The sequence below is a fragment of the Piliocolobus tephrosceles genome, chromosome 6 (genome assembly GCF_002776525.5).
Source record: "Piliocolobus tephrosceles isolate RC106 chromosome 6, ASM277652v3, whole genome shotgun sequence".
In the NCBI taxonomy this organism is placed as follows: Eukaryota; Metazoa; Chordata; class Mammalia; order Primates; family Cercopithecidae; genus Piliocolobus; species Piliocolobus tephrosceles.
The window spans coordinates 149,732,000-149,804,088 of NC_045439.1; the positions used below are offsets into that span (position 1 = coordinate 149,732,000).

Here is a 72,089-nt window from a genome sequence, read left to right on the forward strand (position 1 = left end):
CCACTTTACAGGAAAGGGTAAAATATTAGAGTCTACCTGATTCAGCTTTTCATTCAATTAAGGTTTATAGGATGTGTACATAGGAGTGGTTTCAGCTCCAACATGATTCCAGGAGCAAGTGCTAGACTTTGATAGGAAATAAGCGATTGCAGTGAATAAACGCAAGCAGCGCTCCTATAAAGGTACAAAGAAATCTTATGGAAAATCTAATGAAACTGATGAACTCTTGTTTCTGCCATATTTACCATAAACTTTTAGTGGTAAAAAAGTTGAAAGTAGTTGTAAATCTCCTTCATCAGCAACTAATGCTACCAAAAAAGAAATGAGGCAGAAAGTAAAGGTTTTAAATGAAGATTTTTAAATAACTTTTGAAATATTTTACTCAAATATTTTCTGAAAATTTTTTTAAAATTATTTTTCAGAGTTCATGACTACTGCTAAAGGTATTTTCTTAATTATGGAAAGTCTTTTTTCAGCTATCACCAATGAAATTATATCTTTTCATTAAATATACACACACAAAAAATAACCAAAAAATTTTATATTTTCCTACCTTAAACACATTTCTTCAAAGGGTTAACTTGAAAAATACATGTCTAAGATTACAGAATATTCAATACTTTTAAGGTTTTAACATTATTTTAGATTGTACCAGAGTTTACCAAAAAAAATAACAACAAAAAAACCTGCTAAACATCAAATACCACTTGTCCACTGGGAACAATTCAGCTTTCTATCAGTTGAGTTGGTTGGATCATATTAAGTTGTTATGCACAGGTACTGACCAGAAGCCTACAATGAGATACAGATTTTACACTGAGACTGAAAAAATTTACAGAACCAGCTCTTTTTCTCTAACTCTCTACACTAAGAGAAAAATACATTACTTGGCCTACATCTTAAGGCATTCAAATAGGCCCTCTATAAGTTTTTAACAAATTGTATTTGTACTTAGGTCTTTATGAAACAACCCGAGATGATGGTAAGTGTCTCATTCCTCATTTGACAAATGAGGACAAATCACTCCTTGAGAACTAAGGTCACTGCAATCCATAGCACCCCTGACCTAGTGCCATGATTCAAATCCACAACTCTTGAGAGCTAAGACGGTGACTGCTCCAACTAGCAAACCACATATAGCCATTCCCTAACTTTGTGTTTCCCAAATCTAGCTGTGCATCAGAATTACCAAGGGATGCCTTAGCCCTACCCTTGATCTACTGAAGCAGGAAATTACTGCCTTAATTCTGTGTGATACAGGTCAGCCTGTCTTTTAATATTTGGATATCTAAAGTGAGAGCATAAATGATGAAGATACCAGTTTATAGGACTATTTCTCACACCATCATGTGAAGTTGGTATGTATCTTTGCTCCATTAAAGTATTTCTGACCTCAATCTTAAACTTTGCTTTGTCAAACAAAATCATGCAGATTTCAAATCCAATTAGAAAATAAGTATGTACAGTAAAAAACTTGGGCTTCAATTAATGAAACTTTAACAGAAACATGGCTAGAGAGGAATCTCTTCCTATAAGAGATAAAAATGATTCACAACTGCCTACTAAATACAACTGGAAGTGCCTTTCCCTATTTTGTAAAATCAAATGAAAAACCCACAAAACACATCCACAGCAATACAGGTGAGGCAAGGGTCTATATTCCTTTCCATTACAGGTGGGGTATATGTCTACACCTGAACAAAATACAGGTAACAATCTAAAATCAATCATGACAATAAAATACTTTCCATTTTCCAAGTTTGATGGTATTATTTACATTTTAAAAAATAATTTTTGTTCTTTTGATTTTTAAAAAGACACAACATGCTCAAGGGTACATAGAATATGGAAAAAGTCTTCACTTCGTTTGAGAGATCAACTGGCAGTAAAAAACAATGTTCTTACATATTAACCAATTCAAGAATGATATCACCAGGGAGTCTAACATGGTGTTTACTTCAAAGATGATATTCAAGTATGTTATTTAGAACACTATGTCTAATGTATCTATAAAGAAGCAAGCACTGCTATCTGATTTTTGTAGTTTTTAGTATCTTCTATATCCACCACCACCACCACCACCACCACCACCACCACCTCCTCCTCCTCCTCCTCCATATGGATCTCCATAGCCTCTTCCACCATAGCCCCCTCTTCCACCATAACCCCCTCTTCCACCATAATCTCCCCTGCCTTGGAAACCTCCTCTACCACCTCCTCCTCCTCCCCCCCACCCTCCTCCCCCTCCCCCACCACCTCCCCAACCTCCTCCACCCCCCCAGCCACCTCTTCCACCCCCACCCCCACCACCTCCTCTACCACCACCTCCACCACCACCACCCCAACCACCCCTTCCACCGCCGCCTTCTTGTCTCTTTTGCCAAGGGGGCATTTCTGGGGGTGGTGGTTCAATTTCATTCGGCCGGCCTCCCCTGTCAGGCACCCTTCCCATCAGCACCTGTGTGAAGAAACATTTTCTTTTAGTTTCTAATATTTTAAAAGTTAAAGTTTACATAAAAGTTTCAAGTGATGTTGTTTCTAATAAATAGAAGCCAAAATTTAAGGACATGAAAGTATCAGACATGGCAATACAAATGAATATTAAAAATATTAAGTGTGGGATAAGGAGAAATCTGTTAAAGGATACAAAATCACGGCTAGACAGGAGTAATAAATTCTAGTTTTCTACACCATTGTATGATGACTGTAGTTAATATATAGCTTCAAATAGCTACAAGGAGGATACTGAATGTTCCCAACACAAAGAGATGATAAATGTTTGAGAGGGATATGCCAATTACCCCTGTCTGATCACTATACATTGTATGTATCAAAACAGCACTATGTTCATACATACGTACAATTACTGTGTTTCAATTTAAAAAATAATTTTTTACCTCCTGTTTACCAAGTCTGAAGAAAAAAGAAAAAATGAATTTTTAAAAAAAGGAAATATGAAAAAATATAAAATATGTGATACATGACAAATTCCTTAGAATATACATATATATATTTTTGTTGTTGTTGTTTTTTGTTTGTTTGAGACAGAGTCTCGCTCTGTCACCCAGGCTGGAGTGCAGTGGTGCAATCTCAGCTCACTGCAAGCTCCACCTCCTGGGTTCATGCCATTCTCCTGCCTCAGCCTCCCGAGTAGCTGGGACTACAGGCGCCCGCCACCACACCCAGCTAATTTTTTGTATTTTTAGTGGAAATGGGGTTTCACCATGTTAGCCAGGATGGTCTCGATCTCCTGACCTTGTGATCCACCCGCCTTGGCCTCCCAAAGTGCTGGGAATACAGGCGTGAGCCACCGCACCTGGCCTAGAATATATTATTTTTAAACAATCTGAGACAGTATTTCTGAAACTTAAAGGCTTAATTTTTTCTCACTTAAATTCGTTTAGCAAATTCTGTAACAAATGTAGTACCCACTTCACTAAGAAGTTTCTTTAGGAAAATATTTTTTTATATATATAACGACATGCCTGACATTCATACCATTTATACAGTAACAACTCTGGACTTTCCATTGCCATTGATTTGGTAATTGATCATCCAATAAAAGACTATATTCCTAAGCACATTTCATTTCAAAAATGTATGAAGTATATACAACATGGGACCTTAATGAGGTCAGAGATTGATATAAAAACTGTAATTCCAGGTATCAACGCAAAGAGAGGGATTCTCAATGAACTACTTCTTTTAAGAAACTTAAGCTCACTGACTTTCAGTGGTGATACTAGTGCCATATTATTATAAGGAAAACACAGTTGATATAATTCCTTTACTATGCTTTATAATCCTTTCAAAAATACACTAGGGAAGAGTTTAAGTATCCAACCTTCTGTAGAAAGTAGCAGCTTTATATGCCATGAGCAGAGGAAAGATAGCAATAAGAAGGGTGTCATCTGCTCACCACAGACAAGGGGAAGCCAATAGCTTCCTGCTACTGCCTTTCAGGAAGGAAAACAGCAACTGCCTCAACCAAAATGACCAGTTAATTATATACTTCCATTGATCCTCTAAATCAAAACCAAGTTTAGGATTTATGTCATAAATGAAAGATAAAAAGTGCAATATCCTCAATGTGAGACAAGGTTCTAAGTATGCAACATTCTTTTAAAGATGGCAATGATGTCCTAATTACCAAATCCAAAAAACAGCCTTTCCTGGTTATTATTCTCACTGGTCTCTCTACCAAACATGGTATGTTGGTGGCCATATGGAGATGCCAGAACTGATCATAAAACTACCCTCAAATAATGAGACCATAAATCATAAACTCAGAAGAGATGGCCAATGTTGCTTACAGAAATAAAACTCTTGATCCAGCAAGACTAAATTATAACCCAATGCAAAATGTTAAGTAATATATTTAAAGAGAGAACACTTTCAGAAGGGATTGAGCCACAGTGGAAGCAAAGAGGCAAACATTGGTGATGCCTAACTTAGCAATAATTAGAAAAATGACTTTAAAAACAACCATCCTTCTGAAAAGGTATTTTATCTCAAGTTACACTGAGTGAGAAGCGATGCTTTAAAATTACCCAAATCCCTTATTTCTGATTTTTTTGCTCTTTTGTAATAAAGTTTGCCATGGAGTGCTCTACCTAAATGAACAAGACATGCCAGTAAAGCTGACATAAACATACTAAATTAGTTTGTTATTATTGCTGTTGTAAAGTAAAAAATTCAGTTTCCTTGAGTTTAAGACTACTGTCAGAGAAATTGATGTATACTCCAAATCAGGAAACAGAAGCTCAAAGAGGTTCAGTAGCTCGCCCAGGTCATTTCTGTAAGTAAATGATAGAGCCAGGATGGGAACACAGAATGGTCTGACTCTAAAGCACGAACTCTTCTTTCCTTTACACCAAGGATGTAAGGAATCTGTTAGTTCTTGAAACAATTACTTTTTAGAAAACTGGAAAATAATTCTTGCTAAAGCTTTGACAAAAACAATTCGTAATTCCTCTAATTCAGATAATACTTTGATTTATGAACACACAAATTCAAGTGAATACACATACATACACAAAAATAACATAACTAAGCCTAGACTGAACCCCCCTGCCACTCTTTCTTCTAAATATTTACCAGGACATGAAAGAAAAATAGGTTAAAATCTGTAAAAACATTAAGTAGGATATTATCAGTTCATTTTCCACTGTGCTGAAAGAAACACCAACCTTATTGATGGCACATGCGGTCTTCTCCCGGCTGGTGCCACTACTTGTCCTAATGATCTTGGATAGATCTTCACGAGCAGCAAGTAGATGTGCCATTGTAATTGTTGTCTTGGGTGACAAAGCATAACGTTTAGGCTGATAAATTCTTGCTATATCATCTGTTTTTACCTAAATGACAAAAGGTAAGGAAAAAAAGGAAGAAAAGTACATTTTAATGAAAGAGCAAAAACAATCATAACCTTTAGAAAGAAAGAAAAAGAGATAATGCATAAGCAAGGAATCAGAAAAGAGCAAAAACACCCAAATATCTGATAATTTAGGAATAATTTAGAACAAATAAAATAGACCAACAAGTGTTAAAAATACGTAACTACCAGCAACAACTCGCTAAAAAATAACAAAAAAAAATTCTATTCATATTAACAAAAAAAAAAAAAACCTAAAAAATAGTTTTACCAAAACCACATACACGACCTTTAAAAGGGAAACATCAGTAAATCTTGCAAAAACAAAAGGCAAACTTGTATACGTGGTAAGAAACACCAAGTTTCTGTAAGGGGACTTTAAGTATTATTGTCAGTTTTCCCCAGAATTAACTTATAATCCTACAGAAACAGTTTTTGAGAGAATGAAAACAAAAAAAGAATCTAAAGTTAAATCCAGAAACTCAATATGTAAGAATAACTAAAAGCATTTTGAAAAATAATCCTACCAAATACTAATATGCTATAATACAAAATCATCATCATCTTAACAGTTAACATTTAATGAGCACTTATTAAATGTGCCAGGATGCTGTTCACTTAGTAAGGCATTATTTCTTTAATCCTCAAAATATCCTTTTAGAGTGGTTGGTTTTTATTATGCCCTTTTGCAGGTGGGAAAAAAAAATGAGGCATAGAAAGCTTAAGTTAGTTCTCCAAAATATAAAGAGAATCCTAGCTCTGTCCACTTACTAACAAAGGCCCACCTGACCCGCAAGCACAGGTCTAGTATAGATAACAGTTTGCTATCCCACCTCCATCTAATTAACTAGAACTTGGGAGAAAAAAATAAGATGGATGAAACAGTATATTGAGACTCAGAGCCTCATAAATCTATGAATGCAATAAATGATAAAGGAGACATCACAGATCAACGAGAAAAGGAAAGGATTATCTTTTAAATGGTGCTGGAATGACCTGGTGGCTATCTGTAATAATAACAATAATATGGCACACCATATAACAAAGGGAATTCCAAAGAGAATAAAAAGTTAACTGAGGTTTAATTTTAAATTTAAAAACAACTACATTGCAAAAATTAAAATTTCTGTACTTCAAAAGACATAAAACAACACCTAATGACAACAGGGGAAAATATTTTCAACAAATAATCAACCAGCAAACCTCCTTTATATATAAAAAGCTCAAACAAAAGGAAAACAGAATTCTACAGGAAAAAAAATGACAAGACATATAAATAGAAGTTTTAAAAAAAAGGAAATTCAAATGACTAATAAGCTTAGGAAAAAAGGTCAACTTTGTCAATAATAAGAACAGACAAAACAAGTTAGTCTTTTTAACCACCAAGTTAGCAATAAAGAGGCTAAAGTGAGACAACATTTCATTTACCTTACTGATAGGAGTTTAAATTTATATAAACTTAACTGGAAAACAATTTGGCCATGGGAAGCGAGAGCATTAAGAGACATAACCTTTGACACAGTAAATTTCCTTTAAGGAATCCACCATAAAATTTTACTTTGAAATTTATATATAAAAAATTATACATAGAAACATGCCTGGTATTGTTAATAAAGAAAAAAATGTATAAAATAAGAGAATTAAGTAAATTACTGAATCACTGTGATAAAACATAATGCAGCCATAAGAAGGACTACTGAAAGAAATTTAGTACTGTTATATGCTATGACATGGATGAACCTTGCAAATATTATGCTAAATCAAAGAAACCAGAGGCAGAAGCCACATATTGTATGATTCCGTTTATATGAAATGTTCAGAGGCAAATCCACAGAAACATAAAGTATATTATAGTAATAGTTGCCAGGGCATGGAGGTAGGGAGTATTGGGAATGACTGCTGAGAGGCAGCTATGTCATTTTGGGATGATGGAAATGTTATGGAATTACATATAGGGTTATACAACACAGTGAACAGACTAAAAACCACTGAATTGTATACTTTAAAATGGTATATTTTGGCCAGGCACAGTGGCTCACTCCTGTAATCTCAGCATTTTGGGAGGTTGAAGTGGGAGGATCACTTGAGGTCAGGAGTTTGAGACTAGCCTGGGCAACACGGCAAAACCCGGTCTCTATAAAAAAAAAAAAAAAAAAAAAAAATTTTAATTTGCCAGGTGTGGTGGCACACGTCTGTAGTCCCAGCTGCTTGAGAGGCTGCAGTGGGAGGATCACTTGACCCTCCAGTGAGTTGCAGTGAGCTATGATGATGGCACTGCACTGCAGCCTGGGCAACAAGACTACACCTCAAAAATAAAAATAAAATGGTAAATTTTATGTTAATTATATCGCAAAAAAATTAAAAGTTAATTTCAAAAAGGGTACTAAAATAGAGTTTTTAGAGATATTGGAAAATTGTTACATATATTTAGTGAAAAAGCATGCTATAAAATTACAATCACAATATCTCGATACTAGCTAAACAGTAAAGAAACTACATAATCTTTCTAATAAATGACTATAATCTTTTTGAAGGGCAACTGTAGAGTATGCATCAATAGCCTTAAAATCATTTCCTTTAATCAAGATATTTCACTTTTAGGAATATATCATGGACATGAACAAAAATTTAGCTGTCAAGGATTTTATTACAGGGTCAAAGAGGCAAAATTAGAGAAAACCTCAGTGTCTATCAATACAGTATATATATGCATATAATAAAATATTGTGCAAAGATTTAAACTGCTGTAGAACAAAGTTGATAATGGTCACTCAACAATAGAGACACATTTTCCTATCATTAAAATAGGGAGAAAATGATAAAGGTATAATAAATTTAACAAGTTTAACAAGAAAAGAAAACTTAGTATACAAAGGCATATAATCATATAATCAATTGAAAAAGACCGAACGAAAGGCCAAAACTGATCCATACATAGCCTGAGGAAAATACATTTTTAAAAACCTTCCCAAATAAGAAAAAAAACAAAAACACAACCTCCTTGTCCTAAAACATGAAGAAAAAAGACCAAGATGAGACAATAAAATATCAAGCTATTTCCTAAAGGAATATTTGCTCAAAGCTCCCATTGAAGTCCAGTTAAGGGGTTAAACATGCCCATGAATCTATGTCACTAAATGTTGAAAGAGTATGTCAAAACTCATTTGTTTTGGATTTCTCTGTAATCTTAATGCCAACACTGAAAATATCAAAGTACAGTAGGACAATTTTAATGCCACTACCGTTCACAATTTGCTAAATATTCCTAAATTCCTTTTTCTCAATAAAATTCTGTTAGGTTAAACTGGAGACCCAACATATATACAACCTCTAATAAGTTTCCAGAGCTCAGTAATGCTGGTGCTTCCCACACATCTGAACTCTATTCCATTTCTTGAGGTCAGCAATCATGTCATCTACTTCGCTGGTAACTTATAGTTCTTAACAGCATCTGAGCTTCTTGCACAAAGCAGTTACTCCAATGAAATACACAGACATCCCTTGGAGTTTATCCTGGCGCACATGCAGAAGTGATTCAGGCTTTAACCACTCAAGAAGCTGATTAAACACAAACAAATCTTCTATATATAATCATAGGCAGTACTGAGATGTTCATCCTGAACCAGGTACATAGTACCTGACATACACAAAGTGCTGAGTGTTTATTAAAGAAAATGCATGAATGATGATCTTTAATCCCTCTTCTAATCACTCTTCACTTTTCTGTATCTGTCAGGTGTTTGGAAAGAGACTCTATGTAAAACACATGAGGGAGGATTTCTAGGTAAATGAGTCATACTGAAGACACTAAATTATAAAAGGTACATATATCCTAAATTATAAAAGGGACAGATAAAAAGGGAATCAACATTTCAAAACACTCAAAGTCTATTTTGTAAAACAGTCCATGCCTCCAACCCCTGGTGACATGCTGCTACTCCTTTCCTGGACAAAGAAAAATACAGTATATAGGGGAAAAAAATGAGGTTTCTTTTCCTGAAAAAATGAGCAACTACAAAGACCACACGTTGGCATTAAGAATTGCCACAGCACATCGGCCAGCTCCAAAGTCTGACGTTAATGATCCCTAATAATGACTGTAGTTCCCAGTAGGCTTTATCGTGCTTTACTCTTTTCTTTTTAAGAGACTGTGACTCGCTATGTTGATCAGGATGGTTTTGAACTCCTGGCCTCAAGTAATCCTCCCAGCTCAACCTCCCAAAGTGTTGAGATTATACGTTGTGAGCACAGCACCTTCCCTCCCACCCCAACTGCCTTTATTATTAGAGACAGAGTCTTGCTCTGTCACCCAAGCTGTAGTGCAGTGGCATGATTATAGCTCACTGCAGCCTCAAACTCCTGGGCTCAAGCGATCCTCCTGCCCCAGCCTCCTGAGTAGCTGGGACTATAGGCACACACTACCATGGACAGCCGGTGCTTTACTCTTAAATATGGACAACCAAAAACTACTCTGCAGCTGAAGAAGCCACCAACATGAGAGAGACCAAGAAAAATAAATAAATAAACAAAAAATTATGCTGGAGGAAACAGATAATTGAAAGTAGAAAAAAAAATTACAAAAGCAAAGTTTCTTTACTCAAGATGATAGTATACCAAAAAATATTTTTAAAAAATCAAGAAACAAAAAGAATTTAAGGAAATTTTAAAAATAATTGCAGAAACAAAAATTCAACACCAACTATACAATAAAGTTAAAAACATTTCTGAGAAAGTGAATCAAAAAAGGGAAAGAGAGGGAAAATGAGAGGAAAAAAATAAAACAATTTAAGTGGGTCTATCTAGAACGTTTAATATCTGACTAAAGCATTTCAGAAAGAGGATAAAGAAAACAAAAAGGAAAAATAAATAAAGGAAAATATAAAAGCTAAGAGTCTACATATCAAAATGTTCATCTAGTTAGTAAGTCACGATGAATGAAAAAAAAACTCAGACCAAAATATGCTGTGCAATTTCAGAACTCCAAGGATAAATAGTCCAAAAGCTTACAGAGAAAAATAACAGGTCACACAAAGACACAGAATGGAGTCCGTTTTCTTAACAGCAGCATTAAATACTTGAAAACGATGACGCAATGCCTTCAATATTCTTAGAGAAATATATTTTCAACCTAGAATTTTATATTCAAATGTGAAAGCAGACTAAACATTTTCAAAATGCAAAGAGATTGAGAAAAATCACCTCCTATGCACTCCGTGTTTGGAAATTACTTGTGGATTTCCTACAACAGAACAAGGGGATAAACAAAGAGTAGACCATGAGATCCAGAAGGTAGTAGAGCAGCCAAGGATAGCCATGCAAACAGCCCCAATTGCAATAAGTGGATGCAAGTTTTTGAGAGAAAAAGTATACAGAAAATGGAGAACTCGGCCGGGCGCGGTGGTTCACGCCTGTAATCCCAGCACTTTGGGAGGCCGAGGCGAGCGGATCACGAGGTCAGGAGATAAGACCATCCTGGCTAACACGGTGAAACCCCATCTCTGCTAAAAAAAAAAAAAAAAAAAAAGAAAAATACAAAAAAATTAGCCGGGCATGGTGGCGGGCGCCTGTGGTCCCAGCTGCTCAGGAGACTGAGGCAGGAGAATGGCGGGAACCCGGGAGGCGGAGCTTGCAGTGAGCCGAGACCGCGCCACTGCACTCCAGTCTGGGCGACAGGGCGAGACTCCGTCTCAAAAAAAAAACAAAATGGAGAACTCATTAGAAGACCTAATTTTTAAAAAATTAGATTAGAGTTTAAAAAAAAAAAAAAAAAGGATTTTATCATATTGCAGAAATACAATGCAAGAAAAGATAAAATTCATTTAGAAGCCCCTTTGTAGGTTGATTAGCCCTCCAAAGATGTCCACATCCTAATTCCTGGAACCTGTGAATGTTACCTTGCAGATGCAGCTGTGATTAAGTTAAACATTTTGAGATGGAGAGCTTATTTTGTATTAGCTGTGTGGGCCTAATATAATCACAAGGGTCCTCATAAGGGAGAGACAGGAGTCAGGGACAGGAGAAAGCAATGTGACAATGGAAGCAGAAAGAGAAAGAAAGGCTGGAAGATTTTATTAGGCTACTGGCTCTGAAGAGAGGAGATGAAGCCAAGAGCTAAACTATGCAGGTGGCATTTAGGAGCTAGGAAATGCAAGGAAACAGATTCTCCCCTAAAGCATCCAGGAAGAATGCAACCCTGCCAATACCTTCACTTTAGGACTGCTAATCTCCAAATTTTAAGAGAATAAATCTGTATTACTTAAGCTACTAAATTTGTGGTAAACTTTCACAGCAGCCATAGGAAACTAATACATCACATGGAAAGAGACATCATGTGAAAGACAAGAAGGTAACAGAAGCATCACACTTATGAGAAGCTAATGCCTGATGATCTGAGGTGGAATAGTTTCATGACAAAACCCTCCCCCTGCCCCCCCACCCTCTGTGGAAAAACTGTTTTCCACGAAACCAGTCCCTGGTGCCAAAAAGGTTGGGAATTGCTGGCATAAGTGACCCTAACTGGTCTAACATGGGGCAGAAGAACTGCCCAGTTAATAAAAAAAATGTAAAAATAATAATACCTGAAACTCCACTTGCAGTCAAGATAATCGGCACCAGATTTACTCTCCCATCTGAAACAACTAAAAAACTGGATAACCCACGTGATGTGAACCAATGACGGTCAGACAATGGACATCAAGGAACACAGGACAATGATCCCTAAGTGAGGAGAAGGCCTGTAATTGTCTCAGCTTACTGCCTGGAGAGTTTCCAGGTGATGATGCAGGGTGGGGAGAACGGGGGTGAGGAGTGATCCCAGACTAAGCATGGGTACAGATTAGAGGCATAAAATGGGGGTGATGGGAGACAGCTCTTTAGAAAGCTATCTGAAGAGATTCAAATTTGGAAATGCCCTCACCTCCCAACCCCCTCCTCAACTGAAACACATTCTATAATCCAGCCTTAAGATACTTTTAAGACCTGTTGGCATCAGTACTACCTGCAACTATTCTTATATCCTGCTTTCTTGTTACATTGCTCACCATATCTATCTCATTATCTCATATGATGCCCCTTCTTTTATGCATATCCTGGCATAAATCACAGTAACTATGAGTTTAAAATAAATGTCAAAACTGTGGGGAAAAAATAAGTTATATGCAACAGGGATTTATACAAGACCAGAATCATCTTGTAAGACCAGTAGTTGACCTGGATATGTAGTTGAGATAGCGATGCAGTGCAAATGTGGCATGGTTACATAACAGACAAGCAAGCCAGAAGAGCTGTTATAGGCTACCACCTACAGGACACATATGGGAAAACAGCCTTACCTTTGCTCTATCAGACCATCCAAAGGACTGTACAGTCACATCTAATCGTTTCATTAACATTCGCCGGCGGCACTCATATTCACAGGAAAGAGCATCATTTATTCTTTCAAGTTGTTCCTTAAAAATTTGGAGACAAAAATAATAAAACTTTAGACTCTTTCCTTCTGCAAATAAAAGAAATCTGAAAATTGTTCTAAGTACTTCCTACTGAGTCAAAAGATACTATACTTACTGACCATTTTCTGTTCCCATGAGACTTTACAGTAAATTAAATACTGAAGCATAATTGAAAGAACGTTTATGATATCCAGAAGACATTAAACATACAAATTAAATTCCACCTGTTGGTAGAGTATACCTTATCTGTAATCAAATATGTTAATTTAAGTAAAACATTTACCTGCTAAGCAGTCTGGACCAATAAGAAAAGAAAATACCAATAACTCATCTTGCTGGCTTTGAGCCTCTGTTCTTTTCAAATCACAACTGTGCTAGCACATTGAGTATTATAAATATTCTCAACCAGGTATTTTAAAAAATTAATTAGTAATTTAACTAAAGAAATGTTAGGAAATATTACTCCAGAAGATCAATCAATTTTAACTGTACAAAATAATATACGCATACTGTATATTGAAAAATAGATGTTCATTTATAAAATTAAGTCATATTCACTAATTTAATTACATAAAACTAATAACAAAAAGGGGGATTTACCGCCTGTTCTGAATTTAAATCAATTTTCAGCAGTGGTTTTCCCACATGATTTTTCTGGACCTTTGAGAGAATATCTTTCACCTAAAAGTAAATATAAAAGATTGTGAAAAATGTATATTCCTAATTTAAAACAATCTTATGCTTGTTTAAAGTATTGCTCTGAACACTACAGAATAAAATAGTAAAGTGACATAATTAAAATATACCATCACACACCAGAATACCACTACAAAACAGAGTATCTTTTTCAAAAAAGCACATTATATTTATTCAAGCTATAGAACACATTCTTTCCCAGCATAAGAATGAACATACTCAGACAGTTAAAGAAGTACCCAGGTTCTACTATGAGAATCTGTGTCTTAGTGAAATAACTTTGGAGTTCCTACTTAAGATAGCACTTTCCTACTTCCTAGTAAATTTTCAAAAGGGATACTAAAACCTTTGACCAGCACATTGATTTTTCTCAAATAAATGCTATGTACACATTCCAGTTGTAAGTATTCTCATTCATTGTTCAGCAAGACAACATAAGGGAGCAAGCCATCTATCTCAATTACAGTCATCACGTACATATTTTCATTACTTGTGCAAAGCCCCTAATTTAAATTACTTGAAACATTTTTATTTTGATAAACAAGATATTAGGCATTTACTTTTCCTTTAGGAATATCAGGGTCATTCAGTAATTTATCCTCCTAACTAAAGGATTAATTTACCTTCCTGACTGGAGAATCCATCATTAGCTAAAGAAAATATTTACAAAACCAAATGAAATATTTACAGTTTTTTTTCACAAGGTAACCAGAGGAAACAATCAAGGGCAGTTCAGATTTTGAGGAGCATGAAGCTTATTTAATGTTGGGGGCACTCTTTAAGGAAAGAATTCAAAATTAGCTTGGAGGCTGGGGTTGCAATGTGGAGTAACTGTAAATGGGCACAGTTGAGATTTCTTCTGAGGGTGATGGAAAAGCTCTAAATTAAAGAGTTTGGTGATGGTTGTTCAACTCTGTAAATATACGAAAATTCAGTGAACTATATATATATATATATATATATATATGCTCAAAATGGGCAAATTTTATGGCATGATTACATTTCAAAAATGGTGTTTTTAAAAAATTAGCTTAGAAAGAACCTACGCAAATAAGAGACTCCAAAACTTCAGCTTTAGTAGCTTCACAGCAAATCTACATCTACAATGATACAATTTCTGTACTGATACATTTTTTACATATTTTAAAGAAATTATTATTTTCTTAAAACGGACCATTTCTGTAGATTCTCCAACTATTGTAAATATCTCCAATTTTAGGATTTTTCATACATTATAACAAGTATGAGTTGTAACTCCTCACTCCAGAGGAATTCTCAATGTATACTTGTAGTTTGTTATGTGTAATCACATTCAGCTCCATTCCTAGGATTCCAACATTACGTAATAGTTTTAATAAATCTGAAAAATCACTTGTTATAGAGTAAGTTAAGGGCACAGGCTGTGAAGGTTGACTACCTGGGTTTAAACCTCAGGTCTACCACCATTTAGAAATGCGATTGTTTAACTGATTAAATCTTTCAGTACCTCAGTTTCCTTGCATGGTTGTCTAGGTAATACTACACAGGGGCGATGTATGACCCATAACCTTGGGTGATGTGAGAATTGAGTTATTACATATAAACATTTAGAACCACCTCACATGGGTGATGTTAGTATTAAGTGAGTTATTACATGTAAACATTTACAAAAGTGAATGCTATATATTTGCTGTTATTATACCACCACTATATATTTGTTATAATTATACCACTATAATTACACATTTGAACAACTTTAAGTTAGAAAATAATACTTTCCTTCCCCAGTGATAACAAAGTGTCTTCTGGACAAATCACATGTAGAAGAAAGAAAACATGAAAACTTTTACTCTTGGTTAAAAACTGAATAGAGTAGGAAGACCTTTGAAGGAAGTATTTAGCCAAGATGGTCATAGTAACAACTACCTTATAATTAGTATGCCAGTATTTGAACCTAGGCATTACAGACTGCTTCCAAGTAAGGAAAGGAGGTAATTGAGAATGTTTTTAATATTAAATAAAACCCATAAAATGGAATAGCCACTTTGAGAAGCACTAGAAAATTATTATGAACTCAGAAATCTGTCTAATTTGAAATAGTCCCAGAAAATTTAGTAAACCCCAGATCAGTCTTCATCCAGAAGAAAACAGAAAAAAATTCTGAAGAGTAACTTGTTAACTCTCTAAGAATGTTTTTGAGCTGAGATTCACAGACTTACTCTCTGGTTTGTAAGTTCTACCAAAAAAAAATTTTTTAATATTCTGTTTTTATCTTAATGACACTATAATTCTCTTACATTCATTAAGACACACCTTATTTTTCAGTTCATAAATTATCAATGCAAAAGAGATCTTTACTGAACAAGGATTTAGTTCAAGGCACTGTGTCTAAAAACGGAGTTATGTACTTATTCTTGAAGGTTAGGCAAGAATTTTATTTTCCTTTAAAATGAATCCTCTATTATTCCCCTAGAGGACTGCATATTTAACAAATGAAAGCCAGGAACTAGGCCAGAATTTGGTCTGTGAGAGTAGCATCCTCTCTAATATATGGCTTGACTGGGAATAAGAGTTGTTCACTAACTGGAAAAAAAAAAATTCCAAAGTACATAAGGTACATAGTTTGTAGTTGTTTTTAACTATCCCCATCAGGGTCCTAATTAATACATTCTTCCATTCATTATATAATGCATTTACTCTCACTAAACATTTATCCACCAAAAACTGTGCATGCTCACTGCTAAAGAAACCACACTGCAATTCTATTAACATCCATTTTTTTAAAAGTTTACACTCCTTTGACTTTGTAGGATAACTCTACTTCTTTCTTCCTTTTCTCTTTCTCTTCTCTCTCTCTTTCTTCCTTTCTTTCTTATACTACATTACAACCCTGGTTAGGAAAGTGATCCTTAACTTTGCTAAGTGATTTCTATCATGTTAAACTCTGGCAAAGACGAAGCATTAAGATTTGATTCCTGAATATTAGCTACTGACAAATCAGGTCACAGGCCTGTTAGGTCTGAATCCAAAACTGGGTTAACATGAAGATAAACTCTTGAAATAAAATGTACACCGCATAATGATAGGGAATAGTTTCATTTTTAATATAGCACTTACATGTTAGCATTCAGTTGAATTTGGGGGGAAAATAAAACAAAGATAATACCTTTGATTCCACTTGGTTTAGCATATGTGGAATGTCAGAAGTTGTTGACTTGGGTATACCAAGTGTATCAAACATAGCTTGAACTTCCTGATAAATGTCACTATTTTTATCTAATTGAGAATTTCTATGTTTCTTGTTCTGTAGTATCTGTGAAGCTTGAAGTTCTGTACTTAAAAATACTAGAATAAAGAGAAAATAAATAATGTTAATACATGCGTAAGAATCTCTTAAAATATTTCACTGAAATTATTTATTCACTTAAAACAAGTATCAATTAATACCAATAATGCCAACTTACAAAGAACCAAAGAATACCAACAGCTGTAGAACACTGTAAACTTATAAATGAAATCATTCCCTAGTCCATAGTGTTACATTTTTTTTTAAATGAAATGAGAAAAAACAACTAAAGCTATATAAAATAGACACCCTATTAAAATGCATTTACACTGTACTTTAACTGGTTGATTCTTTTCACACTGGAGGAACCCTAGTAGCTCCTACTGGAGTTAAGCAGGCAAAGATCCAGGCCCCACAAAACAGCAGCTTAACTTTCTCCTACTTTACCTATAGAGGTTTAACCCAAGACTTAGTTTGAAACAGATGAATGGGTACAGAAAAAACGGCACTAGAAGCGAAAAACTAAAATGAATGTATTTAATACTACCAGGAAAAAGAGAAATGGTTTATTTTATTCTCTTTGATTTCACACTAGCTGGTTTCAGTTCCATTTTAATTAACATATTAAATGATCTAGATTGCTATTTCAATAAGTACATGTTTACCAAGGACCTGTTCTGAGCCAGGAACCGTGTGAACAATGGGGATGCCAAGTCAAGGAAGATATGATGCCTACCCTCAAAGAGTATAAAATCCAGTAGTTGAGACCCACCACCAAATCAACAATTTAAGAACAGATAAGAATGTGTAAGACTCTGGTAAATTATTCTGTCTCATATGTACAGAGCACGCAGGTCAGGGGAGAACATATAGCTCTAACTTTAACTGATCTATAAGCACATAGAGCAATTTGAGTCAGGATAGACCACCCCAAACTGTTTATAAGTCCCTTTACTTTCACCGTTTCATCTAATCCTTTCAACAGCCCTATTTAAGAAAATTATTCAAAAATCTTAAATGGTTATAGTCTTGTTTTAAAGAGACTCTTCACTACAGTAGGTAAGACTTTGTTTTTGGCTGGGCGTGGTGGCTCACGCCTATAATCCTAGCACATTGGGAAGCCGAGGCGGGCAGATCACCTGAGGTTAGGAGTTTAAAACGAGCCTGGCCAACATGGTAAAATCCTGACTCTACTAAAAGTACAAAAATTAGCCAAGCGTGGTGGCACGCGCCTGTAGGCCCAGCTACTAGAGAGGCTGAGGCAGGAGATTTGCTTGAACCCAGAGGCGAAGGCTGCACTGAGCCAAGATCGTGCTATTGCACTCCAGCCTGGGTGACAGAGCAAGATTCTATCTCAAAATAAATAAATAAATAAAAATTCTTTGTTTTTATTTGTTTAGTTAAAATTAGACATAAACACCACAATTTAATATTGCAATTTTAACTTCGGCTGCGTAGAAAATACACCTGAAAAACAATTTAAAAGTACAGGTGCCAGGGTCCCATTCTCTGAGATTCTGAACAGTAGATCCAGAAGTAGGAGTTGGGCATCTGTGTGTGGTTTGTTTTAGACCCAGCGTGATTGTCAAGGACAGGCAAGACTGATAGTCACTGGTTTAAAGACTTTTCCATGCAGTCTACATATGACAGTTTAAAGAGTCAAATACCAAAATACTAACATCAATTATTAAACTTTAAGACCAATATTAAATTTTCTTTATGAGGACTATACTAAGGTCATTTTGACTTAAAAACTACATTAAGACCAGGTGTGGTGGCTCAGGCCTGTAATCCCAGTATTTTGGGAGGCTAAGGTGGGAGGACAGTTTGGGCCCAGGAGTTTAAGACCCACCTGGGCAACACAGACCCCATCTTTACAAAAGAAGATTTTTTAAAAATGAGCTAGGCATAGTGGTGTATGCCTATAGTCCCAGCTATGCAGGCTGAGGGAAGAGGATTACTTAAGCTCCAGAGTTTGCGGGGGGCCAGTAAGCTACAATCACACCATTGCACTCCAGCCTGGGAGACACAGTGAGACTCCATCTTATAATAAAAACTTGATTAAAACAGATTATCAGTTGTTCAAAAATTTATATTTTAGACAGAACCTTGGCTGAAGTCTATTGTTGCTGTATGGAAACATGCACTCCCTATGTGAGAGTACAGACAAGAGTCTAGCATTTACGATGCTAATCCATGCAGAAAGTAAGCAGTATAGGGAAAAGTAAGCCTTCTTCCTTTTGCAGATCCTTAGATTCCCCCTCCCCAGAGGCAATCACCATTAATTTCTTGGGTACCCTTTTAGGCATGTGTGTGTATAGGTATTCAAGATACATAGTAGTCATCTACGTGCTTTTCTTTTATATAAACAAGAACATGCTATACATGTTCTGTATATATATATATATATATATATATATATATTTTTTTTTTTGAGCCGGAGTCTTGCGCTGTGGCCCAGGCTCGAGTGCAGTGGTGCGATCTCGGCTCACTGCAAGCTCCGCCTTCCGGGTTCATGCCATTCTCCTGCCTCAGCCTCCTGAGTAGCTGGGACTACAGGGGCCCACCACCACCCCCGGCTAATTTTTTTTTTAATTTGTAGTAGAGATGGGGTTTCACCGTGCTAGCCAGGATGGTCTTGATCTCCTGACCTCATGATCTGCCCGCCTCGGCCTCCCAAAGTGCTGGGATTACAGGCATGAGCCACCACGCTCGGCCATGTTCTGTATATTTATTTTGTATTTACCAACATATCTTAGAGATCATTCCATATCAGCACATTTGATTTATCTGCATTCTTCCTGTTACCTATCTAGTGACATCACTGCATTAATGTACCATTTCTATTTATCTATATTTATGGACTCTCAGGTTTCTGGTCTTTTTGCTACTACAATGTCATAATGAACATGGTTTTCTTTTATCTTTGTACACTTGGGTAAACAGATATATATTCATAGACAAAGAACTGCCAAGTCAAAAGAATTGCCAAGTCCAAAGGCCAAGTGATTTTTAATGTGACACTGAAAATGTGTCCTCCTAAGAGGCTGTACAAGCTGTTCTCCCACCGCAGTCTAACGTCCGTAGTATACTAAAAGGCTTACCCCTCCAAACTTCTACTATGATTTTTTGAGTGAAAAATGGTATCCTGTCATAAGTGATATTGTGCATCTTATCATGCTTAGAAGCAGTTAAAAATTTTTTTCTGTAGAATGCATGTTCATGTCTTATGTATTTTACACATTTTCTCAGTGAATTTTTGTCTTTTTTGTCTTGATTTATAAAAGCTTTTTACATGGTACAGAATTTGGCCCTTTTTATTTTATACATGTTGCAAACACTTTCAAAAAGAACACAAAGAAGCTTATTATATCAATATGATTAAAACAGTCAAACTGAAGAAAGAATAGATGCTGGTAAGACTGTGAATTGGTATAACCTTTCTGGAGCAAAACATGGCAATATACATCTAGACCAGAGACTATTTTAAATGTTCATAATCTTTGTCTAAGTAAGCAAAAATATAAACAAGGAAATCATTTCAAAATAGAAAAAATCCAAATACCTCCAAATTTGAAATCTGTTACACAGATTTATTTGAAATCTGTTACACAGGGTTACAAATTTGAAATCTGTTACACAGGGTTATTATGTCAACAGCAGAGCCAATTTATTTTTTCAAAAAAAAGTGATAGGGAAATAAAGAGATACACGATATATCAAATGAAGAGGAGGAGAAAAGCTGTAACAGGATCTGTATCTTATTTAAGAGTGAGTGAGAGTGTGAGAGTGTGTGTGTAGGTACACAGAAGACAAAGACACAATATTCTCTAGGGGGAGTGAAATTATAAATGCTTTTCTTCTTTATGTTTTATGTATTTTCTAAGATTTCTATAAGCATGTAATTTTTGAACATATAAAATGTACCATTTTAATCATTTTTAAGTATACAGTTCTATGACATCACCATCCATCTTCAGAACTTTTTCATCTTCCCCACTGAAACTCTGTACCCATTAAACACTAACTCCTCCTCACCGCCCTCCTGAGCATGTTATTTTTATAATCAGAAAAACCGATATACTTCTCTTAAATCTCTTCTTTATTCCTACTTGTACCAGAAATCTGTATCACTACAATTGCTAAGCTTCTTAGCAGCTAAGGAAAAAAGGGAACCATGATGGATTACCTAATTCTCATTGAGTGATATTAAGGATATGCAAGTTCCTCTAGTAGGTGCTTCTTAGGTTCCTTTCTGTTCCAAAATACCTAAGAGTTACTGTGATCTCCCATTAACAGTGGTTCATTAAATCAGTGACTCGCACCAAATGGGAGGAAGATGGAGAACGGTGTATTGGGATGGAGAGAGAGGGCATATAATTTTTATCCCCACTCAACACATACAAGGTAATTTCAATTCCAATACTTTTAACACCACTAAACACACACACACACACACACACACACACACACATTTCATCTCCAATGAAACAAACTTTATTAAAACACTAGCACCTAGGAGGAATATGTCACATGTAATCTTTTTATAAATGGTATAATCTGAAAGAGAAATCTTCAATAATAAAAGGTATTAGATTAGTCATTGTTTGTAGAACTTTAAAAACATTATAAAATTAACCTAAAGTAAAAAAATGATGAAAGGACCCAATACAAACATGGATCTACTATTTATGGCAATTGTTTGAATACAGTATGACCTATATTCCAAATCCCTCCCTGATGAAACTGGTCACATAGAAGTGTCCTAAAGGCACAAATTTTATCTTTAAAAAAAAAAAGCAAACAAACAACCCTCATATATCTCTAGTATCCAGAGCAGTTCCTGGTACAAGAGTAAGTGATAAACAATTTTTTTTTAACAAATTATCATCCAGTGCCTAGTTTCAGAGAGCTTTAAGATTAAATAGGACCTTGGAGATCATCAACTTTAGCCACATAGTCAGGAATAATAATAACAGATAGAATGAGATAAAGAAAAAATTACTAAAGTACTATATAAATCACAAACACAAGACATTCTACGTTGGTCAAATAAATCACAAGTGTTAGAAGGTATAATGGTAAAATTCATACTATATTGTATAAACATTTCTGAGATACCTTTGTATTTTAAGTAAAATATTAAAACCTTTTTAATATACAAAATGTCTAATGCTTCATTAATAAATCTTGACTTGAAAATAATAAAAACCGCATCAAACACATGCATTTAAATGGTCAACATAACTTACATAGAAGTTTCAAACAGTCCTCCTTCTTTTTTAAACGATCTTTAATATCTCCTGATATGAGTACAGAATACGGACATGCCATTTCTTTTAAAAAGCCACTTATCTCAAGCTGGAAGCTCTCTAGATCATCTCTTCCTTTAAAAAAAGAAAAATCATAAAACATTTACTGAGCATTTACCATATAATCCAATACTATAAAATCTACTTGTTTATTTCCATTTTACATTCAATTCTAAATTTTCACATTAAATCCTTAAATGTGTGATCACAAAGCTTATGTTAACAATTGAAATAGTAAAAGCATTATTATGGCTATAATTATTAATTCACTTCAGAGCAAATGATCCATTTCTACTGTATTTCTATATATTCAGAAAAATAAATGCAACCATTTAACCCTCAGTGCCTATCTTTATTTCATAATGTAATTACGTAGGTGGTCGTATTATATGTTTAGAATTCAACTTATTTTACTTTGCGCCAAGTGAACTGTTAGATCTGGCAAGGAAAGAACAACTGAAAAGTAAGGATAAGCTGGGTGTGGTAGCCCGTATCTGCACTTTCAACTACTCAGGAAGGTGGGGTGAGAGGACTGCTTGAGCCCAGGAGTTCAAGTCCAGTCTGGGCAACATAACAAGACCTCATCTCTTAAGAAAAAAAGGGATACCTTTCAAAGAAAAAGCTACTTTTGTGAATGCACAATTTTTAATTTTTCTTTTTATTATACTATTAATATCCGAAATTCTACCAAAGACCCACAGGACCCCTTACTAAGATGGTGATGAACTAAAGAAGCTTTATGAGCTAGTACAGAAGTTTTTAATAGAGGTATTCCTATGTGAATCCATATCCTGAGCTACAAGCTTCCGAACACAAATTAGAAATTACATATATATATAATATTTTAAGCCTTAATTCAACATGAGCACCATTCAAAAAATAAACTTTTAAATAATCAAATTCAGACCCTACGTTTTCTAAAAAACTATACTAAGGTTTAGACAGCAGATATCAGAGCTGTCAGGAAGAAAAAAAAATAGCAGATAAACAGTAATTGCTTATAGTTTTATAGCAAATTTAAGTATCAATTTTGGATTAATATAAAATTTAATCCAAACATGTTTACTACCACATACTGAAATTCTTTGGAATACGTGATTTTTCTTTGTACACTGGGCACATTACTGATAAAACTATAAACCCATAAGTTATCAGTTTATTTTACTATTAAACAGAAAAGTAAATAAAACATAATGGCAATACCAGCAGACGTGATACTTTCTTCCAAGTTGCATAATGATTTTATTTGAGAGCCTAACCAAATACAGAGCTCTGAAAATTCAGGTGAAGATAATCCACCCTCTGCTGCCTTTGTAAGGGCTTGCTCTTCTAACAATGGTCCTTTATACCTAGAAAGGAAGAAATACATGTTAAATACTAAATAAGCCAATCAAACAAAAAAACTTTCAATACTCTGTGTCAAGGTCTGCTGCTTGCTTTTGTAAATAAAATGTTATTGGAACACAGCCATTAAATGTATTAATCTACAAATTAGCTATGGCTGTTTCCACACTACAATGGAAGAGCTAAGTAGTTGTAACTGAAAATGATCACTACGTGGCCTTTTAAAGAAATGGTTTGCTGATTCCTGCTCTATATAATTAACATTTAGCTTTTTTCCTACGTTTTAACATTCCACAGTAAAATTGTCTACCAATTTTAAGATAAATTCCACAGATATCACAAAGTCAAATACAGCATAAAGTCTAATAACTTTACATTAATTACAATAAAAGTGTGGTGGAAAAAAGCACAGATACAAATTACAAATTTAAAAAAGCTAAAGTTGAAAAGAACCTATTAGATCATTTTAATCTAAACCTTTTATTTTATATTATTTTATTTATTTACTTATTTGTTTATTTTTGAGACAGGGTCTCACTCTGTGACCCTGGCGGGAGTGTAGTGACACAATCTGAGCTCACTGCAACCTCTGCCTCCTGGGTTCAAGCAATTCTCATGCCTCAGCCACCAGAGTAGCGAGGATTATGGGCACCCGCCACCACACACAGCTAATGTTTGTATTTTTAGTAGAAAGGAGGTTTAGCCATGTTGGCCAGGCTCTCCTGAGCTCAAGCAATCCACCCACCTCAGCCTCCCAAAGCGCTGGGATTACAGGTGTGAGCCACCGTGACTGGCCTCATTTATTTATAATTTCACACTTTTAAACATTTCTGCAAGTTGTATTTCACAAGAATCTTAAATTTTCAAAACACTTTACATACTATCTTAACTAAATTAGATGATCAGTTTTCTACTTTTATGGTTCTTTTTGTAACTGAACTTTTGTTAACATTATAAACTCACAGATAATATATTTGATGTGTTGTAATCCATTACAGTTATTATTCTTTTGATACTCAAATTCTTCTATGTCTGATTTGTAGTAGCCCATTCACAGAGGCCAATGGAGCCCTTTGTCTTGTCCCCCGTATTCTCTGAATACTTTCCTTGCTTTCTACAACATCATCTTCCTGCCTTAGACTTGGAATCAGGCATTTCTCCAAGGAGCCCCGATTCTTTTAATGGTATTTAGAGTACATAGTCTGGTGCCAAAGGTTGGGCACTGTTTCTATGCCTTTTTCAGAGAAACTATATTAGGAGTTCATATTGCTATTTCCAACTGGCATTTAGAATTGTAGGGGTTTTACTTATTTTGTTTTACATTTTTATCTTCTCTTACAACGACAAGCCTTGTTTTAATAACATTTACAAATTCCTAATATATATTAAAATAAGTATACAGAATAGGAAATCTAGCTTACTACCAACAATAAAATTACAGTTTAATTTTTTTATATTTACCATGTATTCCTGTAAGGATATACAGAAAAACCATTCCCATGTGATTAAACCACCTACTTGATACATCAATAGACATTTGTTTTGTTCAGCTTTTAATTTGTAGGGATTTGTTTCTTTTTATTTCATTTTTGTCTTATAATTATGTAAAACATTAATGCGGTTTCAAAGTCGAACTTAAAAAACAAAGTACTTCAGAAAAATCTAGTTTGCAATTTTAATCTTGTATCCTCTACTCTGTTCCCTCCCTCCCCTCCAGGTGACCATATTTATTAGTTTGGGATTGTCCTTCCATCATGTTTTTCAACATAAATATATGCATTTTTGTCTCCTCTTTCAGATAAAAGGTAGCCTGCTATATACTGTTCTAGTCCTTGCTTTAAACACATACATGCTCACACACACATACATTTACATTAGTAGAGATCAGTATTTAGAGATATTATTCAACCATTTTTTACAGTTATATACTACCCCACTGTCTGGATGCACCATATTTTATTTAATCAGCATCTACTAAAGGACACTTGAGCTGTTTCCAGTGTTTTATTAATATAGTTCGGCAAATTTTTGTCAGTTTATATCTAGGATAGATTCCTAGAGGTGAGGCTGTTGGGTCAAAGGGTAAATAGATACGTAACTTTGCTAGATACTATGAAACTCTCCTGTAGAGGGGTTGTACCATCAAGGCATCAGAGTACCCATTCCCTCATCATTCACCAAAGTTGTCAAACTTTTGGGTTTTTGACCATCTGGTAATTCAATATAGTTTTATCTACATTTCTCTTATGAGCAAGACATAGGGCATCTTTGCATATGTTTAAAGGCCACTTGCATTTCTTTTTCTTTGAATTCTCTGGTTATATCAGATGAAGGGTAAGTACAGGTATTTTCAAATCCTCATTTTGTAGGTAAAGAAACTAAGACTTCATGACATTAGGAAATCTGCCTTTATGTAGCAGGCCAGGCACAGTGCTAGGCATGCATATATATATATATTTTTTTTTTTTTCATTTAATCTTTACAGCAATGCTTTAAGTTAGCATTATCCTAATTGTGTAGAATCAGAAGATGGCACTAGCATTTAAATCCACGTTCAACCCAAATGCTCCATCGTTAACACAGGTCTTGTTAGACCTCTGTCTACAACTATAAGGAAACTAAGGAAATAACCTGGTCCAGCTGATACATCCAAGTAAAGGCAGAGCTGAGACTAGAACATTATTTCTGTACCCCCAGCTCAAGGCTGGTTCTTCTATGACTCAGCCTTCCTCCATGTCTTACAATGCCTCTCAATGAGATGTCTTAGTAAACATCTTAGATCCTCTTACTTGCTTTCATTTCTGCAATAAAGCAATACTCATAAACTCTTGAAATAATTTAACTAATTCATATTAGTGTAAGCTTTTTTTAACTGAAATGTCAATAATAAAAACCAACAAAAACTGGTCAAATCACAAAAAATTCTGAATTTGGGAAAAAAATCTAATCTTTAATGCCTTAGCTCATCAGGTGAAGTAAAAATAAAAAGAGGAAAAAATAAATGCATTTAACATACCTGAACATCTAATTAACAATCAAAATCACAATAGTGGCTAACATTTATAAAGTGCTAACTGTATGTTGGGTCAACACTAAATGATTTATATAAATTCTCTCATTTAATTGCCAAAATACCCTATAAGGTAGATACGAGTATTAGCTTCCTTTTACAGATGAGGAAGCTCAGGAAGATACAGGTAAATAATTCGTCCGGGATGGCCATAATCATAGCGAATCGTCCCAGAACCGAGCCACACAACCTCTGTCTACAGCCCTGCACTCTTAGCCCCTATTGTTCTGTCACCATCCAGAAATGTATCTAAACCACAGAAGTGTCTCAAAATATTCTGCTAGATAACTGAGTAAGAATATGAAAGCACTTTTCTGGCTAGAACAGTGCTTCTTAAACTTTTATGTGCATATGAATCTCCTGAGGGTCTTATTAAAATAAAGATTCTAATTCAGTAGAGCTGGAATGAAGTCTGGGATTCTGCATTTCTACTCCCCAGGTGGTGATGATGCTGCTAGTCCACAGACCTCTCTTAAGCAGCATAGTATCTATTTTTTTACTTTCATTAAAAAAAAAACTCTCAATATTTATCATCACTCCTTCTCCTCTTGCAGTACATGAGAAATTAGAGCGTGCATTTAAGAGTCTATTTATGCTACATTTAGCAACTGTTTAGTGCTTACCACATTTATTTCATACTTGCTTTGATTTCCAACGCCATTCTGCATTTACGGAGAATAACCAAGCTCCTTGTTTGTTCCATATAGTCTTAGTTAATCATCAAAGTGCTACTGTTATTCCAAACACTGGGAACATCTCCCCTAGGCCTAGGCGCTCCCCCAAAGCCTCATACCCTGGAAGCATAGTTGCTGGTCGGACATTACTTCAAGCAGGGTGATCCAAATCTTCAGTCCATTAGGGCTGCTGGCAACTCTCCTGAACAACACAACCAGGGCCTAATTTACTTTCTATTTTCATCAGCCAAGAGACAAAATAGAAGACCCTTTCTTTTCCCATCATTTACCCAACCTATTGTCTTTGCCTCTCATCCAACTCTCCACCTCTCTCTGCTTTCCAAAAAAATGTCCACTATTTTCCCTCCACAGCACGGCATATATTTTGCTATACTGTCCATCTCTTCTCAGAAAGATTATCCCTCTCGTTTTCACTCTGGATTCTCCATTTTGGACCCAAACTGAGAAGCCCAGAGCTGCTGCTAGGAGACTGGAGCCAGGGTGTCCAGGGGAGCCCATCCCCGGGCACCCACCCTTGGTACAGGCCACCTCGCTTCCTGGCCCAGGGAGGAAAGGAGAAGGGGTATGTGAACAGCTGTGGGAGTCGGAGTCTCAAGAGTTGCAGTGAGCCGAAGCTCAGGCCCCCCGAGCCCAGCCCAGACCGTGGGCTCACTGGTTCTTCCACCCAGCCAGCCCACACCTTCGGAATTAGATGGAGCACAGTTCCATCATCACCCAGGCACAGGTGGAAGACGCCCTGGTGCTCACCAAACAAGGCCTGGTCTCCAAGTCCTCCTCAGGAAGCTTTGTGGATATAACATCTTCAAGGCCCTTTTCTGCTATTTTCACACCCAGCATGGCCAGTTAAGCTCTTCCACTGAGTTCGTGCATATAAGGAGGAGGTCAACACCACTGCTAAGTCAGATCTGCTCCAGTGTCTCCAGTACCAGTTTTATCAGATCCCAGGGACATGCCTGCTCCAAGGTGACAGAGGAAGATCAAAAGAGGATCTCTGTGGTCACTGACCTGGATGAAACTTTTGTGCATCTTTAAGCCCAGCAACAATGCTAGCTTCACAGTGCCTACAGAGATTGAGGAGACCACTCAAGCAGGTATATGTGCTCAAGAGGCCTCACGCGGAAAGAGACAAATGAGAGAACTCTTTGAATGTGTTCTCTTTACTGCCAACCTGGCCAAGTATGCTGACCTGTGATGGATCTGCTGGACCAGTGTGGGGTGTTCCGAGCTCACCTATTCCATGAGTCCTGTGGTTCCACCAGGGCTGCTAAGTCAGGAACCTCAGCCTCCTGGGGAGGAACCTGAGGAAAACCCTCATCCTGGACAACTTGTCTGCTTCTTACATCTTCCACCCAGAGAATGCAGTGCCTGTGCAGTCCTGGTTTGATGACATGGCAGATACTGAGTTGCTGAACCTGATCCCAGTCTTTGAGGAGCAGAGCAGAGGACGTCTATACCAGCCTTGGGTAGGTGCAGGCCTCTTAGCCTTCCCTGCTTCCAAGCAGTGGTCATTCTAGTAGGGGTCTTTCCTACACTGTGCCTTTACGGTCACCTGACAGAGTGGAAGCTGGAGCACCTCACCACATGGGCCTGGAAATAGTGAGAAGTGATTGTAAAGAGCTTTAGGACAGCTTAGATGCCAAGTAGGCAAATGCCAGACCAACAATACCCAGAGCTGCCTGCTCCCGAGTTGTTGGGTTCCTGAGATGTGTGTGTGAGTGTGTGTTCTGCCATGAACTGTGGCCCCAGGATACAGTGTTTCAGTAGGGGAGAAGCTGAGTCTTGGTCTTTCAAGTCATCTCCTCTTCTGTCACCCTAAGAGCCACTGAACTCTACAGGGATGAAGACTATTGAACACTCCATTGCCAAACCATGGCCCTTCCTCAGTGTTATCAGGCCCATGCCAAGGAAAAGGGAAGGTTATGCCTTTGGGTGCTCCAGGTACACACCTTTCCAAAATCTTTCTCCAGCCAGCTGCTGCAGACAAAAATAAGACATTTCTGGGAAGATGAGGACTTGTTTCCAGGCCAGTACCCCAGTGGCCATCAGGTCTTGTGGCCCAAAAGCTACACTTGCCTCCAGGCAAGTGCCTGGCATGGGCCCTTTCTGTGTCTCCCCAAGGTTGGGTACTGAGCTCCCTTCCTCACCATCTAGCCATAGTCTTGAACCTATGGGGAAGGAGGTTTTCTTCCCACTCTGGAAGAGAACAGATTATTAATTTCTGTTCTTTTGACTCTGTTTGAAAATTCTCTTTCTTAAAAAAAAAAAAAAAAAAAAAAAAAAACTAAAATTATTATTCCTACCATCTCTAGCTTTAGTTATTTTTATTTTTGCAAATTCCTAAAGATCAGATAGTAGGGGTTTTGGCCTCCTTACTTACCAAAATAGCATCATTATCACTGCTCTCCCATTATCTTATAAATATCTCCTGTTCTCTTGAGGCACAGGCCACGCAGATTTACCACCCATTCACTTGTGGTTTTCATCTATTACTTCTTGGACACTCCCCAACATCCTCTTTGCTCAGTTTTCCTCTCCACCTCTGTTCTTGCCATTATACTGAGTTTCTTTAAAGTCTGTATGTATACCCTATCTTACACCCTGAGCTCTCAGTTTCAACCTGCACGTGTCACTCAGCCCCCCTTGCACCCTTGCCACTACCCAGAACTATTCTACCTCCAAAATCACTAATCCAAACATGTGGCTCCCTGACCACAACCTCTTACTTACCCTTCCAGCTTGCTTCTTTGACCACTCACCTACAACTATTCTTTGATATCATCATCACCTCCATTCATTGATCCCTCTGCATTCTCCATATTTACCAACTTTCTCCTATCTTCACATTCTTCTGTATCCAATTTAGATTCTAAGGTGTATCATTTCATTTTGGTGCTCAATACCAACTGAAGATATTAATCTGGTGGGGCCTGGTGGTCACACCTGTAATCCCAACACTTTGGGAAACCAAGGCAGGAGATCATTTGATGCCAGGAGTTCAAGACTAGCCCGGGCATCATAACAAGACCCTGTGTCTATAAATCTTTTTTAAAATAAAGAGAAATGAATCCGTGAATTTTAATATCCAATCAATTACTAAGTCCAGTAATGTAGTTCTTTCCATATCCACTGCCACTAAGCAACCATCATTTCTTTCCCAGACTATTAACTAAATTCTCCAATCCATTTTCCACCTTGCTGACAGATGTAACTTTCAAACTAGACATCTAATCACTCCCTTTTTATTTACAATTCTTCAATCGCATCCCACTACTGTTACGATCAAGAATAAAATCCACAACACAGCCTAAAAGGGGCTGCACGCCCTAATTTTCACCTACCTCTTTAATCCAATTTCCCACCACTCTGCCCCTCACACTCTACCTTCCAACCACATTAGCCTCCTTCCAGTTCTTCCAATACAGCAAGCTCCTTCCCACTCCACAGTCTTCACATTTTCTTCTCACTGTAAGGATATCTTTGTTCCCCTTTTTCATCCATCCAACCTCAACTAGTTAACTTCTATTCACCCTTCCCATTTCAACTCAAATGTCACTTCCTCAGGAATCTATCACTAACCCCTAAGACTTCTTAGATCCTCCTGTTATATCACCCTGTTCTTTCCCTTTGACACATTTGTTATAGTTTATAATTATTTTTGTGATCATGTCTGTTTCTCCACTAGATTGTAAACTCCACAGGGGCAGGAACCAAGTCTCTTTTGCTCACCACTGACTCCTCAGAATGAGGTCCAATATACAGTTGTGTTCAATGAATATTTAAAGGAAATTTCTCTCCACAGTAGTGTTTCTCAACCAAGGCTGTGAATCCTTTTAAAAATATGCAGGTCTGTACTGTACCTCTTGAAGATTATGATTCGGTCAGTCTATGTTATATACCAGACTGGAACAGTTTTCATAAGTTCCACATGATTCTGATGTACTTCCAGCATTGAGATCTACTATTCCACAAAATCAGAGACTATCAGAACTGAAAGAGACTTCTAAAATCATCTGCTCCAGTCCTCTCTTTTCACAGATGAGAAAACTTACCGACTCCTAGCCTACCCTGTTTTCACCTGTATCACTAAATTGTCCTTTCACATAGATTTTTCCCTTCAAATGCCTCCCATTAATTTATTTTACATGACAAACTGAAGTACCTTCCCTGATATCCTAAATACCTTACAACAGGAAATGCATTATTCACCATCTACATGGATATTTGAAAACACAGTGTTGCATTACAACACATATTGTAAATAACTACTTTTTTCACATCTTATTATCATAGGAGAATTCAAACTTCAAAATTTTGCCCTCATGGTTATTCCAGGAAAAACTAATTTTGGAGTGCGTAAACTGTTTTACTTTCCATGTTGAATAATCTGAAACTAGTTTTCCTTGATAAAAATCAAGATTACAGCAATGAACTTTCCAAAACACTTATAATAGGAACAATAAGTTCAAGAAATGAAGAAAGAAGAAAAGCACTGCCTTTTCCTTTTTCATAAACCATTTATGAGATCCCAGTATTCTTACCTGAAGTACTTGGGAGCGCAAACTCTTTGCAGCCTAAATAATTCTACTAAGTATTTTCAGTTCTTGTTTTGGTTCCTTCTTAACCAAGTTAAGGGAGAACTTCCAAGGGACTTCACAGAAGTAAAAATGGCCCCTAAATAATCAATGGCACTGTTCTTTCATTGGACAAATATGTATTCACGATCTACTAAGTGCAAGACTCAGTAACACTGGATCACTGCAACGTAGTTATTATCAGAGTCCAACTAAAGAAACAGTTGATAGAGGGGCAAATGCAGTTTTAGGGAAGATAAAGTGGGGTGTGGGATTGGTTCAAGCTGCACTGCAAAGGCACTGCTTCCCCTATCAAGAAACAGCAGCACGTAGCAGGGCAAACAAATGTGCAGATGGCTCCAAGCTCTTTATTTAATGTGCACTGTATGACTCAACTATCTGGTCCTATGCTTACCGTTGTGGGCTCTCTTCTCTAAGCTTTTCTTCATTCATTTACTCATTCATTCAACCAACTATTTACTGTAAGAGACTCCGTTCTAGTGTGTTGCTGGGAATACATCGGTGAATAAAATATGCAAAGCATCAGTTTTCCAGGAGCTGACTTGGGGAGGAGGAGGAATAAAATGAGGGAGAGGGGAATTCAAGAGACAAATGAATGGGCAGGACATGATAATTTGGGATGGGGACAACAGCTGTGTGGAAAAAAACAGGCCGAGGTTGAGGGGGAGATTACTAACCACCATACTTCTTAAGTATTAACATTACTGCCACCTCCATCCTAAGAGTTCTCACAGCACCTACCACACTGCACTGTAGCCTGCAGTAGCCTGCGCGACTACGTAAGCCACGAGTAATCTGAAAACTATCTTTTTCCCTTGCCTAGAGGAAATTTACAAACATAACTATGTGTAAATGCACATACAAGCTAATATACACGTTGACGAACAGATGAAATGGGTGAAAGAATGAACCCGCAATGAACTACACCACTTTCTCCGGTCAAAGTAGAAGCCATTCGCCTCAGAGCCCCAAGTAAGCCACAAGTTGTACACTGTAGGAGACAACAGTCCTCAACAGCAGCTCAGGTTCCAGCACCTCCCTCCGGGCGCCACAACTACGTCAACACAAATATCACAAATACCGCGGGCGCGGGCTCGCCCAGAAAACCAGTGCCAGAAGGGCCGCTCCGCGCCACCCCGCGGATTCCTGCAACGGAGTTCCGCGAGGCAAGAAGTTTGAAAAAGGGGGCCACGAACCCCAGCTCTCCGGCCCTGCTCCACCCCCTAAATAGATTTCTCTCCCGCCTCCCGCTTAACTCCGTCGGCGCCGGAGGGATCGAGGCAGGGAAGGCGGCCTGCACAGGGCCGCCCAGGCCCACAGAGGCCCAAGGGAAGTAGGTTAAGCAGCCAGGCCAAGGACAGGTTGAGTTTTCAGGAAAAAGGCGTCTCCAAAAGCACTCACCCCAGCGCCTCCAGTGTGTCCAGCACGTCTCCCTCCATCGTTGGTTCGGGACCCGGCTCCGGCCCTCTCATGGTCCTTTGGCCCAGAGCTGTTCGGCGCTCTAAGTAACCCGCCGGAAACTAGCGTCACCGCGCCAAGGTTCCGGTCCGGGTCTCGCCGGTAACTGCCTAAGAGCACAGCTGAAGAAGGGCGCAAAGGTTCCCAGCCCCGAGGCGATGGACACTTCATAGTGCCTAAAACCGCTGGGTGTAACGATAATAATTTTTTAAAAGAATAGTAGAAATAATAGTAATAAAGAGGTCTCTGTGTTGGGTCTTTTCTGTGTGTTCAAATAAATTTTAGCAAATATCGTGATATCGAGTTGATCTCAACCTATCCGATTCCAGACCTTCTTTTAAATAACAGAAATCTGAAATGAAATTATAATTATCTTCAGCTAAAATTAGTAACTAATATCACATGCCTACACACATAATTTTTAAATCAATATACACGACGATGCTTCAACTTTAAGGAAACAATGAAAGGACGTAATTTATAACAAAGTAGTATTTTTCTCCTAATGAAATGCAGACCAATGAAGGGATCAGATGCTTGCATCTATCTATGTGGAAACCCCTCAAATGCATATTCAGATGATGCGCTTCATTGCTGACAAAGTATCAGTTGTATAACCAACAAATAGCAGAGTAAGGTAGCTGATGTGGTTTTCCAAATTTGTGGCTAACTCTCCATAAAGCTCCAAACAAACAAAACATAATATACCCTCTGTGTACTATCCATGGAGAATTCAATCTCTATCTAAAGGATTTAAAATATATATTTTAGGGTTCATAAAGGTACTAAGAGTATAAGGTTAGATCATTATTAGCAGGCATGTCACCTACATGAATATTCCAGCAGAACTGTTGAAAATCCTGCAAGAAGTGTAACTATTGATCCCTTGTATGGACCTTTTCCTTGCATTGCAGACTACATAGCATTCGTAGCCCCAGTCCAATAAAGACCAGTAATGCTCTCACCTTCCTAGTCAGGGTTACAGACAAAAAACATACCCATAAATTTGTAAAACACTCAAAGGTAAGCTGTAGTAGTCCACTCTCACATTGCTATAAATATATACCTGAGACTGAGTAATTTATAAAGAAAAGGGGTTTAATTGGCACTTGGTTCCACAGGCTGTACACGAAGCATGATGCTGGCATCTGCTCCACTCCTGGGGAGGCCTCAGGAAATGGACAGTTGTGGCAGAAGGGGAAGCGGGAGTGCAGCTACCACATGGCCGGAGTAGGAGGAAGAGAAAGGGTGCAGGGAGGTGCCACACACTTTTTTTTTTTTTTTGATCTGTCAATTTTATTAGTCTTTGCAGACTCAGATTTTGGCTTAATTTTCTTATTGCATTTTCTTCCTATTTCATTGGTGACTACTCTTTATTATTTTTATTTCTCTGCTTCTTTGGATTTAATTTGTTTTTCAGCTTCTTGAGATTGATACTTAAGTAATTTTTAATCTTTTTCATTTCTAATAGTCACACCTAATGCTATATATTTTCCTCTAAGAATGAGTCCTCATATGTTGAATCCTGCATGATTTGATATGTTGTGTTTTTATTATCAGTTCAAAACTCTCTAATATCCATTATAATTTCTAGTTTGATGCCTGGTTATTTAGAAGTGTATTGCTTAAATTCCAATCAATTAGTTAAGGGATATTTTTAGTTTTATTTTTGAATTCTTAATTCCTTTTTTTTTTTTTTTTTTTGTTACAATCTCGTACTCGGGGAATTAATTCCTATTTTAATTCCACTTTAGTCAGAGAACATGCTCTTTATTATTTCAATTTTGAATTTGGTAAGACTTACTTTAGGATCCACTATAGGGTTAAGTTTTACAAATTACATGTGTACTTGAAAAATGCATATTCTGAAGTTTTGGGAGGGGTAGAGATCTATGTGTATCAATTAGGTCAAATTTATGAATTATGTTTTCCAACTCTTATTGACTTGGAATATTTTATGCCTACTGATTTTTTTTTTTGACTGCTTGTTATATTAGTTAATGTGATTGCAGCTTTGTCTATTTCTCCTTTAAGTTGTTGGCTTTTAAAGTTTATATATTTTGAGGCTGGTTATTAAGCAAATAAACATTTAGGATTCTTACGGTTTTCTGCTGTCATGACCCTTTTATCATTATGAAATGTCCCTATTTATCTCTCTGTAATATTAGAATGCTTCTTGTGTCAATAGCTATTTTTTTGATATTAATATTGCTACCCAGCTATCTTTTGATTTGATATTTTATCTTCCATGTTTGCCTTCTTTTAGATTTAATAAGTATTTTTCATTATTCAATTTCTCCCTTTTCTTAGTTGTTAGTTATATACTATTTCATGATTGCTTTAGTGATTACCTAAATGATGGCAATATGCAACCTTGATTTGCCACCATTAATTTGTTATTTTACCACTGCCTGGACAGTGGCCAGCACCTCACTCCCCGAATTATCTCTATAGTTTACATTTCAGAAGTCATTACTATTACTGTTTTGAATAGTCAATATTTATGTAGTTTCACTTACACATTTACCATTTCCAGTGGTACTCTTCATTATTTTTTGCGCTATTGGGATTTTATCTGGCATCATTTTTTTTTTAACCTGAAGAACCCTCTTTAATATTTCTTTTGACATGGATCTGCTGGAAACAATTTATATTAGTTTTGTTTATCTGAAAACATCTTTATTTTGCCTTCATTTCTTAAGGATATTTCCACTGTGTAAAATTCTGGATTTGTGATTATTTAAAGCATATAAAAGATGTTATTCCATTATTTTCTTGCTTCCATTGTTTCTTTTGAGAAGTCAGCTTATATTATGTTAAAGTTTGATTTTTTTCTCAAGCTGCTTTTAAGCTTTTCCTTCTATCTTTTGTTTTTTACTAAAATTTTCCTAAATCCTTTGTGTATATCCTGGTTGGCATTAACAGTGCTCTTGGATCAGTGGTTGTTTCCTCAGGAAATTTTTAGCAGAGTCTCTTCTTGCTTCTGTCTCATTTTCTCAATGGTCTTGTTGGAGTCCAATTATTCCATTTACTATGTTAGACTTTTTCAGTTTCTTCAAATATCTGTCATGCTTTTTTTTTTTTCTTTTGAGGCAGGGTCTCACTCTGTTGCCCAGGCTGGAGTGCAGTGGCCTGATTACAGCTCACCGCAGCCTCGGCCTCCTGGGCTCAAGCAATCCTGATCCTCCTGCCTTAGCTTCCTCAGTAGCTAGGACTACAAGTGCATACCACCATACCTGACTAATTTTTAAATTTCTTGTAGAGATATGGTCTCGCTTTGCTACCCAGGCTGGTCTCAAACTCCTGGACAAGTGATCCTCTCACCTCAGCCTCCCAAAGTGCTGGGATTACAGATGTGAGCCACCATGCTTGGCCAGTCATGCTTTTTTGTTTGTTCGTTTTTAATTATTTTTCTGTGCATAACTTTTGTTATTCATATATTTAGATTTTTTAGGAAAACCAGCAGCAGAACACTCAAGATCAACAATAATAAAGAACAGTTACCTCATTTCTATTTGATTTTTACAGAGACTTTTTGCCAAGATTACTAAGACTAGTACCTTCTATGACACCCCAACTCTGACAAGAGGCAGGAACCACTAATATACATTCTCCTCTCCCTTATTTGGAGATGAATTCAGATACATTAAACTGCAAGTAAGCCTTGTACAACTCTAAAATATACAATAAAAATAGTCATTATATAAATGTATGGGTGAGTTTATGATATGGTTAGGATCTGTGTCCGTGCCCAAATCTCATGTTAAATTATAATCCCCAATGTTGGAGGAGGGGCCTGGTGGGAGGTGACTGCATCATGAGGGCCAAGTTCTCATGAATGGTTTGACACCATTTCTGCCTTGGCACTGTATAGTGAGTGAGTTATCATGAGATCTGGTTTTTTAAAAGCGTGTGGCAGATCATGAGGTCAGGAGTTTGAGACCAGCATGACCAGCTTGGTGAAACCCCGTCTCTACTAAAAATACAAAAATTAGCCTGGTGTGGTGGCAGTTGCACCTGTAATCCGAGCTACTCAGGAGGCTGAGGCAGGACACTTGAACCCGGGCGGCAGAGGTTGCAGTGAGCTGAGATTGCGCCACTGCACTCCAGCCTGGGTGACAGTGTGAGGCTCCCTCTCAAAAGAAAAATAACCAAAAAAAGAAAAGAAATATTTGCATATTTTACAGAACATGATGATATTCTATATTATGTTGGCAACTTGGTCTTTATTAAATTAAGTTCATGAAAAAGATTCCATTAAAAAAGCCAGAATGCAAGCTACACAAATGAGAGAAAATATTTGCGATACATGTATTTGACAAGGGACTCCTATTCAGATTGTGTAAAGAAATCCTTCGAATCAATGAGACAAAGACAATTCACAACAAACTCAAAGTTGGGAGAAGAAAAGTGGAAAAAAGAGTTGAATAAACATTTCACAAAAGAGAATATTCAAACAACCAAAACCTATACAAGTCAGTGCTCAAGCTCATTGGCATTAGAGAAATGCAAATCCAAATAATCATGACATATTACTATATATACAGAAAGAAAGGCTAAAATCCTCCCTCAAAAGAAAAGAAAAGCAAAGAAACCTTGACAATATCAAAGATTGGCAAAAATGTTAACACTGGAACTCTCATACACTGTTTTTTAATTTATTTATTTAGTTTTTTTATTTCAATTTTTTTTGTAATCCCAGTGGTTTTTGGTTACACGGATAAGTTCTTTAGAGGTGAATTCTCAGATTGTAGTACATCCGCCACCCAAGCAGTGTATACTGTACCCAACATGTAGTCTTTTATCCCTCACTCCCTCCCAACCTTCCCCCCACCACTGTGAGTCCCCAAAGTCCCTTATATCACTCTTATGCCTTTGTGTCCTCATAGCTTAGCTCCCACTTAAAAATAAGAACATACAATATTTGATTTTCCATTCCTGCATTACTTCATTTAGAATAATGGCCTCCAGCTCCATCCAAGTTGCTACAAAAGACATTATTTCTTTCCTTTCTATGGCTGAGTAGTATTTAATAGTGTATATATAGCACATTTTCTTTACCTACTCATTGGTTGACGGACACTCAGATTGGTTCCATATCTTTAAATTCCAAGTTGTACTGCTGTTGACATACATGTGAATGTGTCTTTTTGATACAATGACTTCTTTTCCTTTGGGTAGATACCCAGTAGTGAGACTGCTGGATCAAATGGTAGTTCTACGTTTTAGTTCTTTAAGGAATCTCCATACTGTTTTCCAGAGTGGCTGTACTCATTTATGTCCCCACCAACAGTGTAAAAATGTTCCCTTTTCACCACATCTATTCCAACGTCTATTGGTTTTTGACTTTTAAATTATGGCCATTCTTGCAGGAATAAGATGGTATCTCATTGTGGTTTTAATTTGCATTCTCTGATAATTAGTGATGTTGAGCATTTTTTCATATGTTTGTTGGCTGTTTATGTATCTTCTTTTGAGAAATGTCTATTCATGTCCTTTGTCCATTTTTTAATGGGATTATTTGATTTTTTTTCTTGCTGATTTGTTTGAGTTCTTTGTAGATTCTGGATACTAGTCCTTTGTCAGATGTATAGTTTGCAAATATTTTCTCCCACTCTGTGGGTTGTCTTCTGTTCACTCTGCTGATTATTCTTTTGCTGGGCAGAAGCTTTTAGTTTAATTAGTTATTATTTATTGATTGATTGATTGATTTATTGATTTATTGATGTTGTATTTGCTTTTGGGGTCATAGCTATGAATTCTGTGAATATTCTAAAACTTCTGGCATTTAGTATCACCTGTTTTCAGGAGATACTGACTCCTATGGCAATTCCCAGATTTCATTCAGAGGAATTTTACTCTCAAGACATTAGTGATGGTGCAGAGCATCATTAGGAAGACACTGGTTTGTTTGATTAGAGAAGTAAAAGTCCTTATACTGCGTACCAACTGCATAATGTATGGGACCCACTGCAAAATGAAAAAATACTAAGAATTTGAAGACAGCAATGGCACAGTATTGAACCAAGCAGGGAGTTACGCTAAGAGTAGGGTTCTGTGCAACAGCACAGGTTGCATGTCTTTGAAGCTGGCTCTCCTTGTATCCACCTGCTATGCTGTGAATGTTTGTCCTCTCCAAAACTCAAGGTGAAATTTAACTGCCATTGTAATCGTGTTAAAAGGATGGCCCTTTGAGAGTTGATTAGGCTACGAGGGCTTGCCCTCACGGGTGGGATTAATACCTTCAAAAGTGGGCTTTGAAAAGTGGGCTCTGTCTTTCTTTGCTCTTCCACTCTTCTGTCACATGAGGAGCAGTGTTTTTCCCCTCTGGAGGACGCAGCACTCAAGGCACCATCTTGGAAGGAGAGGCTGGGCCCTCATCAGACACTAAACCCATTGGCACCTTGATTTTGGACTTCCCAGCCTCCAGAACTGTAAGAAATAAATTTCTGTTCTCTACAAATTATCCAGTTTTAACTATTCTGTTATAGCAGCACAAAATGTACCAAGATACTACCAAAGGGCCACAAGTTTATATATTTTTTGTAATTTTTATTCATTCATTTAGCAGAGACAAGGTTTTGCTATGTTAGCAAGGCTGGTCTTGAACTCCTGGCCACAAGTGATCCACCCACCTCCACCTCCCAAAGTGCTCAGATTACAGGTGTGAGCCAACATACCTGACTGGCCAAGAGTTTATGAATTCCAGTACAGAATGACTGGAAGCTCTAAGGGAAAAATTATACTCTTATGCATCAACCTGAAGAACCTGCCTCAGTGATTTCAATGCAAAAAAATGATCTGTGTTCAAACTTACCTCCTTAACCAAGGAATCTATGTCTACCTTACTAGTTGTTGAGAATGGATGGATTCTCCCAGACTATCATACATGCATAGGAAGTCCAAGGAGGGTTCCTGCTAGACATCATACGAACTGGAGAAAACAATCTATGGCCGTATATTCTTCCCGATATCAGTTCTTTGGGCCCCTAAACAGTGGAAACAAGACTCTTGGAAGGTAGAAGTACAAGACTGAACCCTTAACCAATATATAGGTACTATGCAAATGATTTGAAGTGGGCCATACACAAAGAGATAGCACTTCTTGTGCTACCATTAAGAACTCCAATAAACTCTTGAGGGATGCTTATAAAAATATAATATATAAAATTCATTTGAATATATGCTATCCTTGAAATAGAGTTAAGCCTATGTGGAAAAAACCTTCGAATTTGAAATAACATTCTGAAATGTGCAAAATAGAACTCAAGATTTGAGGTGGATATCTCACTTGAACCAACTAGATGTCTGGAGGTGGGAAGTGCTGCTTGTGAAATGACACTGCCTGTAAGGTGATTATTTCCCAGTGGAAGTTGAGCCAGACCTTTACCTTGGCAGCTGGAGCTTGGTATACTAAATGTCCTTGTGATTGAATATAGCAGGTACCTCATTACACCTAGGACTAAGCATTCTGCTTGAAATGATGGTATCCTCATTGGGAAAATAAAGTACTGTTTCCGTATCCAAACCAAGAAGAGGCACTACTGATAATCCAGGAGACAAGAGGGTGGTCCTCTCAGTGGATGCAATATTATATATGGTAGTCAGGATAAACTAAGTGCTGTAACAAACCTTCAAATCTCATGGGGTTAGGATAATGTAAGTTTATGCCTCACTTATGTCATAGTAGAGTCAAGTGTTTGGTGGGAGAGTATGGCATATTGTATTTTTAAAATTGATCATGACAATGCCATCAAAACCTTATATTCTTTTACAATGTGACTTTACTACTCCCCCATCAAGATACACAGTTTATATTCCCATTGAATAAAGGAAAGGCCTGTGACTACTTTGTTCAATAAAATATGGTGGAAATGATGTTGTGCCACTCCCGGCATAGTCTTAACTGCTTCCAATTCTTGACTCTTGGAAAGCACATGTATGGGGTTCTTCCTCTGGAACCCAGCCACCAGACTAAGAGAATTTCATGCCACGTGGAGAAGCCATGTGTAAGCCCTCCAGTTGACATCCCAGTTGGGTTTCCAGCACATAGCCAGCATTATCTGCTATCCATGTGAGTAGACCTTCTTGGTCATTCACCCAGCTGAGCCATCAGATGACTGCAGCCATCTGTACTATCCAACAAGTGCTGTCAATGGCAAGAGAGATCTCAAGCAAGAGCCACTAGCTGAGCCCAGTGAACTCAGAGAGTCATAAGATATAATAAAAGATTGTTGTATAAGCCACTAACTTTTGGGCTGGTTTATTATGCAGCATTAGAGAATCAGAACAATGGCCCTTTATGTGGTAGTTCAGGAACCTAACATCTTTTTTGTGACTCAGCTACTTTTGACATATGGCAACCAAAGTTAGCATAGAAACGGATATGAAGAATGTGGAGGATTATACAAAGAGTTATACAGTATGGTCTAGAAGAAAGCACATTAATTCTGTCCACCTTGCACAAATTAAAACTAAGTCATACTACCCTAACCTAACTGCAGAGAAGCTGACAAATATGTGTGCCTACAAGGAAAAACAAATGGTTGATGAAGACATTGCATTTTCTCTACCAAAATACCCCTAAAAAGATTTATCTCCCTAGTAAGAAACCATACATAACTTTGACACACACAAAATTTAACTTAAAATGGGTCAGTAACCTAAATGTAACGCTTAACAAAAGAAAACTTCTAGAAGAAAACATAGGAGAAAATCTTCGTTGGTCTTGGGTTAGGCAAAGATTTCTGAAACAAGACACCAAATACAAAATCTATAAGATGAAAAATTGATAAATTACACTTGATAAAAATTAGAAACTTTTGTTCTCCAAAAGACACCATTAAGTGATTGAAAACAAGCCACAAGCCTGAGAAAATATTTGCAACTCATATCTGATAAAAGACTTGTATCAAGAATCTATAAATAAATCCTAAAACTCAAAAATAAGAAAACAAATAACCCAACATTTAAAAATGAGCAAAAGATTTGAACAGATACCTCACCAAAGAAGATATGTGGATGAAAGATAAGTACATACAACTATGCTCAATTTGTCATAAATGCAAACTTAAATCCCAATGAAATATCACCATATACATATAAGGGCTGATTTTTTTTTTTTTTTTTTTTTTTTTTTTTTTTTTTTTGAGACAAGGTCTCAGTCTGTTGTACAGGCTGGAGTGCAGTGGTGCCATCTGGCTCACTGCAACACTGCAACCTCCACCTCCCAGGTTCAAGTGATTCTCCCATCTCAGCCTCCCAGGCAGCTGGGATTATAGGCACGCACCACCATGCCCAGCTAATTTTTGCATTTTTAGTAGAGACAGGGTTTCACCATGTTGGCCAGGCTGGTTTCAGACTCCTAACCTCAAGTGATTCCCCTGCCTTGGCCTCACAGAATGCTGGGATTACAGGTATGAGCCACCACACCTGGCCAATGACTGAAGTTTTAAAATCTGACCATACCAAGTGTGAGGAAGACATGGAGCAACATACACGCTCACATACCACTGGTAAGAATGTAAAATCATACAATACTTTGGAATACAATATAATGGCTTCTAAAAATGTTGAACATATATCAACCATATAATTCTATGTTCCAACACCATGTATCCAACAGAAAGGCAAGCATACATCCAGACAAACACTTGTATGCCAATGTTTATAGCATTATGTTTACCCAAACTATAAATAAACCAAATGACCATCAACATGTGTATGAAATGAGTAAACACATTCTGGTATTTCCATATAGTAGAATACTACTCAGCAATAAAAGAAATAAACCAATGATATACATAACGATATGGTTAAATCCCAAAATAATTGTAATGAGTGAAAAATGCCAGTCAAAAAAGTGCACAGACTATACAATTCTATTTATATAAAGTTCTGGGGGGTCTGATTCAAGATGTCTGACTAGAAGCAGCTAGTTCATGCCTGTCTCACAGAAAAGAAATGAAGTAGAAGTAAATACTAACTCTTCAAGTGTACTGTATTAATCCATTCTCACACTGCTACAAGGACACTAACTGAGACTGGGCAATTTATGAAGGAAAGAGGTTTAATTGACTCACAGTCCTGCATGGCTGGAGAAACCTGAGGAAACTTACAGTTACGGTGGAAGGTGAAGGAGAAGCAAGTACTTTTTCACAAAGTGGCAGGAGAGAGTGCACAGGGAAAAGCACCACTTTTAAACCATCAGATCTCATGAGAACGCTCTCCCTGTCATGAGAACAGCACGGGGAAAACTGCCCCCACGTTCCAGTCACCTCCCACCAAGTCCCTCCCTCAGCATGTAGGAGTTACAATTCAAGATGAGATTTGGGTGGGGACACAAGTCCAAACTATAACATGCATCATCTAAGAAATCACTCTGGGATTCATTAAGGAAGCGACCACACCCATGGAGGGCAGAAAGGACTGAAGCCGGGCAATTGCCCACCCAGCACTGACGGGAACCTGGAGGAAGCCCCTTGCCTGGGGAAAGGATGAAGCCCCTCGCCTGGGGAAAGGATGAGCCAGTGAGGGTCTCCAGGAGATCCACACTTCTGCCATGGGTCCTTGCAATCCTGGGCACAAAAGACCCTCCTGGACTACCCCAGGCCTCTAGACTAACACAGAGAGCCTCCCGGCATCTGTGCAGAGGCACTACCCCAGCTCACATGGAACCTTGCAGGCATTTGATCCCTGGGCATCCCAGTGCCAGCTACCCCTACCCCACCAATAAAGGAAACAAGGTTCTTTTGCACACCCCTGGGATAGATGCCAAAGCTGCAAAACTGAGGAGTGGCCAGATTGCATACTACATTACCTCCAACTCCACTGCTCCTTACCAGTCAGGGCTTGCTGGCTTGGGCCACCTGCACAGCCACCCTGCACCTGCCTGAATACTACAGTGAGAGCTCTGCATTCCTCTGGGTGCAAAACTCCTAGGTATAGCTAACAAGCGCTTTGTACAGCCATTATTGTTGCCTCTGCCCCTGCTACCCCCAGGCAAGGAGGGGCCAAGGAGTCTGGGCACTTCTGTGTGTCTCCAGCATGAACATAACAGCTGAGATACGGAGGAACAGTGGGCACACTGCACACCCCACAACCTTCATCTCTGCTGCTCCCTGCCAAATGGGGCTTGCTACCTTCTGGCCCCCCAATGCAAACACCCAGCCCCTGCCTGGACTCACTCAACTGTCGCAGCTCTATGCTCATCTGAGTGCATAACTCCCAGAGGTAGCTGACAGGCCCTTTTCAGTCATGGCTGCCCCTCCCTTCCCCCCTGCTTCCCCCAGGCTAAGAGGGAATGAGGAGCTAGGGCACTTTCATGTGCCACAACTGAGATACAAATGAACAGCAAGGAGACTGCACTCCCCATGACTCCCCACCTCAGCTGCTCCCCATCAAACAAGGCTCACTGTCTTCTAGCCCCCAGTGCAGTCTTCTTGCCCCTGCCTGGACATCTGGCTGTAGCTCAGTTCCTCTGCAAGCCCAGTTTTCTGAGGCCAGAAACAAGCTTCTGGCAGTTGCCACTATCAAGGCCTCTGCCACTACCACTCCCAGGTCAGCACAAGAGAAACACTGGCATCCTTGTGTGTCCCCAACAGTGAAATCCAGTGTTACTTATATAGAATGGAAGTGTGAGTGTGCCACACACTCCACAGCTGCCAGTCTCCATTGCTCCAGCTGAGGGGTCCTGCCCTCCCCCAGCTGCTCTGTCTCTGCCTGAACATTTCAGCCGCGGCCCAGAGCTCTCCTGAGAACACAATCCCCACAGACCTGTGACTTCCCCTGGGCTCCCACTGTCTGGGTGTTCTGCCTGCCCCCACCTGAGAGTTTTGTGAGTGACCCAGGATCCAGTTCACCCTTCCCCATAACAGCCAGCACCTGAACTCTGGGCTAACCCAACCCTTGTCTAGCCCCACAGGACTCATACGTTCACACATACTGTCCAGTGGGCCATCTAGGGGCCTGGGAACTGGGGAACTACCTAGCACACTTCAACACAGTGAGCACCTGATCAGCTCACCAGAGCATGAGATTGGTTTGACACAATCAGCCAACACCACCACAACCAACACCCTCCTGCACGAGTCCAAAGGTGGAGGCCCTACCTCTACACAAAACAGCAACATTACCACACCAGAGAACAGGTGAGCCATAAAGCTATCTGTGTCAGGCTGAGTGAGGAGTTAATGCCCTGAAACCACACCCGTGGAGAGTTGCAAAAAGGGTTTTCCCATGGCTCTCAACCACATTGTGGTCCAGAGATAGACTTTAGTGTGCACATGAACAGGAAGTCATGAGCCCCAAGACAGGGTTATGATAGGGAACCAGATCATATTCCTGTCTTTCTAGGATGTGGAGCCGGTGCAGCCCCCTCACCACCTGCAGAGACCTCAGTACATATCACCAGGAGCTCCTGCCAGCCACCCTCATCAGGGCTGGTCCCTGTGTTTGCCACTGGGGAATTTGTGGGCAAGCCAGGAGGTTCAGCTCTGCCCAGCGGTCTCTACCCCTTCCCCCACCACCCCTATTGCAGAACAGGAAGTTCAGGACTTCTGGCACTTCACTGTCCAGCCTATCACCTGAAACAACAGAGAACACCTCACAGTAAACAAAGATCGGTTACATACCCAGCTGCTCGTGCGTGCCACAGCTGACTCTTACCCATCAGCGCCGTCTACTGGCCTGTACATGGAACTACATAGCTCAATATGAAACCCGCCAAAAGAAGCGCAGAGGGTGTATTGAAACAAAGCCCAGAGACCCTACCCAACATACTCTACAGTCACACTCCCTAGGGAAGCTGGAAAAGGGGAAGAAAAACATTCTATCTGAACAAAAATGACTTCAAAAATTAGGAGTGGCAGGCTCTCCAGGTGAGAAAGAACAAGCATAAAAATTCTGGCACCATGAGAAATCTGAATGTTGTGACACCATCAAAGGATCACACTAGCTCTCCAGCAATGGCTCCTAACAAAAATGGAAATTCAGAAATGACAGATAAAGAATGGATTCAAAGGAAGTATTAATTCAGATTTTGTAATTCAATTCAAAGTATGAATTGCAAGGCAACTCAACAAGATCCAAGACAAGGTCGAAAATCAACACAAAGAAATTACAAAAGCAATCTAGGAAATGAAGGCAGAGATTTAAAAAACATTTTTAAAAAAATCAACCAGAAACTTCTGGAATTGAAAACTTCACTTAAGGAATTTCAAAATACAGTTGAAATCCTTATCAATAGACCAGACTAGGCAAATAAAACAATTTCAGAACTCAGAGACAAGTCTTTTGAACTAACCTAGATAGACAAAAGTAAAGAAAAAAGAAATTAAAAATTAGCCAGGCATGGTGGTGCACACCTGTGGTCTCAGCTGCTTGGGGGGCTTGAACCTGGGACGTTGAGGCTGCAGTGACTACTGCTCTACAGTCTGGATGACACTGGAAGACCTTGTCTCAAAAAAGAGAGAGAAAAGAAAAGAAAAAAGAATTTTTAGAAATGAAAAAAGCCTTAGAGAAAGATGAGTTTATGTGAAGTGACCAAACCTGTGAATTATTACTATTCCTGAGAGAGAAGGAGAAAAAGTAAACAACTCAGAAAACATATTTGAGAGAATAATTCAGGAAAATTTCCCTAATCTTGCTAGAGAGGTAGACATCCAGACACAAGAAATCCAGAGAACACCTGCAAGATACTATGCAAAACAAACATTGCCAAGGCATACAGTCACCAGACTATCGAAGGTCAACACTAAAGAAAATAATCTTAAAGGCAGCTATAGAAAAAGGTCAAATCACCTACAAACGGAAACCTATTAGACAAATAGACAGACTAGTAGACAGACTTCTCAGCAGAAACCCTACAAGCCAGAAAAGACTGGGGGCCTATTTTTAGCCTCCTTAAAGATGAAAAATATACCAACCAAGAATTTTATATCCTGAAAAATTCAACTTCATAAATGAAGAAGAAATAAAAACTTTCCCAGATAAGCAATTGCTAAGAGAATTTGTCACCACTAGACTGGTCCTACAAGAAATGCTCAAATAAGTTCTCAACATGGAAATGAAAGGATGATACTCACCATCAGAAAAGGAAACGTAAGTGCAAAGTTCACAGATCCTATAAAGCAACTACACAATAGAAACTCCAAAGCAACTAGCTAACGACACTATGTCAGGAACGAAACCTCACATATCAATATTAACCTTAAATACAAATGACCTAAATGCTCCCACTTAAAATATAGAGTGACAAATTTTAATTAAAAAAAAAAAAAAGACCTAGCCATCTGCTGCCTACAAGAGACCAACCTACTGACTAATGACACATTTAGACTCAAAAGCAAAAGGGTGGAAAAAGATACATCATGCAAATAGAAAAGAAAAGCAAGCAGGAATAGCCATTCTCATATCAGATAAAACGACTTTAACCCAACAACAGTCAAAAAGACAAAGAAGAAATATTTACTATCCTAAATATAGATGCACAACAATGGAGCACCTAGATTCATAAAATAAATACTACCAGACCAGTGAAAAACAGATTGATAGCAATGCAATAATAATGAAGTACTTCAACACTCTCACTGACATCACTAGATAGATCATCAAGGCAGAAAGTCAACAAAGAAACTGTGACCTTAAACTGGACTATAGACCAACTGGATCTAAGAGACATCTACAGAATAGTCTACCCAAAACTACACAATATACATTTGAAGAAGGAATTAATGAAATCAACTATAACCTAATAGTAGTAGTAATAGAAATTTTATAATCCTCTTAAAGTTGCTGCAAAGTATGAGCCCCTCTTACACTCAAGTTAAAAGGGAATATTAACAGCCTGTCTTATCTCTGTGGATAGTGGACCTTATCTATACTCCCCAACTCCACATTCCTCAAAGTTTATTACAGGCCCAGTGAGTTCTTGCATGACTACAGGGTAACAAGACTGATAAGTTTAGGTTGCAAGTCATGTCTTTCTCAAAATGTAAGAAATGTTGCAATGCCACCTTTGTTTCTTGCTTCTATAACTTTCTTCCAGTCTCTCTTAGTTCCTGCCTGAAGATGTTTAAAAGTAGGAAAAGCCCTTTGTTCCAGGCTCAGACTTTCTGGATATATGTCCGGCTGGGCCAGTGATCACCTTAATAGACCCTCCTGAACCTTCTTTCAGTCTCTCCAGTCTTTGATTGTCCCTCAACACATTCTTTTTACCTGTGCATGGAACATTCCCCAAAACTGACCATATGCTTGGCCATAAGACAAATCTTAATACATTTTAAAAAATCAAAATCACGGTCAGGCACGGTGGCTCACGCCTGTAATCCCAGCACTTTGGGAGGCCAAGGCAGGTGGATTACAAGGTCAAGCATTCGAGACTAGCCTGGCCAACACAGTGAAACCCCATCTCTACTAAAAATACAACAAATTAGCTGGGCATAGTGGTGGACACCTGTAATCTCAATTACTTGGGAGGCTGAGGCAGGAGAATCGCTTGAACCTGGGAGGCAGAGGTTGCAGTGAGCCAAGATCATGCCACTACACTCCAGCCCGGGGAACAGTTCAAGACTCCATCTCAAAACAAAACAAAAAAAACATATCAACCATCTTGTCAGACCACAGGGAAATAAAATTAGAAATTAAAACCAAGAGGAACTCTCAAAACTACACAAGTATATGGAAAATAAACATCTTTCTCCGAATGACTTTCAGGTAAACAGTGAAATCAAGGCAGGAATAAAAAAAATTCTTTAAAACAAATGAAAACAGAGACACAACATACCAAAACCTCTGGGATATAGCAAAGGCAGTGTCAAGAGGAAAGTTTTTAAAATTAAATGCCTCTATCAAAAAGAGAGAAAAATCTCAAATTAGCAACCTAATAGAGAAACATGAAAAAAACCAAACTTAAAATTAGCAGAAGGAAAGAAATAACAAAGATCAGAGCAAAACTAAATGAGATTTGGGACCAAAAAAAGATACAAAGCATGAATAAAAAGAAAAAGTTGGTTCTTTGAAAGGAAAAACAGAATTGACAGACTGATAGCTAGACTAAGCAAAAGAGAGAAGATCCAAATAAGTACAATCAGAAATGAAAAGGGTGACACCACAACTAATACCAGCAAATACAAAAGATCATCCAAGACTATTATGGATACATCTATGCACATAAACTACAAAACCTAGAGGAAACTGATAAATTCCTGGAAAGATACAACCTCCTAAGATTGAATCAGGAAGAAACAGAAACCCTGAACGATACCAATAACATGTAATGAAATTGAATCAGTAGTTAAAAATCTCCCCTCACAAAAAAAAAAAAAAAGAAAAGAAAAAAAAACCCAGGACCAGATGGATTCACAGCTGAATTTTACCAGAAGTACAAAGAAGAGTTGGTTCCACTCTTACTAAAACTCTTCCAAAAATCTGAGGAGGTGAGCTCTGTTCGTAACTCATTCTACAAATCCAGTATCATTCTGATAACAAAATCAGGCAAGGACGCAACAAAACAAGAAAACTAGAGGCCAATATCCATGGTAAACATAGATGCAAAAATCCTTGTCAACAAAATACTAGCAAACTGAATCCAACAACACATTAGAAGATGATTCATCACAATCAATTGGGCTTTATTTCAGGAATGCAAGGATAGTTCCACATAGATAGATCAATAAATGTGATTCACCACACAAACAGAACTAAGAACAAAAACCATTGTGATCATCTCAATACACGAAGAAAAAGTATCCAATAAACTCCAAGATTCATTTATGATAAAAACCCTCAACAAACTGGGCATAGGTGGAACATACCTCAAAATAATTAGAGCCATCTACGACAATTCCACAGCCAATATCATACTGATGGGGGAAAAATTTTAAGCATTTCTTCTTAGAACTGGAACAAGACAAAGATATCCACTCTCACCACTCCTACTCAACATTGTATGAGAAGTCCTAGCCAGAGCTATCAGCCAAGAAATAGAAATAAAAGGCACCCAAATTGGAAAAGAGAAAGTCAAATTATCTTTGTACACTGATGACATGATCATATACCTAGAAAACACTAGAGACTTCTCTAGAAGATTTCTAGACTTGATTAGCAAGTTTGGTAAAGTCTCAGCATACAAAATCAACATACAAAAATCAGTAGCACTTCAATATACCGATAATGTTCAATCTGAGAATCAAATTAATAACTCAATCCTATTTATGATAGCCACACACAAAAATAAAACATCTAGCAATACATTTAACTAAGGAGGTGAAAGATCTCTACAAGGAGAACTAGAACACATGGATGAAAGAAATTGTAGATGACATAAATAAATTTTTTAAAATCCCATACTTGGCCAGGCATGGTGGTTCACGTCTGTAATCCCAGTACTTTGAGCGGCTGAGGCAGGAGGATTGCTTGAGCCCAGGAGTTTGAGACCAGCCTAGGCAACATAGTGAGGCCTCATCTCTACAAATAATAATAATAATAATAATAATAATAATAATAATAATAAATTAGCCAGGCATGGTGGTGTACACCTGTGATCCCAGCTACTCAGGAGGCTAAGGTAGGTAGGAGGATTCCTTGAGCCTGGGAGGTAGAGGCTACAGTGAGATGTAATCATGCCACTGTACTCCAGCTGGGCAACAGAACGAGACCCTGGCTAAAAGAAAAAAAAACATGTTCATGGATAGGAAGAATCAATATCATTACAATGGCCATATTACCAAAAGCAATCTACAAATTCAATGCAATTCCTATCAAATTGCCAAACTCATTTTTTTACAGAATTATAAAAAACAATCCTAAAGCTCATATAGAAATCCCCAAAAAGCCCAAATAGCCAAAGCACTTGTAAGCAAAAAGAACAAATACAGAGTCATCTCATTGTCTGATTTCAAATTATGCTACAAGGCTATCGTAAGTAAAAAAGCAACGGTACCGGTACAAAAAGACATATAGATCAACAGAAGAGAAGTGAGAACTCAGACTTAAAGCCACATATCTACAATCAACTGATCTTCAATAAAGCTGACAAAAATAAACAATGGGGAAAGGACACCATATTCAATAAATTATGCTGGGAAAATTGGTTAGCCATAAGCTGAAGAACGAAACTGGACCTTCATCTTTCACCATATACAAAAATTAACTCTAGATGGATGAAACATCTAAATATAAGACCTGAAACTATAAAAATCCCAGACAAAAACTTAGGGAAAACCCTTCTAGACATTGGCTTAGGCAAATAATTTATAATGAGGAGCCCAAAAGCAAACATGACAAAAACAAAAATAGACCAATGAGACTTAATCAAACTAAAAAGTTTCTGCACAGCAAAACAAATAATCAATGGATAAATAGAAAATCTAAAGAAAGGAAGAAAATATGCCTCTGACAGAGGATTAATAATCAGAACCTATAAGGAACTCAAACAACCCCAAGGAAAACACAAATAACCCCATTAAAAACTGAGCAAAGGACATGAACAGACATTTCCCAAAAGAAGACATAGAAGTGGTCAACAAATACATGAAAAAATGCTCAACATCAACTAATCATTACAGAAATGCAAATTAAAACCACACTGAGATACCATCTTACACCAGTCAGAATGGCTATTATTAAAAAGTGAAAAAACAACAGAAGGTGTGGATGTAGAGAAAAGGAAATGCTCAGACACAGTTGGTAGAATGTAAATTAGTTTAACCTCTATGGAAAACAGAATGATGGTATTTCAAAAAACTAAAATCAGAACTACCATTTGATCCAGCAATCCCATTACTAGGTATCTACTCAAAGAAAATAAATCATTATATAAAAAACATACCTGCACACATATGTTTACGGCAGCACCATTTACAATCGTAAAGTCATGAAACTAACTTAAGTGTCCAGCAACAGTTGATTGGATAAGGAATATGTGGTACATAAATACCATGAAATGCTACATAGCCATAACAAAGAATAAAGTCATGCCTTTGCAGCAACATTGATGGAGCTGGAGGCCATTATCATAAGTGAACTGACATAAAAGGAGAAAATCAAATATCACCTGTTCTCACTTATAAGTGGAAGCCAAACAAATGGTACACGTGGACATGAAGATGGGAACAAAAAAAGAAATGAGATTTTTTTCAGTCCCGGTGGGGTAAGAAAAAAAAAAAGAAATGATAAAAATGATGGGAACAATAGACACTGGGACTATTAGGGGAGGGAGGAGGGAGGGGTGTTAGGGTTGAAAATTACCTACTGGGTACAATGTCCAATATTTGCATGATGGTACACTAGAGGCCCACCCCCCACCATTGTACATGTTATACTCATGTAACAAACAAGCACATATGCCCCTGAATCTAAAATAAGAGTTTAGATTTTAAAAATTATAGAAGAATAAAGTAACCTACAGGACAGAAGGCAAATCAGTGGTTGCCTGGAGACAGGTAGGGGGCAGAGGCTGTCAAGGTCAAGTGAGAGAGAAGATTACAGAGCAGCACAAGGAAACATTTGAAAGTGATTGATATGCTCACTATCTTGATTGCAGTGATGAATGCACATGTGTATAAATATGCCAAAATTTATTATAGTGTATACTTTAATAATTGCCATTTATTATATGTCAATTATACTTCAAAAAGCTGTTTTTAAAAATTAAAGTATGTAAAACAGGCATAGCATGACAGCCACCATTCCCCACCTTGTGCACCTTAGATTTTTATAGTAACAGAGCTTCACCTATTCTGCTAAGCCTAGGCTGGACCTCATTATTCTTCTTAATGTTCCTCCTTCTTTGTCAGACTGTCAGAGGTGATAACCTGAAAAGGAGAAAGTTTCCTCTGATTTTGCTAGAATCACTTAAAACACTAGAATCTTCCTCAAAAGATAAAACAAGAATGTTCTAATATTCCCTCAATACCTCCTTTCCTTATTTCATTCTCACCAGGAACCAGGACAGGGGGATGGGAGGAAGAAAAGCCACCTTATGTAACATCATATTGAAATATTACAAATTCTATCTTATGGACCTTTATATGTAAATAAGGTGATCAATTCAGTTAAATATTTTGCTCTTTGTTTTACTGAACACTTTTGTCTGTCACACTTAGGACTCTTAGTGCCACAACTAACAGAAACCCCAATCTGAATTGGCTGAAACTAAAATAGGAATGTGTTGGCTCATGTAAATTCATAGTGGAAGAATATTTCTGGTTTTAGGAACGGTTTGATCCAGAGACTCTTCACAAGGCCTTGGCTCTATTTATCTGAAACCCTTTCAGCTCTAATGCCCCTGATGTAGACTTCCTGGTTTTATGCATCTTTACATTACAGAGGAGTTCGGATGATGATGCTCTCAGAAAAAGAAAAGTGCCTGGAAAGAGACTTCAGTCACATCTTACTTGTCCTGGGTCCAAACCAGATCTGTGCTCATTCTTGTACTAATATTGTGGCCAGAAGGAGAGACTGTGCTCATTGATTGAAGCCTATCAAGACCCAGCCCTGAATCTGACAGTAGCATTAGTATCCTCTGAGTACTAGGAGGTAGAAAGGGGATCCCCAAACAATAGGGGAACTGTTGTTACTGAGAGGAAAGGGAATAAATGTTGGGCAACCCAAACAGCAAAGCGTCACCTTAACAGTATTATATTTACTCTTTGTTGTTAAATTAGAGTACAAATATAGGATCTATGTATGTATTTATACACGAAGGCGGCCCTTATATGAGTAAACATTAAATAGGTAATTTTCAATGTCATTACCTGATGTGTCTTTGAAGGCATTGCAAAAAAGTTATCTTATAGTTAGAAGTAGTCCGCCAGGTGCAGTGGCTCATGCCTGTAATCCCAGCACTTTGCGAGGCCGAGGCGGGTGGATCATGAGGTCAGGAGATCGAGACCATCCTGGCTAACATGGTGAAAACCCATCTCTACTAAAAATACAAAAAATTAGCCGGCCGCGGTGGCAGGCCCCTGTAGTCGCAGCTACTTGGGAGGCTGAGGCAGGAGAATGGCATGAACCTGGGAGGCAGAGCTTGCAGTGAACCGAGATCACACCACTGCACTCCAGCCTGGGTGACAGAGAGAGACACCGTCCCAAAAAGAAAAAATAAATAAATAAATAAAGGAGTCTTTGCCGTTTTACTTCACAAGCAGTAAGTCATTAACCAACTTTGCATTCATTTTTATCCAGTTCAAACCACAAACGTTCCCTTTTCTTGATCCATATATAATGTAGGAGCACAGACTTATTTTAAGTGGTAGGCATGGTAACCCACAGCCATAAAATGCTAAATGCTAATTCATTAACATTGACTTCATATTTTATTAGTTTTGAGCATTTATGACAAAGAAGATAGTGATTATCAGATATAAAGTATTTGTGGCAGACTGTACACCTTACTGCACGTAAATTGTTTGGGTTTAAAAATCTCAAAGCTACCTTTTATGGAGGATAATATTTTCCCCTGCCTTGGTTCAAACATAGAAGATCTTCACAGACACTGTTGTATGACAGCCATCCCACTAGGGGTTTTGGTGAATTGAGATGCCTCTCTTGTCAGCAACACTAACAAATACTTAACAAGGAAGACAAATATTAAATCTGATCAATTTTGTTTTCCCAGAAGCGAATTATTTGGTGATCTTTGTAAAAACAAGAATCTGTCATTTTTCACTCCAGCAAACTGCTTATCCTTATGCTTAGGATTAAAAATCCTCCCTGCTTTCAAATGTTTTGGATGAAGACCAGTAAAATTTTGACACTAAAGTGGGTTCTTCCAGAAAACACTCCCCTGGGAACCTATTTCTTTTTTGCATTTATTGATATTTTAAGTATACTTGGACTACCGGAATAAATTAATCTGATTTATCAGTGCCAGAATCTAGTTTTTTTCTCCTTCTATTTTCAGTGTAACTCAAGCCTGAAATCACTCATTAACTGGTCCCAACCTTGAATAATCTACTCTCACTGTCCAGAGACTATAAGGTCAAATTGGTAGTCACTGACAGGTGAGGGAGGGCTTTTTCTCTTTAATCATTACTTTTCCAACAGCAAAGATCAACTGTGCTTTTCCCTAGACTCCACCCCAAAACTCAAGTAAAAACGTGTTTCAGTGGCTCACAATGGAAGCCAGGCCATTCCACTCATATCCTCAGGTTCTACATCTGGGGATTCAACCAACCTCAGATTGAACACATTAGAAAAATAATTCACAATATCACAATAAAAATACAGTATAACAACTATTTACATAGCATTTACATTGTATTAGGTATCATAAGTAATCCAGAGTTAATTTTAAGTATTTGGCATCCAAGGTGGGGTGAGGTAGGTGCCATGGAGCAAATTCCTGAGATACCGAAGGATGACTGTGCTCAGATTGCTCTACAGGACAAAACTTCTATTTTTCAATCCCCAGTTAAAGTTAGTATGGATTGAACTCAACCCTTTCACAGAATACTTTTCTCAGTAAATTTCAGCTTTAGTTGAATCCAATTAAATTGAATTCAGTTTACTCCAAATGTAAAATTACTGAAAATACGTATGGTATGTCTTGAGAGCAAGAAAATGAGTTCCAGAAAGAATCCCTGAATGTAAACCACTGCATAAATACAGGAGAGATATCACTGGATACATATAAAGACAGAGAGAGAGAAAGGGAAAAGGAAACAGAGAAAGAGACGGGGGGGAGTCATTATTTGTGACAGTTTTAAAACCTGTTCATAAATTCTTTGGCACTTCCTCCACGGACAGGTAGGGTCCATGTACCTTCCCCTCAAATGTGGGAAGGCATGTGACTGGTAGCCCATCAGAGCACAGGCGAAGTGACGCTGTACTACAGGCTAAGTGTGAAAGGCAACACTCTTCACAACTGGTCCTTTTGAGACACTGGCCTTTGGTACTCTGATCTGCCATGTAAGAAAAGTCTGAGGCCATGATACTAGGGGGAAGTACAATCCCCCCGAATGGGTCCTCTGTGGGTGTTCTAGCCTACAGCCACGACTGATGTCCCAACACACAGCAAGCATTGACTGCCAGACAGGCCAAAGACAAAGCCTGCAACTGATATTTGCTCCCAGCCATCATCACTCCCAGTGTTTGTGTCATTCTCAGCTGAGGTCCCAGATATACCAAGAGGAAATCAGCCATCCCCACTGTATCCTTTCCAAATTCTTGACCCAAAGAATCCACGAGGTTGGTGAAATAGTTATTTGAAGCTGGCAAATAGGTTTGTTAAGCAGCACAGATAACATGAACTTAATGGTGTAGAAATAAGCTTCTAAAGGGAGGAAATTCAAACAGATAAGTTTATATTGGGCTACCAGCAGTCACTATCTTGATCTGTCATATTTCCATTTCCATCTTATCTTTAATTACTTTTTTTTGAGATAGGGTCTTCCTCTACCACCCAGGCTGAGTGTGTGTGCATACATATTCAATGGGGGAGAGCAGGGTGCATTTCACAGTACCTACTATGCCATGCTTTAATGTAGAAGAATTACCATTCAAACCCATATCATGGCTCACTGCAGGCTCAACTTCCCAGGCTCAGGTGATCCTCCCACCTCAGCCTCCTGATTAGGTGGGAGTACAGGCACACACACCACATCTGGCTAATTTTTCTTTTTTCTTTTTTTTTTTTTTTTGTGGAAATGAGGTCTCACCATGTTGCTCAGGCTGGTCTTGAACTCATGGGCCCAAGTGATCCTCCTGCCTCAGCCTCCCAAAGTGTTAGGATTACAGGCATGATCCACTGTGCCCAGCCTCCATTTTACCTCTAATACCTATTTTTTCGACTTTCCTATTTATAATAGTTTTGTATTGAAAAATTAATTATGTGGAGTCAGGACTCTTTCAGGATTAATGCAATCTTTGTTTTTGTGTGATTCTAGAAATTAAAAGGAGGATGTCCCTGGTGACACATGTCAAAATTATTCTGATCCACTTGGAACACTTCCCGTGAAAATGAACAGGCGCTGTTTCAGGAAGCCAAGGACACGTGAAAAAATGAGATCAGAAAACATCCTCTGGGGACTAATTCAGGGTAAAAGTAATATATAGCAGCTCATTCCTCCCCTTTCCCTATTAAAGCTTAATTAGCCAAAGACCACAGGACACCAATGTATAATCTGACAAAATCAGATGGATTGATTTTCAGTGAGGGAGCACACAGCAGAAGCACTGTGGCAGACCACTCACCAAGAAGGAGCAGGAAACATCTTCTTTTTTTTTTTTTTTTTTGAGACGGAGTCTCGCTCTGTCGCCCAGGCTGGAGTGCAGTGGCCGGATCTCAGCTCACTGCAAGCTCCGCCTCCCAGGTTTACGCCATTCTCCTGCCTCAGCCTCCCGAGTAGCTGGGACTACAGGCGCCCGCCACCTCGCCCGGCTAGTTTTTTGTATTTTTTTTTTTTTTAGTAGAGACGGGGTTTCACCGTATTAGCCAGGATGGTCTCGATCTCCTGACCTTGTGATCCGCCCGTCTCGGCCTCCCAAAGTGCTGGGATTATAGGCTTGAGCCACCGCGCCCGGCCAGGAAACATCTTCTGTACAGAGCGTGTTTCACTGAAGGATTCTGAGCAGGGTCTAGGAACTGAAATTGGTTCTGGACTGGGTGCTGCTTCTGAAGTGGGATTAGGGAAGTGGGGATTAACTAGGGATTAGGATTGCCATGGGGTGTCCCCTGTAAAACACGGGTGTAGCAGAGTAGTTCCGGGGGCATCACTGATAAGAAAGCAGTGGTCACTCACAGAGCAGGTCTCTGTGCTATTGGAAAGAGATGCTCTCTGTTCTCTGGGATCTTTCATTGTAAGGACTAGAACTTGGAATTATTTTATCATCATGTGGAGAGAATTTGTCTGAGAATTAAATCAACATGGATTAAAGCAGAGCTGGGGCACACTGGAACCCCTCAATCTAACTCTGCCTAAAAAATCCATCTCTTGAATTGCCCATCACAGAGGCTAATACATTCCTATTTTCTAAAGCTACTTTGTTCAAGCGACTTTTAGGAGTTAGTCTTAACTAATACAAGCCTGATAACATTTTCTGAGGTTCTTCAAGACAGACTGACTTCAAGATGCTCTTGTCTGAACTCCAAAGAGAAGTTTGTGTGTAGGCGTGTGTGTGTATACTTGTGTGTGTACGTGTATGTGCATACATATTCAATAGGGGCAGAGCAGGGTGCATTTCACAGCACCTTCTATGCCATGCTTTGATGTAGAAGAACTATCATTCAAACCCACATACTCTTGATATTTATATGAGGTCATATTTCTAAGTAACTAATAAATAAGCATCTAATATTCAATAAATTGACTTCTGTTTGTTGAATGCACATTTCCTACAAGGTGCTGAGGAGAAAATAAATAATAATCCAATATCATCCATGTTTTCACAGCTATAGTTATTACTTATAGTTAAGGCCAAAAGTAATGTAGGCAGTCAGTCTTAATAGCACCTCAGAGGCAGGAGAGGCCATTACAGACCAGCAGCAGTGGAGAAAACTCTCCATCGAGGCACAGGAGGGGAGTGGGGCTTTGACTGAAGAGTAAAATTTCAACCTGGGTGGGAAAGAAGACATTCCAGAAAAGGGTTAAGGTGAGGAAGTTGAAAACAATTATGGAAAGAGTAACCAGGACAGCTTGGACCAGGAGAAGACCTCCTAAAGGGAGAGGAATGGAATGTAAGTTTGGAAATGTAGATTGAGACCAGTCTTGAAACATCAGACCTCCAGATTGATATTTTATTTGGTAGGAACTGAAGTGCCAATGCAGATTTCTGATTAGAGGAATATCAATAAAAAAGAGGTTTTTAGTCAGGCATGGTGGTTTGTGGTTGTAATTCCAGCTACTCAGGAGGTTGAGGTGGGAGGACTGCTTGAGGCCAGAAGTTTGTGACCAGCCTGGGTTATATAGCTAGACCCAGTCTCAAAAGAGACAGAGAGAGAGAGAGAAAGAGAGAGAGAGATTTTCAGGAAAATGTATTTGGCAATTCATCGTTTCTGACTGGAGAAGAGAATGGAGAATGCTGGATCCTGCTGCTCTTCTTTACACAAAAGGTGACAGAAGTGTGAGTGAGCCTCTCAGCCAAAGGTAGGATGCAGCTAACCTCACCCCTACCTCTACTTCCCATATCACCACCTGCTGGAGTAATTCAGATTGATCCTCTTATTGGTCTCACAGTTTACAGATCAGGCTAACATTTCTTTGAGCAAAGGTTTCTCATTTAACAATCGTTTTTTGAGAACTGCTGCTGCAAGGCATCATTCCAGTTGCATTTGGGATCCTAGCTTTTCCGTGTTATTTAATGAAGGTGCAAAAACACAGGGCTTTGACTGACTTCACTCACAGCTGGCCAAGAAGCAGGGATGTCAGAGCCACCTGGAGGGCTTTCTAGACAGATGCTTCCAGGCTCCATCCTCAGAGATTCTGATCCAGTGGAGGGAATGGGGTCTAGGAATCTGTATATTTTAAAGTTCTTTAGATGATTAAATAAAGGGTAAAGTTTGGGAAAAACTCTTGTACTAAATTTTGCATATATTTTCAATCTAAGCAATAGCACATAGATCTGAGAACGTCCCCCTTTGAACTGTACATTTAAAATAATAATTTTAAGGCATGATGGTGTGTGCCTATAATCTCAGCTATTTGAGAGGCTGAGATGGGAGGATTTCTTGAGTCTAGGAGTTCAAGACTGTAGTAAGCCGTGATTGCACCACTGCACTCCAGCCTGAGCGACAGAGTAAGAATTTGTCTCTGAAAAATCAATCAATCAATAAAATAAAATATAATAAATTTTGAAAACATGTTCCAAAAGTGTGGGAGAGGGAAAGGATGAGGAGACTCATTGAGGGACCTTGAATTCCAATCCAGTCTTTTCAATTATCCTCTAAATATTCTGCGTGTCTACTTTTCTCACCAATGAGTCATCACAAGCAGCTTTTATGGCACCTATTTGTGCCACCCACTGTGCCACCAAGCCACCATTTAGAGTGAGGATCTTCATTATACCTTTCACGTCATCCTCTCTGCACTTTAAGATTTAGGCTCCTAGGTATTTTGCAGTCTAAACAACTATTCCAGCAGTCAGGCCATTGGGTAGTCTCATCCTTATTACCTATGCCAGTGATTCACCTGCCCAGGCCTGGTTTTTTTTTTTTTTATTGATACATATTATACATATTTTTGCAGCATATGTGATATTTTTTCACATGCACAGAATGTATAATGCTGAAGTCAGGGTATTTGGGGTGTCCATCACCTTGAGTATTTATTATTTCTATGCGTTGAGAACATTTCAAGTCCTCTCTTCTAGCCATTTTGAAATATACAATACATTGTTTGCTAACCATAGTCACCCTACTCTGCTATCAAACACTGGAATGCATATCTTTTTTTTTTCTTTTTGAGATGGAGTCTTGCTCTGTTGCCCAGGCTGGAGTGCTGTGGTACAATCTCGGTTCACTGCAGCCTCCACCTCCTGGATTCAAGCAATTCTCCTGCCTCAGCCTCCTGAGTAGCTGGGATTACAGGTCCGTGCCACCACACCCTGCTAATTTTTGTATTTTTTATAGAGACGGGCTATCACCATGTTGGTCAGGCTGGTCTCAAACTCTTGACCTCGTGATCCACCCACCTCAGCCTCCCAAAGAGCTGGGATTACAGGCATGAGCCACCGCACCTGGCCGTATATCTTCTATCTAACTGTATATTTGTGCCCATTGACCAATCTCTCTTCATCTCCCCTAACCCATTTTGCATACCCTTCCTAACCTCTGATATCAGTCATCCTATTCTCTACCTTCACGAGATCAACTTCTTTAGCTCCCACATATAAGTGAGAACACATGAAATTTATCTTTCTGTATCTGACTTATTCTTTCCAGTTCCATCCATGTTGCTGCAAATGACATGACTTCATTTTTTTTTTTTTTTTAACAGCCTTTAAGATAGATCTACTCAGGTGATTCTGATGATTAGCCAGATTTGGGACCTGCAGCCTAAGTGCTATTAAAAAAAAAAAAAACCCCTCAAATTTATTATTTTACAGTTCTGGAGGTCAGAAGTCTGAAATCAGTCTCACTGGGCTAAAGTTAAGGGGTTATCGGGGGCTACTTCCTTCTGGAGGCTTTGAGGGGAGAATGTATTTCCTTGTCTTTTTAGCTTCCATAGGCTGCCTGCATTCCTTGGCTCATGGCCCCTTCTTATGTCTTCAGAGCCAGCAGTGTAGCATCTTCACTTTCTCTTTCTCCTCTCTCTTCTCTCTCCCTCCTTCGCTCTCTCCTTTTCCCTCGCTTTCTCCTACCCCTTTCTCTCTCCCTCTCCCTTCCCTGCTCTGCTTACTTCACTTTCTCTCACTCTGACCCTCTTGTCTTCCTCTTATAAGAACTCTTGGGATTACATTCTTGGGATTACATTGGGCCCACCTGAATAATCCAGGATAATCTCTGCATGTCAAGGTTCTTACCACTTGTGTGATCTCCATAAGATCTATTTTCAATAGCTTACTGCAGCTCTTCTGAGAGAGTAGAGTCCCTTCCAGGTGAATGGTACAACCTGTGTTCTAAAGGAGATGAACCCCTGATTCCTCTGGAAGAATCTGAAACTAATCAACAAAACAAAAAATGAGTTCACAAACGGAAACACATTTTTTTTTCACACAGATAGCAAGAAAGCTGTGCCAATATCAAAGTCCCAAATAAGTGCATCAAGTAAAACCTATTTCCCCATTCATAAAAGAATAAGAAGGTTTGGTGGGTAAGGGATTTAAGTTATGAGATTTCCTACACTGAGTTAGGAATCACATAAAATTAATTCAAATTGACAGGAAGCACTTTGTTTAAATTTCACTGGATAGTTCTAATCCAAGCTTGTCCAACCTGAGGCCCCAGGACCATATGCCACCCAAGATGGCTTTGAATGAGGCCCAACACAAATTCATACATTTTCTTAAAACATTATGAGATTTTTGGCCAGGCGCAGTGGCTCACACCTGTAATCCCAGCCCTCTGGGAGGCCAAGGCGGGCAGATCATGAGGTCAGGAGATTGAGACCATCCTGGCTAACACAGTGAAACCCCGTCTCTGCTAAAAATACAAAAAATTAGCGGGCGTGGTGGCGGGCACCTGTAGTCCCTGCTACTCGGGAGGCTGGGGCAGGAGAATGTTGTGAATCCGGGAGGCAGAGTTTGCAGTGAGCCGAGATCATGCCACTGCACTCCAGCCTGGGTGACAGAGAGAGATTCCGTCTCAGAAAAAAAAAAAAAAAAAAAAAAAACCTTAGTTTTTTTGGTGTTTTTTTTTTTAAGCTCAGAAGCTATTGTGTTAGTATATTTTATGTGTGACCCAAGACAATTCTTCTTTTCCAGTGAGGCCCAGGGAAGCAAAATGATGGGACACTGCTGTTCTAATCTGATTGGATTTGTAACTGGAAATTCAATAAAGGCAGCAGGTGCTGAGTTTAAAGTATTGCTTAAAAACAAAACAAAACAAACAAATGCCATCACGGGCTGACATAAATTCTGCCCAGGCAGCAGTAACTTCTGAAAATACCTTTTGAAAAAAAAATGTTTTTAGAGCAAAGTGAAACTTGTGGTTGGAAAGACATTAACAAGATTTTTGTTTTCTTGGAAGCTTAACATGTCCAAACGAACATTTTGCTTTCAGTTTCTAGAATGTGAAAGAAAACAAAAACTTTAGCAACAAATATACAAATTGATCCCTTCAACTGAAATAGCCTTCGCATTCAGAAAGAGGAGAAAATGTGCAAATATATATATACACATATATGTATATATACACATACATATATACACATATGTGTGTGTGTGTATATATATATGTATGTAAGACAGAGTCTCTCACATTGTCACCCAGGCTGGAGTGCGGTAGTGCTATCTCGGCTCACTGCAGCCTCCACCTCCTGCGTTCAAGCCCTCTAAGTAGTTGGGACTACAGGCGTGCATCACCACACTCCGCTAATTTTTGTATTTTTGGTAGAGATGGGGTTTCACTATGTGGGTCAGGTTGGTCTTGAACTCCTGAGCTCAAGAGACCCACCCACTTTGGCCTCCCAAAGTGCTGGGATTACAGGCATGAGTCAACCTGGCCAGACTTTTTTTTATTTCATGCTAGATAAAAAGTCTTTTAAGCCTGTGGTAGTAATGGGAAATGTCTGATAGAATTTAGTGCAAGTTACAAAGATCCAGTCTCATCAAATTCTACAACTAAAGCATGGGTCAGATTAAAGTACAACTATATTAAAGTATAATAATCATAACACAATAATGTCATAATTATTTTAAAAAATTTAACAGTACTATATTTCCTTAATTTTAATATAACACTGCTTAGAAAATGCACTATATATTTAATAGGAGGTTTCATTGGGGTGGAGGATGTATATGCAGATTGTAAGACTTTCAGTAACGATGTCCAAAAGTATACCTAATAGGTACAAGAAAAATAAGATAATTTGTTCATAAATAATCAATCCTTAAAAGTAAACATGCTAACAAAAGAAAAAAATAGAAAAACTGGACTTAATCAAAGTTAAAAGTGTTTGTGCTTCAAAGAACACTACCAGGAAAATGAAAAGGCAGCCCACAAAATGGGAGAAAATATTTGTAAGTCATACATGTCATCAGGGCCTTATACCTAGAATATATAAAGAACTTTTACAACTCAATAATATAAAGACAACCCAATTAAAAATGGGCAAAAAATCTGAATAGACATGTATCCAAAAAAGATTAACAAATGGCCAATAAGCACATGGAAAGACACTGGACATCATTAGTCATAGGGGAAATGTAAATCAAAACCACGGCCACTAGGATGGCTATAATCAAAACATCAGATAATCACAAGTGGCGGCAAGGATGTGGAGAAATTGGCACCCTCACACTTTGCTAGTGAGAATGTAAAATGTCACAGCCACTCAGGAAACCAGTCTAGCAGTTCCTCAGAAAGATAAACATAGACCCAGCAATTTCATTTCTATTTATACACCTAAGAGAAATGAAAATGTATGTCCATACAAAAACTTGTACATAAATGTTCAGAGCAACATTATAATAGCCAAAAGGTGGAAACAAGTCATATGTCTATCAACTGACATTGACCACAAATTAGCAAGATGTGATATATCCATACAATGGAATACTATTTGGCCATAAAGAGAAACCAAGTACTGGTACATGCCATAACATGGATAAACCTCAAAAATACGATGCTAAGTAGAGAAAGTCAGTCATAAATACCATACATTATTCTACTTACGTGAAATGTCCAAAAAGGGAATTTCTATACGAGACAAAGTAGATCAGTAGTTGCTTAAAACTAGGGGATGTGAGAGGATTAGGTAATGGTAGCAAAAAATATATAGGGTTTCTTTTTGAGGTAAAAAAAAATTTCTAAACTTGGCTGTAGTGATGTTTGCAGAACTCTGTGAAGATACTAGAGACACTTTGAGTGAGTTGTATGATACTTGTGGTATAGATCTCAAAAAAACTGTCAACTGCCCCTCCATCAAAATAAGAAGACATGTTGAATTTGCATCACCCAAAGCAAAAACAGAGTGGATAATCAACACCCTCTATCCCCTAAACACACCTCCTGATTTTTGCAATTCTAATGAAAGATCCCACAATTCATTCAGTAACCCATGTCGTAAACCCTGTTCCTCCCCTTAGCTCACCCTTCGTATACAACGTAATGGAACAGTTTCTGGGTGTACCATAGGCTAAGAAACACAGTGCAGCAAACAAAACACAATTTGAAGGTAACTGAAGTTTTTTACTGGATTTCTCAAACACTGTGGAGGGGATACACAATTCTCAGTAACACTCTTAGAAATCCCCCACTGACCAGGGGCGGTGGCTCATGCCTGTAATCCCAGCACTTTGGGAGGCCAAGGCAAGTGGATCACCTGAGGTCAGGAGTTCAAGATTAGCCTGGCCAACATGATGAAACCCCGTCTCTATTAAAAATACAAAAATTAGCCAGGTGCGGTGGCACATGACTATAATCCCAGCTACTCAGGAGGCTGAGGCACAAGAATCACTTGAACCCGGGGGGGTTGAGGTTGCAGTGAGCCAAGATAGTGCCACTGCACTCCAGCCTAGGTAATGGAGTGAGACTCTCTCAAAAAAGTAAAAAAAAATTAAAAAAGGAAAAAAGGAAAAAGAAATCCTCCACTCTTCTTCCATCTGCTCCTTTCATGACTCTCATGCCTCTCAGCTTCTCTCTACTTTCCCCAAATTACTCAGAAATTTCTTCTCAAACTTTTGGCTTTCTGCCACTTTGTTCCCTCCTTTCTCCAAAGTCTGCATTTTTAAATGCTTAGGAAATGGTTATGTTAATTAGATTTATTTAATCTTCCTATAACATATACATATATCAAAGCATTACATTGTACCCCAGAAATATATACAATTATTATTTGTATTAAATTTTAAAATAAATAAATGAATAAACCCATGGCCGAGTTGTAGAAAGAAATGAGTAGTCACAGCTAGCACCCTCTTGAAAAGACAAAGGTGACGAAGGGATCTTTGGGATGAGGATCTTATGTTAGGCTATTTGTTAGGGGAATCTACTTACAGGACTGCACCTTACAGTTGCCCAGGGTGTGCACAGCACAAACCACACAATCCAATAGGCAGCGCTGTGCTTCCCTGGCCTCATGCTTCCATGTGGAGAAACTTTCCTTAGTTTCTGGGCTCTCTCTCATTAGTTTCCGGGCTCTCTCTCATTAGTTTCTGGCCTCTGATCAATGAGATTGTAAAAGCCTGCTGATATTCCCAGTCAGCCACTTTCTTTTGTCTTTTCAACTTTGCTTGTCTACAGGGAGAGTGCATCCTGTCTGCTCTACTCCATGTGGTAAGGAGCCTCCCTTTCTGAGGGAGGCCTGCAGCTGTCCAGCTATGCCAGTGTCTGCATGTGTAGCTCTAATTTATGGCTGATGTAGTAGTGAGTCTATTTGGCTACAGATTTAAAGCGGCACCATGCAATCAGCTTTAAAGGTAATAAGGGTGATTTTTTTTTTATTGGAAGGAAGGAAGGAAGGAAGGAAGGAGGGAGAGAGAGAGAGAGAGAGAGAAAGAAAGAAAGAAAAAGAAAGAAAGAAAGAAAGAAAGAAAGAAAGAAAGAAAGAAAGAAAGAAAGAAAGAAAAGAAAGAAAAGAAAAGAAAAGAAAAGAAAAGAAAAGAAAAGAAAAGAAAAGAAACGAAACAGGGTCTTACTATGTTGCCCAGGCTAGTCTCAAACTCCTGAGCTCAAGCGATCCTCTTCCCTTGGCTTCCTAAAGTGTTGGGATTACAGATGTGAGCCACCCTGTCCAGCCAATAAAGGTGATTTTAAAAAATCTTTATTTTTATTAATCCTATATATACCTATCACCTGCTCCCAAACTCTGGAAGTAAGAAAGGAAGTTTATATACTGACTCTTTTGGATTTTTGTTCAATTCCATGAGCTGCTTCCAATTTTCCAATAATTAATTTTTAGCCTAAGTTAGTGTCTGTTGCTTGCAACTAACAGAAGCAAATGGAAACATCACTCAATACATTTTTAACTAAAACAAAATTTATAATAAAATCAATATTAAGTTTTGGATTATGTGCTATAAGATAACACTTAGATGCATTTAAATGAAAAGAAAGCTTGTATCCAGAGTTCTTTATAGCTGCAAGCTGGAACTTCAAAATACCCGGGAGCCCAAATCATAAACTGTTGACAGCAGAACCCATTTTTTATGGCATTCTCATAAATCCTATTATTATTAACTTGGCATGTCAGGTTTTTCCTAAATTAGAGCCAATTCTATTCATTATTGTTTTGTGATTTATTTCAAAATGAGTGCAAGACAAATTTAATGATCATTAAGCTAGAATCGGGCATGATTATGATTTTTGAATGTAGGTTAATTTCACCTGGAGCCTGATATCTTTAAAATATACTTTTTTCTTCCCCAAAAGAAATACATAATACCAAATTATTCCTTGCTCCAATAAATCATCATTTAAAGCTATTTTTTAAGGACCAAGTAATTTCCATGTCATTCTAAAGTACGTCCTAAGAAAAATTTATGGTATTAGATAAGATTTAGCACTGCTGGAAATGAAGTATGCTCTCAAAACAGAATTAGTATCTTTATAACTGAAGTGAGCAAAAGCATAAATACATTGTAGGTGTTTCCTTAGTCTAGTCTTTTTTGTACAATTTGTAATAATTTTCAGTGATTCTGTTTTCTTGAAGTGCTGAGATAGATATTGGTATCATTAGAGTGATGAGGTAATGTGGCATTTGCTGCAAACCAGGAGTTGGAAATAAAATGGAGAGGGAGTGAAAAGACACCCTGAATATAGGATCACAGAAATATTTTGGAGGAATTTCTCAGTTTTGTTATACGCAGATTGTATCAAGCTCAATTTTTTATAGGCAGAGAATGTTAAATTGCTGATTGCCCATGTAAATCTGGCAGCATGAGGAAGACCCCATTATTCTAGACCCCAAATCGTCCTCAACCACTTACTGATTTCTGGAACGGCACCAGATATCCTATATCAGTTCTTTGGCTTGACATTGTGTCAGTTATGAGAACACTAACACCATTCAGCTCTGGGATTCATGCTGGTTTAGGAACTTGGCATAGTGGAAAAAATCTGTTTCAATCCTAGTACCGGGTGAGCACAGGGGCTCACGCCTGTAATCCAGTGCTTTGGGAGGCGAGGGTGAGAGGACCGCTTGAGTCCAAGAGTTCAAGACATGCCTGGGAAACATGGCAAAAGTTTTTCTCTACTGAAAATACAAAAATTAATCAGGTGTGGTGGTGTGTGCCTGTAGTCCCAGCTACTTGGGAGGCTGAGGTGGGAGGATTGCTTGAGCCCAGGGGTACGAGGCTGCAGTGGCCTATCTTCATGTCACTGCACTCTAGCCTGGGTGATAGAGTAAGACTCTGTCTAAAAAAAAAAAAAAAATTCCTAGCTTTCTGATGTGCTAGGTTGTAGAAACACCTGTTGAAAAGATTGAGGTTTTAGTTGTACATGCCACGCTACTTATCATTTTCTAACAGCTCCTTGAAAGAGGACAACCCTCCCAACATTGTTTGCCATGGAGAGAGCTTCAGATTCTCACTGGCCTCTTAGAGACCAACGCTTTCAGATCACAGCATGGTCACTCCCAAAAGGGCTGGGACCATCTCAAAGACCCTGACCACCTCGTCCCCAAGCCAGAGTAAGACTTGTCCACTAATCCCATCTCCCTGTTGCTTTAGGGCAATTTCATTTCAAAAGACCCTTAGCCATGGTCCATCTCGGTGGACCATCTCAACAGGACTCCCTGCCTCTTTCAGGGTGTAGGACTTGGGATATCATTTCCTTCTATCCCAGGACACCTTGGTCTCCTTATGCCCACTTCCTTCCCAGGGGCTTGTTCTGCATGTTCAGGCCATGGCATAGCTTCTGCTAATCCACTCAAAAAGGGCACAGGTTTTTCTCCCAATACTTGGAACCTTTTGGCTTTAGATTTTCACAACAAATCAAGACCATTCAAATAACCGAAAAATTTGTTTCAAGGTGATGTCTTGTTAATACTGAGTAGGAACTGGAATGGTGTTTCCCTTAAAAAAGTAAAACTTTTGATAGAGCATACTGCTACATTAATATGTTATTCTCCAATTGGCATCACACATTTTAAACTACATGAATGAAAAGTGTTTATAGCATCTCCGTGGTCTATAGTTAATTACTGCAACAACCAATATTCACTTCAATTTGGCAAGCCATTACTGTGGGCACTCACTGAGTGGCCAGTCACCAGACTAAGCACTTTAAATTTAATGCTTCTAACAGCCCTGTGAGGCTCAAGAAGGTTAAGTAACTCTGGGTAAGTTCACAGGCTAATCAGTGACAGAGCTAGGAGGTGGTTTATCTGACTTCATCCTTGACTCACTGCACTGCCTCTCCAACAGATGCAATGTTGGTACTTAACATGAGAAGCAAAATTTCAGCAGTTCCTAACTTATCTCCCATTGTCCCACAACAGATACACATGTGCACGCACACACACACCCACACCCACACCCCCCCACCACATACACACACATATACAAAGTTAGCAAGTGTACTAGTCTGTTTTCACACTGCTGATAAAGACCTACCTGAGACTGGGCAATTTACAAAAGAAAGAGGTTTAATGGACTCACAGTTCCACGTGGCTGGGGAAGCCTTATGATCATGGTAGAAGGTGAAAGGCACATCTCACATGGTGGCAAACAAGAGAAGAGAGCTTGTACAGGGAAATTCCCCTTGATAAAACCATCAGATTTTGTGCAACTTATTCACCATCACAAGAACAGCACAGGAAAGATCTGCTCCTATGATTCAATTAAGTCCCACCAAGTCTCTCCCACAACACATGGGAATTGTGGGAGCTACAATTCAAGATGACATTTGGGTGAAGACACAGCCAAACCATATTTGCAAGTAACTTTCACAGCTTCTTCACCTTATACACGTATACATCTCAGTGTAGCTATACACACACACACACACACACACACACACACAAGAATATAGGCACATTGTTCTTGCTGTTGAGCATGTCCAAAAGGAGTTCTATTCACACTGCAGGTCTAATGAGACTTACTGAGGAAAAGAGCTAGTGACTTAGTAATTGGCTATATTGGGACTGATGTTTGACCCCCAGGGCTTAAACCCCCGGGGGGTCAAGGTACAACAGCCAACCATCAACCATCCTTCCAAGAAGATGGGGAAGAAACTCATTCTGAGAAGAACAATGTCAGAATCCACAAAAGTTTTCTCAGTCTTTTCAGGAGAACAGAAGACATTACCTTCCACTTTGTTTTCTGGTTCAGATTGTTTCCTAGTTTGCAAACAGCAACAACAAACCAAGATATTGAGCCAAATAAAAGACTCTATCAGAGGACACAGGGTTGTGTTACAGCCTGGTGACAGAGTTTACTAGATAGTGGGGAGTATGTTTTCTATTCTCATCCACTCCTGTCCCACTTTGGCAGGGGAGCCACTCCATGGAGTAGATCAAGACAATGTCAGGGTAACAGATGAGGTACAGAAGGGGGGTTTTGGGAAGAGTCATGCCAACCCACGGTGAAACATCTTGTCCAGAAAAAGCAGTGCCTGGCAATTATCTGAGATCCATATACTGAAAGAGAAAAGGAAAAGGATATCAAGGGGGTAAGAGGAAGATGCTGGAGTGGTAGGGATATGCATGAGACAATCTGGCCCAAGAAGAGAACAATTTCCATGGTGAAGACTGAGACAGAGGCTACTGTTTAGTTGCACTGACCTATAGCCCTCCACTTAAATTTCTTATTTTTAAAACAAAAGCTAGCCAGTTTTCCCAGCACCATTTATTAAATAAGGAATCCTTTCCCCATTGCTTGTTTTTGTCAGGTTTGTCAAAGATCAGATGGTTGGAGATGTGTGGTATTATTTCTGAGGGCTCTGTTGTGTTCCATTGCTCTATATCTCTGTTTTGGTACAAGTACCATGCTGTTTTGGTTACTGTAGCCTTGTAGTATAGTTTGAAGTCAGGTAGTGTGATGCCTCCAGCTTTGTTCTTTTGGTTTATCATTGACTTGGCAATGCAAGCTCTTTTTTGGTTCCATATGAACTTTAAAGTAGTTTTTTCCAATTCTGTGAAGAAAGCCATTGATAGCTTGATAGGGATGGCATTGAATCTATAAATTACCTTGGGCAGTATGGCCATTTACACGACATTGATTCTTCTTATCCATGAGCATGGAATGTTCTTCCATTTGTTTGTGTCCTCTTTCATTTCGTTGAGCAGTGGTTTGTAGTTCTCCTTGAAGAGGTCCTTCATGTGCCTTGTAAGCTGGATTCCTAGGTATTTTATTCTCTTTGAAGCAATTATGAATGGGAATTCACTCATGACTTGGCTCTCTGTCTGCTATTGGTGTATAAGAATGCTTGTGATTTTTGCACATTGATTTTGTATCCTGAGACTTTGCTGAAGTTGCTTCTCAGCTTAAGGAGATTTTGGGCTGAGACGGTGGGCTTTTCCAGATATACAATCATGTCATCTGCAAACAGGGGCAATTTGACTTCCTCTTTTCCTAATTGAATACCCTTTATTTCTTTCTCCTGCCTGACTGCCCTGGCCAGAACTTCCAATACTATGTTGAATGGGTGTGGTGAGAGAGGGCAGCCATATGTAGAAAGCTGAAACTGGATCCCTTCCTTACACCTTATACAAAAATTAATTCAAGATGGATTAAAGACTTAAATTTAAAACCCCAAACCATAAAAACCCTAGAAGAAAACCTAGGCAATACCATTCAGGACATAGGTATGGGCAAAGACTTCATGACTAAAACAAAAACAATGGCAACAAAAGCCAAAACTAAAAAATGGGATATAATTAAACTAAAGAGCTTCTGCACAGTGAAAGAAGCTACCATCAGAGTGAACAGGTAACCTACAGAACAGGAAAAAATTTTTGCAGTCTACCCATCTGACAAAGGGCTAATATCCGGAATCTACAAAGAACTCAAACAAATTTACAAGAAAAAAACAAACAACTCCATCAAAAAGTGGGTAAAGGATATAAACAGACACTTCTCAAAAGAAGACATTTATGCAGCCAACAGACACATGAAAAAATGTTCATCATCACTGGTCATCAGAGAAATGCAAATCAAAACCACAATGAGATACCATCTCACACCAGTTAGAATGGCGATCATTAAAAAGTCAGGAAACAACAGGTGCTGAAGAGGATGTGGAGAAATAGGAATACTTTTACACTGTTTGTGGGACTGTAAACTAGTTTGACCATT

General features: G+C 38.4%; 1 protein-coding gene across 1 annotated transcript; it reads right to left on the reverse strand.

The window, feature by feature from the left end:
- Window positions 1-523: 523 nt before the first annotated feature.
- On the reverse strand, window positions 524-33,325 carry FAM98B (family with sequence similarity 98 member B). Its single transcript, XM_023230239.2, has 8 exons — window positions 33,198-33,325; window positions 23,299-23,444; window positions 22,036-22,170; window positions 16,664-16,842; window positions 13,423-13,503; window positions 12,706-12,822; window positions 5,190-5,357; window positions 524-2,458 (listed from the first exon to the last, which is right to left on the reverse strand). The coding sequence occupies exons 1-8, from the start codon at window positions 33,266-33,268 to the stop codon at window positions 2,048-2,050; spliced, it is 1,308 nt and encodes a 435-aa protein (XP_023086007.2). The 5' UTR covers window positions 33,269-33,325; the 3' UTR covers window positions 524-2,047.
- Between the last annotated feature and the right edge of the window lie 38,764 nt (window positions 33,326-72,089).

Coding starts and splice junctions, on each gene's coding strand:
- FAM98B (XM_023230239.2), bottom strand. CDS start 33,268: ATGAGAGGGCCGGAGCCGGGTCCCGAACCAACGATGGAGGGAGACGTG. Junction 22,171..23,298: donor AGAAAGTATCACGTCTGCTG/GTATTGCCATTA, acceptor CTTTTTTTAAAG/GAAGAGATGATCTAGAGAGC. Junction 5,358..12,705: donor GATGGTCTGATAGAGCAAAG/GTAAGGCTGTTT, acceptor TTTGTCATTTAG/GTAAAAACAGATGATATAGC.